Source organism: Colobus angolensis, unplaced genomic scaffold (assembly GCF_000951035.1).
Source record: "Colobus angolensis palliatus isolate OR3802 unplaced genomic scaffold, Cang.pa_1.0 Scaffold17, whole genome shotgun sequence".
Taxonomy (NCBI): Eukaryota; Metazoa; Chordata; class Mammalia; order Primates; family Cercopithecidae; genus Colobus; species Colobus angolensis.
The window spans coordinates 18,157,093-18,229,181 of NW_012114821.1; positions in this window are offsets into that span (position 1 = coordinate 18,157,093).

Sequence of the window (72,089 nt, forward strand, 5' to 3'; positions counted from 1 at the left end):
AGACGGCATGACTATAAGAAAAGCGAGAATGGGCCAGGCGCGATGACTCACGCCTGTAATCCCAGCATTTTGGGAGGCCAAGGCGGGCGGATCATGAGGTCAGGAGATCCAGACCATCCTGGCTAACACGGTGAAACCCTGTCTCTACTGAAAAAAAAAAAAAAAAAAAAACAAAAAATTAGCTGGGTGCGGTGGTGGGCACCTGTAGTCCCAGCCATTCAGGAGACTGAGGCAGGAGAATGGCGTCAACCCCGGAAGCGGGGTTTGCAGTGAGCCAAGATCGCGCCACTGCACTCCAGCCTGGGCAACAGAGGGAGACTCTGTCTCAAAAAAAAAAAAAAAAGAAAGTAAACAAAAAGAAAAGGGAGGAAGTAGGACCTGAAATGGACTTTAAGTGGCAAATCCATCTGTGGTTCCAAGCAGCTCTTTTCTCTTCAGCAAGAGTACCCTTGTCTGGTTCCAGATCTTAGCGGGTAGCCATGAGCTTTCATCCTTGCACTGCAGCTGACATTGACACTCTCACCAACTTTCTCTTGGCCCCCAAACAATTTGAGTTGGGATTTTCATGGCTTCTAATGAAATGTAATTGATATAGAGGCTAAAATTCACATTCTAAAAAAAAGAAAGATACCAAAGGACCACGTGTCGACTATTTCGCTGATCTAAAGGCTCGTCACTGTTTTCTCCAAAAATCTGGGTTGTTTACAGTGGTTCTAAAAATTGCCTGATGAAAAAGCTCACGTTTAAATCATTTCATTTATTGAGAATAAAGGGAAACTGCTTCTATTTAATCAAAACATTTTACTCAAGATACAAAATGGGAAAAACTGTAACATCGCAAAAAAGGAACATAAAAGTCATTTAAAACCAGACAGTATAAAAAGCCATAATTATATTAACAGAATGAAGAATAAAAAGCATTTGATCATCTCATTAGATGCAGAAAAAGCATGTGACAAAATTCTACATTCTTTCATGATAAAAATTCTCCTCAAAAACATAACACAATAAAGGTCACATATTAGAAGTCAACAGCTAACATTATACTCAATGGTGAAAAATGGAAACCCTTTTCCCTAAGACCTGGAACCAGACAAGGATGCCCACTCTTCCCACTTCTAATTAGTGTAATATGGGAAGGCGTTGCCAGAGCAATTAGGCAAAAATAAATACATGAACAAATAAATAAAAATAAAAGGCATCCAAATTTTGTAAAGGAAAAAGTAAAATTGTCAATCTTTGCCGATGACATAATCTTATACATATAAAAAACCCTCCAGACTTTACCAAAAAAACTACTAGAACTAATCAATGAATACAGTAAAGTTGCAGGATACAAAAAATCTCACATAAAAAATTGATAGCGATAGCTTTTCTTTTTCTTTTTTTTCTTCTTTTTTTTTTGAGATGGAGTCTTGCTCTGTTGCCCAGGCTGGAGGGCAGTGGCGCGATCTTGGCTCACCACAACCACCACCTCCTGGGTTCAAGCGATTCTCCTGCCTCAGCCTCCTGAGAAGCTGGGACTACAGGCGCGCACCACCATGCCCAGTTAATTGTTGTATTTTTAGTAGGGATGGGGATTCACTATGTTGGCCAGGCTGTCTTGAACTCCTGACCTCACGATCTGCCCTCCTTGGGCTCCCAAAGTACTAGATTACAGTCATAAGCCACCATGCCCCGCCAAAAATTGATAGCATTTCTATACACTAACAATGAATTATCTGAAAAAGAAATGAACAATCTTATTTACATTAGTTAGAAAAATACAGAAATACTTAGAAATAAATGTAACCAAGGAGGTGAAAGACCTGTACCCCCAAAACTATAGATGTTGATGAAAACAATTAAAGAAGAAAAAGTAAATGAAAATATAGTTCAAGTTTATAGAATTTAATATTATTAAAATGCCCGTATTACCCAAATTGGTCTACAGCATCAATGCAATCCGTATCAAAATCCCAACATCTTTTTTCATAGAAATATAAAAAACAATTCTAAAATTCATATGGAACCTCAAAATACTCTGAATAGCCAAGGCAATATTGAGCGAAAAGTAAAAAGTTGGAGATATCACATTACCTGACTTCAAATTATGCTACAAAACTGTAGTAATTAAACAGCATGGTACTGGCAAAAAAAAAAGGACATATCAACCAACAGAACAGAGTAGAGAGCCCATAAATGGCCCCATGCACATATGGTTAACCAATTTTAAACAAAGGTACCAAAATATGCAAGGGAAAGAGAAAAATCTCTTTAATAAATGTTGTTGGGAAATGGTATTGGGAAAACTGGATTTCCACATGCAGGAGAATAAAATTGGATCCTTATCCCACAACATGTACAAAAATCAACTCATAAGCATACAGATTTTAATGTAACACCAGAAACTCTAAAACTGCTGGGAGAAAAGCTTTATGACTTTATCTGGGCAATAATATATTTGGAATAGACTCCAAAAGTACAGGCAACAACAACAAAAATGGACAAATGGGATTATATAAAATTAATAATCTTCTGCATAAAAACAAAACAAAATAAAAAACAAAGCAATTACCAGTGTATAGAGACAACCTATGGACTGGGAGAAAATATTTGCAAGCCATACATCTGATAAGAGATTAATATATCCAAAATATATAAGAAGTTCAAAAAACTCAATAGCAAGAACAAAAATTTTAAATGGGTAAGGGGTGTGAACAGATATTTCTTAACAAAAAACATACAAATGGTGAACAGACATATGAAAGAATGCTCAGCATGACTAATTATTAGGGAAATGCAAATTAAAACCACAATGAGATATCATATGTCAGAAAGGCTTTTATCAAAAAGGCAGAAGATAACAAGTGCTGACAAAGATGTGGATAAAAGGAAACCTTTGCACGCTTTTGATAGGAATGCCAATTAGTACTGCCACTATAAAAACCAGTATGGAGGTTTCCCAACAAAACAAAAAATCGGAATTACCACATGATCCAGCAATGCCTCTTCTGGGTCTTTACCCAAAAGATTTGAAATGTTCATTATGGAGATGTTTGCCCTCCAATGTTCACTGCAGCATTATTCACAATAGACAAGGTACGGAATCCTCCTAAGGACTCATCAACAGATAAATGGATAAAGAAGATGTGATATAAACACACAATGACATATTCAGTCTTTAAAAAGAAGGAAATTTGGTTACTTGCAATAACATAGATGGATTTGGAGAACATTATGCTGAGTAAAATAAGTCAGGCATGGGAAGAAGTACTGCACGTTCTCACTTACAATGTGGAATTTACAACAATCAAACTCAGAGAAATAGAGAATAGAATGGTGGTTACAGAGGCTAAGGTGAGGGGAATGAGGAGATGATCAAATGGTATAAAATGGCAGGAAGAATATGTTCTTTCCTGTTTTTAAATTCTATTGCATATTGTGGTAAACATAATTAATAATAAAGCATTGTACAGTTAAAGATGGCCAAGAGAGTAAATTTCAAATGTTCTCACCATAGAAAAGTATTTGAGGTGATGAATATGTTAACTAGCTTAATTATATTTATAAACTATCACATTACTTTATAAACTCTTTTCTTTCTCTCTTTCTTTCTCCTTCCTTCCTTTCCTTCCTTCCTTCTTTCCTTCCTTCCTTCCTTCTCTTTCTTTCCTTCCTTCCTTTCTCTCTCTCTCTCTCTCTCTCTTTCTCTCTTTCTTTCTTTCTTTCTTTTCTTTCTTTCTTGAGACAGGGTCTCTCTCTGTCATCCAGGCTGGAGTACAGTGGCAAAATCTTCGGTCACTGCAACCACTGCCTCCTGGCGTTCAAGTGATCCTCCCACCTCAGCCTTCTGAGTAGCTGGGATCATAGGTGTGCACCACCACGCCCAGTATTTTCAGTAGAGACAAGGTTTTGCCATGTTGCCCAGGCTGGTCTTGAACTCCTGAGCTCGAGTGATCTGCCCACCTCACCTCCTAAAGTGCTGGGATTACAGGCATAAACCACTAAGCCTGGCCAACATCACTTTTTACTTCATACATTTATATAAATTGTCAATTTACAATTAAAAAACAGCAATAAAAATCTAGCTGAAAGTTCTTTACTCAGTAGAAACTTATATAAATTATAACTGCTTGTCTCTTTAAGTAAACTTAGTTTAGTTAACATGCATAGCTGTTTTCTGTCTCTCCCTGAGCAATGCATTTTTCTTGGGGTGTACTTCTAATTCTAGCTGTCCCAAAGGGGATGCAACACTTCAAAATTGGTAAGTAGGTCAAGTTTGCCTTAGATGGTCCTCAGATTCCTGTCAATACCATTTCCTTCTTTCCTCATTTTGGGAGAAAGAAAGGAGAGAAGCAAGGGAAGGAAGGAAGGAAGGAAGGAAGGAAGGAAGGAAGGAAGGAAGGAAGGAAGGAAGGATGGAAGGAAGGAAAGAAGGAATGAATTATCAAATGCATTATTAAAATCTGATTGTCACTGCAAACTTATGAGGTAAATGTTTTCACTTCAAGTCTATAAATGGAAACTGAGGCTCAGAAAGAGTGATCATTATGACTAATCTTTATTCAGTGTTTCACATATCATAGGTGCTTTTCTAAGCGGCTAATATGAATTAGTCCATTTAATTCTCACAACAACCCCATGAAGTAAGCAACATTATTCTCACTTCACGGAGGAGAAAACAGGCACCCCAGGAAATAAAATAACTTACTAGCTTACACAACTTGTGTCAGCGCCAGGATTAAAACCTAAATGGTCTTGCTTGCAAGTCTATACCCGTAACTATTAAGTTGGCTTGCCCCTATGAGCAAAGGGACCTGTGCAGGTTGATTTATTCGTGGTTTCAAAGCTTATTAGTAGTTTTTATGGTCATGTTTCTTTAACGTAGACAACATAACTCAATGCAGCTATTTTCAGCGGAAGGAGTTCTATTAAAGGTGGTAAATAGCTACCACAATGATAAAATGGCTTTTATGAAATACTGACTAAAATTTCAGGAAAGATTCCCAGAGCCACACCTTGGAACTAACACACCCAGAGGGTAGCTGCCCCTACCACAATCAGAGTGCTCTGAGTCAGGAGCTGCCACCCCAACTGGGGACTATAGAACCAGACTACAGCTGCATTAGTCTGCAACAGCTGAATAAATTCCTTGCATCTTGCCTCACTTTCCATGAATATCATTGACCCCTCAAAATGTATCTCCCAGAACTTGTCTGATGAGCAGGGCCTGTGCCACCTGTCGGCCCTGATGTAAAAAAGGAAAATGGATTCTATGTTGGAATGGAGAGATTTACACTGTAGAGAACTACCACAATGTGGAGAGGGCGTTCACACAGGCTAAATGGCAGATGCCCATCACAGTTGCAGAACTGAAATTTGAGCCCAGATCTAGCCAACTCCAGCATCCCTGCTCTATTCAATGCTGCCTTCTAAGTCCTTTGTCCTTGAGGACCCAGGGCTCACCAGGGTTAGGATCTCTGGATAGACGGTACCTCACATGCGATGTTCAGGATTCCAAAAGGGATAGCTGCTTCTAGACCCATGCTCATTATCTAGAAGGGCATGTCACACCCAAATGCCGGGAACCGATTCTTCTTGAAGAACTGAAATGGATTCTTGAGGTGGAAACCTGAAGATGCCCTTGCCCACTCTTTCTGAAGCATAGAGTGGACCCCAAAACTCTGCTCTTGAGCTTCTCATTTGCTTTTAAACTGAGAGCTCCATGAAGGAAAAACTTGTGTTTTCTGTATTTCCAGCTCCTAAGACTGGGCCACATGCACTAAAGTGCTCAAATCAATTTCTTCTGACTAAGTGGAGGAGAAGAGGGATGTATGGGTGGTGGAAGGGTTCCCATGATTCTAAGTGGCTTCTCTGGGAAGGGCATGTTTAGTCAGATTTAGGAGATAGTTTATGGAAAGATAGGGAGCAAAATATAACTCAGGATACTATGTCTCACTCCAAAATCAGCCATAAACCTCCCACTACCATATCTACTTAACACCCCACAGTCAGCCTCAATCCCTCTCCCCACCATTTCACACTTCATCATAAATACAAATCCTCCTCTGATACAACCAATTCACATTCCACATCAAGCAAAAATTGTCCCTCCTTACAATCACTACATATTCTGCAGTAAATCCAATCGTCCAACCCAACAGCCATTTTACAGTCCACAGCAAACTTCAATCTTACCTTCTCTGACCTCCTTACGTCCTGGGGGAAGCCCTAATCTCCTACTCCACAGTAATTCACGCCCAACACTTCCCTCCCCTCTAACCTCTTCACACCCCATAATAAAATTCTCACGCCTACAGCCCTTCACACTTGCTAGCCATCCTCAGTGATCGCTGCCCACACCAACTCGTGTTCCAAGAAGAACCCGGTCCTCCCTCCAACAACTGCTTCACATGTCACACTAAACCCAAATCCTCCCTCACCAGAAACCCTGACCTTCTAGAGTAAACCCAACCCTCCCACCACAGAGCCCCTTACTGCTCTATGGCAATCTCCAATCCCCCATCCAATAACCACCTCACGCCCCAACAGGAAAGCCCTCCCACCTCCACTGCACCTCACACTCCGTGGAAGGTACCAATTCTTCCCCCACAACCACCTGCTTCACGCCCATGGAAAGCTTCAGTCATCTCTCCACAAAACCAGGTTATTTTGAAATCAAGTACTACTCATCCCTCTCAACAACCACCTCACATGCCACGATACACCCCAATTCACCAAGCCTCAGATCCCTTAGACTCCACAGGACAGCCGCGGCTCCTTTACCTTAGCGTTAATCACCAATCTTTCTACCCTACACATGCTGCACACTCCACAAGAAACCTCAGACCTCCTCTCCCACACGGCTTCATGTGCCAGGATAAACTGCAGTCCCCCTACCCTCACACCCACTTCTTACTCCACAGGACCCCCATCCTCAAGCCGCTTCATACTCCCCAGTCATTTTCAATCCTTCCTCCCCCAAATGCTTCAGACTCCACAGTGGATGCCAGTTCTCCCCTCTCCCAGCCCTTTTGCAGTTCACGTGAACCCCCAATCCTTCCTCTCTACAAACAATTCACATTCCCAGGTAAACCCCACCCCACTCACCTTCATAGTCCCTTTCTCATTCCAGAGTAAATCCTCATTCTGTAAGCTAGCATCCACTTTTAAGCCCTTAGTTATTTGCAGTTCTTCCACCCCTACAAGCCACTCCACAATAAACCCCTATCCATGCTCCCTAAATGACTACACTCCACAGCAAACCCTAATCCTCTCGTGCCCACAGCCCAATCACATGCCAGAGTAACACCGATCCTCAAATACGACACATCCTTCACACGCTGTGATGAACTCCAATCCTCCGACCAACAGTCACTTCTTTCTCCTTCGCAATCCCCAGTAATCTCCCTTACAACCACTTCACGCAGTGATTCCCAATGCTCCCTTCCTCCAAACATCTCATTCCACACGAAATCCTTGTTCTCTCTCCACATAACCACTTCACACGCCAGAGAAGCCCCATTCCTTCAATTTCCCTAAATTCTCCGAAGGATTTTGATAATTGAAAAAGTATTTTATAATCACTTCTTGGAGAGACGTTAATAAAATTGAAGTCTACAATCCCAAGGGCCTGTTCTAAGGATTTTCAGGGAAAGAAGTGTCACCTTTTCCGCATAAGGATATACTCGGCCACGCTATTCACACTGCTGAAAATGGGATGCACGTAAGTGTGCTCTTAAAAATAATGTCTAAATAACGTGTTATAGCTATAACAAATGTGGTGTGTAAACATGGACTGTTTTCATGCTATATTCAGAGAAGAAAATGATAAATTTAGAAATGGTAACTCTACCCCGATTAAAGCTGAAATGTCATGTGTGTTTGTGGTCACAGGGAGAAAGGACATAGGCAGATGGAAGCAGTATTTTTAGGAGGTGTTGAAATTATGAATGAGTTATACATATATGTATATTTCTATATAGCTCCTTGGCACTGCTTGTGTGATATGAAATAGACATTTCCGAGAAAAGCCAGTGAACTCCTTCAGTCCTCCTTTATTTAGAATCCTTTCCCTCACTGAGCACTTGGGAGTACCGGGTACATTGCATAACACACATCATCTTCCTGGATCTTCCCAGCAACCCTGGAAGGTAAGAAGCTTAGAAAGGTTGAGTAAACTGTATGACCCAAGTCTAATGCAGGCTAAGTAGTGACTTTAAGGCTTTTGTCCCAAATTTATCTCTTTTACTTTCATCAGATTTTGATGTTTTCATTTGAGATAGACAAAGGAGATTAAAGGCAATTGCCTGCCACTCTCTCTAGCCCTGAGTGGAACAAACCCGCCTTGCTTGCTCTGTGCATTTTCCTGTCTGTGAAGCCAATGGTTTTGCCTGTCTTATTCACTACTATAGTCCGAGGGCCTATCATAGAAGGTGTTCAAGAAATATTTTTTAATAGATCTTTTTGCCTTCGGAATGAAATCCCTCTCCTTATGAATACATCTCTTTCCAAACTCCATCCACTCTGCTTGGCTACATGGTCAACAGTCTATGAAATAGCTGAAGGAGGTAGAGAGGTGTCTGTAGATGAGGTAAAATATTAGCTGGGTTAGTATTTAGAAGACTCTGAAGTGCTCTTTAAAAATATAAAGTAGGTGGGTCATGGTAGCTCACATCTGTAATCCCAGCACTTTGAGAGGTCAAGGTGAGAGCATTGCTTGAGCCCAGGTGTTCAAGGCCAGCCTTGGCGATATAGTAAGACTCCCATCTCTACACACACACACACACACACACAATCTAAAGTTAGCCAGAGATGGTGGTGTGTGCCAGTAGTCCCAGAACTCAGGAGGAATGCGGAGGGAGAAACACTTAAAACCCAAGAGTTTGAGGCTACAGTGAGCCGTGATTGTACCACTGCACTCCAGTCTGGGCAGCAGAGCAAGCAAGACCCTATCTCACACAAAAAACAAAAGAGTAAGAAAAGTAAAGCAAGATTTTATTTTCTTCAGGCCAAATAGAGGCATATCTAGAAAATTGAATTCACTATCTGGCCGGAAGAATGTGTCTACCAACTAATTTACTGAGGATCAACTATGTTAAGAGATTTCCGATGCTGTTTTATTTAACCTAATACCTTCAGGTGTAATTTGTACTGCACTGATACCCTGTGAGAAGAGCATCAGTAACTTTCTCAGGTAGTAAATGACAGAAGCCTATTTCAAACAGGTTTTGGGGAAAAGGGGAAATATAATTGCCAATTAAAGATATGCTGGATCCCAGTACATCAGGCTTTCAGAACCTCTCCCTCTCTCTGTGCAAGAAACAGAGTAAAAGTGAATTTAATAATGGCCATTAGTAAAGATAAATAGGTTCACATCCTCTGTTTAAGGGTATAATCTATGCTAGAAAGACTTTTTAAAGTGGTAAAATAATTTTAACTTTTAAATTTAAATTTAAATTTTTAAAGTAAATTTCTAAACAGGAAATATTCTCTAATAATGTTGGTTACATGAGTCATTTGCAGTAGGAGCTTTGCAATATTTTAACATATGTGACATCCAACACTCAGGACAGTCCTGAATTAGAGACCTCAGTAATTGCTGGTAACAGACAGGATTTATTTTTACAAATAACCCAATTTTAGTAACCCTCAAAGAATTCTCATAATAGGTTAACATAAAGTAGTGCAAAAACTCAAGTCCATGGAACTGAAACTCACTTGCACATAAGAAGCAAAGGGACAGCTTGAATATCTGAACAAATGCACAGACCATCACTCCTCCTTCATATCACACTTTGAGAACTAAAGCAAAGGTACTGTGGAGTTGGGAGAAGTAAGGTCATGAGCAGTTCCCAGTATTTTTTAAAGCCCAAGGAAATAACACATTAATTTGTTAATACTGGTTTGTGTTTGTGTTTGTTTTTGTTTTTGTTTTGAGACAGAGTCTAGCTTTGTCAACTAGACTGGAGTATAGTGGTACCATCCCCACTCCCTGCAGCCTCCACGTTCCAGGTCCAAGCAGTTCTCCTGCCTCAGCCTCCCAAGAAGCTGGCATTACAGGCCTGTGCCACCACACCCTGCTAATTTTTATATTTTTAATGAGACGGGGTTTCACTATGTTGGCCCGGCTGGTCTCGAACTCCTGACTCCAAATGATCCACCCACCTCGTCCTCCCAAAGTGTTGGGATTACAGGGGTGAGCCACCACACCCAGTTTAATTTGTTAATACTTTATAAACTATCAAAAATGTTAAATAAACTGTGCTTCAAGTTGGATTTACTTTTTGATTCCTGTTGATCAGAAGTTTTTATTTGTGACTTACATATCTTTGATCAATAGAAAGCTGAGACAAGGAATTAAGAACTCATGAAAGCAGTTATCATTTATTTTTGAATCAGATTATTTCCAAACATCGGATCCTTGGGCAAAAGCAACAAAAGAGACATTCCTCGTACTAAAAAGGCCGGATACCAGTACTGCCATCAGACTCCTATTTTAACAGCAAGCCTGGGGAGGTAAGTTCCTTCTTAAGGCTCACACTGGGTGAGTCCAGTGCCCAACCAGCCCATAAGCACAGCAAGAGCGGACTTCCTGTCTTCTTCACTGTTTGTGTTTCCCTCAGGTCCTCTTTATTGAGTAGTGGTGAATTAACATCTTTTGATTTATTCTGTTGTCCCGGATAGCATTTTATTTCCAACCATGCAATTGCTGATGCTCCTGTTTTCTTTTTGCCTTTTCCCCTGCAGCTTAACTAACATTGACTACTGTGTTAGGATTAGTCATTGCTGACTGTGCCATCCTGCAGCCTCATAATCAGAGGCTTGTCACCAAGCATGGCTGCCCCAGTGACTGGGATGGAAATGAAAATAAAGCAAGTGTTATTTTCCTCACCCTGAAGCCCGAGAGAACTGCACCGGGTTTACCAACGTGAACACGGGTAAGAAGGAGTTTTGAAGTCCAGCAAAGACGTTATAGCTAGTGAGGCTGGCTGGAAGCAGGGTAGATCTGGTCTGATGTGTTGCAAGATGTGAACTTATTAAGGCATCACAGAGGCAACTCCCAGCGGGGGTGGAGGAGAGCAGCAGGGATGGAAAGGAAGAAGACGCTCAAGATAGGATGTTCCAAAGGATGATTGGCAGAGAAGGGTGATGTCTGGAAGTGATAAGCCTCAGATGTTCGAACCTTACTAGAAAGCCATGTAAATTAACAGAAACTTCCTGGCAAAATAGCTTGACTTGTAGGGACTTCACAACCATAACAATCCAGAGGTGAGGTTTGCCCGCACCCTATTCATTTCAATCCTGAAGGCAATTTTCCCCCTGGCCAGAGAGAAGCTCGATTGTGAATGAAAGCAAGAAATGTGGCATCAGTGAGATGCCATTAAGGAAGTCAGGGTTAGCATAAGTTGCCTCACAGTGCCTTCATGTAGCACTCCCAGATTTCAATTCAGGCCAAGCCACCTCTGTCAGGATATTCACCCGGAGCCCCAGAAGTGCCATATTTACTAAGACCAAGTCAGCAGACAGTGATGCAGTGTCACCCGGGTGCTCACCATGGTGCTTGGCGTTCTTTTTATTTTGTTTGTTTGTTTTCGAGATGGGGTCTTCTCTGTTGGCCTGGCTGGAGTGCAGTGGCGCAATCTCGGCTCACTGCAACCTCTGCCTCCCGGGTTCAAGCAACTCTCCTGACGCAGCTCCCAAGTAGCGGAGACTATAGGCACATGCCACCACGCCTGGCTAATTTTTGTATTCTTAGCAGAGAGGGGTTTCACCATGTTGACCGAGCCAGTCTTGAACTCTTGACCTCATGATCCACCCACCTCAGCCTCCCAAAGTGCTGGGATTACAGGCATGAGACACTTCGACTGGCTGGCATTCTTCTTTTTTTTTTTTTTTTGAGACGGAGTCTCGCTCTATTGCCCAGGCTGGAGTGCAGTGGCACGATGTCAGCTCATTGCAAGCTCCGCCTCCCGAGTTCACGCCATTTTCCTACCTCAGCCTCCCGAGTAGCTGGGACTACAGGCGCCCGCCACCACGCCTGGCTAATTTTTTGTATTTTCGGTAGAGATGGGGTTTCACCGTGTTAGCTAGGATGGTCTCGATCGCCTGACCTAGTGATCCACCCGGCTCGGCCTCCCAAAGTACTAGGATTACAGGGGTGAGCCACCGAGCCCGGCCCTGACTGTCATTCTTATACTAATTCAGGAAGCAATCACTTATTCAATAAATCCTGAGGGCCAGCTGTATGCAGGGACTATACTGGATCCATGCAGATAAGCTAAAGAGCAAAGCCCCAGGTCCTGTTCTCAAGAGGCTCCTAATTTGGGGGAAAGAGATAGACATGCAAAGAGAGTTGCACCCCAGCATGATGACTCAGCGTGTGAGCCCCTCACCTAGCCCTGGAGGACAAAGAGAGAAGAAAGACTGCCTCAGGGTTAAGCAGCAAGGAGGGAGGAGAAGGAAAGCTAGGTGAGCAAAATACAGTGGGTCCTCCTTATCTGTGGGATCCACATTCAGGAATTCAACCAGCTACAGTCAAAATATTTGAGGGAAAAATGGTGGTTGCATTTGTACTGAATATGCACAGAATTCCTTTTCTTGTCATTATTCTCTAAACAATACAGTATAACAACCATTAACAGCATTTACATTGTGTTAGGTATTATAAATAATCAAGAGATGATTTGAAGTATACAGAAGGATGTGCATAGGTTATATGCAAACACTGCACCATGTTATATAAGAGACTTAAGCATCTGTGAATTTTGGTATTCATGGGGGAGTTCTGGCACCAATCCACCACAGATACCAAGGGACGACTATGCATACCTACGTGCAGGGTTTGTTTGGTGCTGCTGGCAGATAGAAAAGAAGGGAGGAATCAGGGCCTTTCAGCTTGCTGTTCTGGTTGAAGGGCTTGGGACTGATGAGAACCAAAAGTGGCTAAGAAAGTTGCAGCCTCCATAAGGAGATTGATGATGATGATGATGATGAGTGTGTGTGTGTGTGTAGTTAATAACACAAGCTTTGGATCCAGGCAACTCTAGGTGTGACTCCCCATTCCTTTCCTTCCTGTGTAATCTTGAGCAAGACACTGACTTCTCTGAACCACCATTTTTTTCATCTGTAAAACGTGTATAAAAATATCAAGCTTGGGCTGGTTGCCGTGGCTCATGCCTGTAATCCCAGGGCTTTGCAAAACTGAGAATGGAGGATTGCATGAGGGCAAGAGTTCAAGAGTTCAAGACCAGCCTGGTCAAAAGAGAGAGAGAGAAGGAGAGAGAGAAAGTGAGATTAGTCTCAGAGATAGTGAGCGCTTGTCACAGAAGAACTCGAGTTGCAGGGGAATTTCAAGTGTGGGCCTAATGAAACAGAATAGATTTTAGGATTTCTTTCAACTTTGATCTACTAGGATTCTACTAAAACTCACTGAGCTTCAGTTTTCTCTCCTCTAAAGGGAAATTATAGTAGTTCCTTCCACACAGGGCAATGCTGTTTATCACAACCTTATGTGCAATTTTTTTGGCAAAATTTAAGGGCTGTAAATGGTGGCTATTATTGTTGTTAAATGAGGAATTAGGGGCTTCAAGTAGTCATTTATTGTGTGAAAGAGGCACATTAGGCTGGAAATGACATTAGGAGGCCACTTGCTGTACAATACACTAAGGCTCCCAGAGAATTAAACACATCACTGTGATCATGGCAGGGCTGGTCAGGGTATTTTCATATGTGAGAAGAGTAAGAGGAACATTGAAGAACACTTAGGCAGAAAGAAATAGATTAGGGGGCTCCAGGCAGAGGCAATAACATGACACAAATAATAAAAGCTCCAATGATTGAGCTGCTACTTGCTGCATAAATTATCCGTTTAATTCTCACAGCGACTATGCAAACTTGATATTCTTGTACCCATTTTACAGATAAAGAAACAGTGGTTCTGGAAATCAGTGACTTACTCAAGGCTATACAGTAAGAAGAAAAAGTGGTGTGTCATATTTGGAGTTGCATGGGTCCAAAGCTTGTGCTTTTAGCTACTCAGACACCTGTCACCTGCATGACGGCAGGAACCATAGGTGAGCACAGCATGTGTGGGAGACGAGCTGGAAACTCCTCCGCCAGGAACAGTCAGCCTGGGTGGAACACAGTGAAGATGCAAATGTGTGGGGTGAATTGCTTCAGCAGCCGTAATGTCAGCTTGGAGTTCAGCAAGATTCTGCTAGAACAGGAAGTGCTGTTGAGGGCAGTGAGCAGGGCCCTGTGAAATGGTTAGAGGCAGGCTCTGAAACAGACAGCACAGGTTCAAATCTCAGCTTTCCCACTCATCAGATGTGTGATGCTGCAGAGAGAAAGTATGGAGGAGAAAGGTTGAAGCAACCTGCACAGAACACATCCCACATCATGTTTATTTCTCTGGCTCCTGAGAAGAAAGGGTCACTAAAGGGTCACTAACCAATGAACCTCAGAGAATTCATGTTAGGAAGTGAATCTTAGCATATACAAAACTTGCCATTTGGACAATCAGAGGGAACAGGGAGCAGAGAACCCTGATGAACTGGGTTGACAAGCCCTTTACTAAGATTAGAAAGCAAGAGCGAGGGAAAACAGCACTGTCACCACCTCGATGATGCAGATGGCAGCATAAATACAATATGAAACAAACCTGTGTGTTGTCTTAATTTGCAGTGATTTTCAGAGTACCACCCAGATAGTTCTCATCAAAATTTAGGTTCAAAAGCTGTAAAATAGCTGCTGGGTGGCAGATTACACTGGCTCTAGCATAAAAAGGTGAAAATTTGCCACATAGCTTCTACCATCAGCTCTCAAGGTACAGTACACCTCTGAACTAGTTTCCTGGGTAAAATGGAGCAACAGTAACCAACTTATCACTGGTTCAAAAGTTACATTAAATAGAGTATGGGAAGATATCTTGCAACTTGTAATGGGATACAAAGAATAATTATCAGTATTATGATAAAGACCTCAGCACAACAGTCCCACATATAGGGTTCTCTCCCCATACCTATTCATCAACCACTCACAGGAAATAGAGACATCAATGACTGACATAACTAGGAACTCTTTTCTCTAAGTATAGAGTCAGAGAAATTAGATTTCTGGGAGTCAGGTGTCTGGGATGAACAACATCAACACCAGTATCATCTGGGAACTTTTTTAAAACTGAAAATTTTGGGGCCACATCCTTGAACCACTAAATCAGAAACCCTGAGGGTTGGAGTCAACATCCATTTTAATAATGATGACCACTGACCTAAAGAAAACGATCACCTGGCAAGAGACATGACCAAGTGACTTTACGTGTAGATCAAAAACATTCCCAACAGGAAGAAAATGGACTTTTTCTGATGAGCTCAAATTAAATGATAAAAAAAAAAAAAAAAGAAAAAAAGAAAATCCTGGAAGTTACTGGCACATGATCAACATGGAATGACACATGGTTTTGTTATAATTTAGCTCTTTCTCCTGGAGTGGGTCCTATAGTGCCATCTCAAAATCCATGTCCACCCAGAGCCTGGAAATGTGACCTTATTCAGAAATATGGTCTTTGCAGGCTGGGCACGATGGCTCACACCTGTAATCCCAATATTTTGGGAAGCTGGCAGATCACCTGAGGTCAGGAGTTTGAGACCCACCTGAACAACATGGCAAAACCCTGTCTCTACTAAAAATACAAAAATTAGCTGGGTGTGTTGGCACATGCCTGTCATCCCAGCTACTCGGGAGGCTGAGGCAGGAGAATCACTTGAACCCGGGAGATGGAGGTTACAGTGAGCTGAGATTGAGCCACTGCATTCCAGCCTGGGTGATAAAGCCAGACGTCATCCAAAAAAAGAAATATGGTTTTGCAGATGTAATCAGTTTAAAATGACGTTATATTGGGATAGGTTGGGCCCTAAATCCAATGCCTGGTGTCCTTATAAAGGGAGGAAAATTTGAAGACGCAGAGACATAGGGAAGAATGTCGTGTGAAGATAGTGGCAGAGATTAGAGTGATGCATCTATAAGCCAAGGAAATCAAAGGATTGCAGGCACCTCCAGAAGCTAGGAGAGAAACAGGGAACAGGCTCTGCCTGAGAGCTCTCTAAAGGAACTCATTCTGCTGACACTTTGATTTCAGACTTCGAGCCTCCTGAACTGTGAGAGGATGAATGGGATAAGCCACCACTTTGTGGTCCTTTGTTATGCCACCTCTGGAAAATTAACACACTCCCTTTTTAAAAAGCAAACAATTCTCAACATGATGAAACCCCATCTCTGCTAAAAATACAAAAAAACAAAAAAAAAATTAGCTGAGCCTGGTGGCTTGTAATCCCAGCTATTCAGGAGGCTGAAGCAGGAGAATCACTAGAACTTGAGAGGTGGAGGTTGCAGTGAGCCGAGATCGGGACGCTGCACTCCAGCTTGACGACACAGCAAGACTCCTTCTCAAAAAACAAACAAAAAAAACACAAAAAACAAAAACAAACAAACAAACAAAACAAAACAAAAAGTTTCTCAATATTTAATTTTCTGGAACCACTCCAATTACCCCTAATTTTTAAGACTCTTGAAAGTCCTTCTCTTCTGAGTGTAGACTCTTTCCTTAGGCCATATTGTAATTGATTATGGCTGAAGTTTGTATTTCCAGTCCAGATCCCTTCTCTGAGGTCATAGATACTGAGATTTAGATAATTAACCATCCCCTGGTGGTATAGAGTAATGAATAAGTGTTGGTCTTTGGAATGGAGTTTTTTCCAATATTCTGAAGGCTACATGAGAGAAGAAACTGACATTTTCCTATTTTATTCTAGTATTCAGGTTTACGAGGCCCCGAAAAGGTATTTGTTTAATGAATGAAGAAAGCAAAAACATTGGTTAGAATGAGGAGGGGGCTCAGGCTTAATTGTTTATAGTAACACTATTTCTTCCCTGCTTTCCATACTGCCATTGGCAGGAGGGAGAAGAGAGTGCCTCAGAGCCCTGGGTGCTCCAAGAAAGACCCCACAGCCTACCTCCCCTGACATTCACAGTCTCACCACTGGTATCTCGCAGAAGATCCTCCCTTGATCTCCACATCCATAAAATACTACCAAAGCCCAAGACACGCAGCTCATCCTTTAGCTCCCATATACTTCCCCAGTACCGCTCTGTGTACCATCTAATCTGACCCCATCTTCACCTCTTTCTAATTCCCACACCCTCCCTTGTACAATTCCAGATCAGTCATCAGCAAAATCCCTTATAACCTGTGCAGTTTCTTTATAAATCCCGTTTTGCCTTTTTGCTCTAATGGAAACTCAGATACTCCTGGGACCCCTGCCTCCTCATAAAGTCCTTCTAATTTGTCACATTTTTTTTTTTTTTTCTGTTTCCTTCTGTCACTAGCCTGGAGGTTGACTAGGTGTCCTCTTATTTCCTCATTCCAGCCTCCAGATGCTTCTCCCTGCCCGCTCTCTGAAAACTCGCTTTGAAGTTTATGTCATCCATCTATACCATCAGTTGCCCCTCTTTATTGCAGGCATCTACAAACCCATGATTCAGAGAATTCCCCCTTATTCTTTGAAGTTTTTAACTTCTGACCTATTCTCATAGTCATAATCACACTGTTCATATCATAAACTGATGACTTCACTAGCAGTCAAGATAATCTTTCCAGTAACTTGACCTTAACTCTTTTACTTCTTCTCTCTTCTTTCTAGGTCTGGGCATTAAAATCACTGCCACTCCCTGTAATCTCGGCTTCAAGTATTTCACTTTCTTAACCACCATACTCTATCTTTCCAACTCACTCATTGTAGGACCTTGAATCCAAAAAATGTGACTGCACAGTGACCTATAGTGTCTGGATCTTGCTTCCTATTTCACTGGGAGAAGAGAAGGCAGCAGAAGGCAATTTTCTCCCAATCCCCCTCCACATCTACCTTGCCTGTATCTGCCCTATATACTCACTTCTCTCTCAGTGTGAATTAACAATCCATGTTTGTGTGCAAGGCTGGTCTCTGCATTTTTGTACCAGAACCCATTCCCTCTTTCCAACTCAAGTATGGTGCTTCAGAAAGCACCCTTTATCTCCCATACCAATGTTTTTATTTGCAAATAAAGCCTGTGTGTAATTCCTCCCATCTTTAAAACTCCTTTCCTTGATACCACATTTTCCTGCTCCCCTTCTTAGCAAAACTTCTCCAAAGAGATGCTCTTTCTCATTATCTCTTAAATCTTTTTCCCTTTCTCTCTGGAACTCACTCTATTTAGCCTTATGTTCTTCCCTCTTTATAAAAATGTCTTTTGCTAATGTCTCCAAAGGCCTGCATATTGTGGATCTCATTCCTATTTTTAATTGACCTACTGGCAACATTGGACCTAGTGACAGCTCCTTCTGCATTGAAAATATTTTCTCATTTCTTCCAGGATACCATTCTCATATTCCCTATAGGCTGCTCCATCTCAATCACCTCTCCTGTTTGCTTCTCAACTTCCCAAACAATACACTTTGGTGTACTCTAGGATTCAGTTCTTAAACATCACTTTTCTCTGTCTATACTCACTCCCATATAGTCTTACAGCCTTGATACCATCTATACACTGATGACTCCCAAATTCATTGCCAGATCTGTGTCTCCCCTGTGAATGCAACAGAACTGCATACACAACTACTCATTTGACGTCTACACTTGAATGTCTTAAAAAGTTTACCCAAAACAAACTCCCAAATCCCTTCCTCCCCAACTTGCTGTTTCTGCAGTCTTGACCTCAAAAAATAGCAACTGCATCCTTCAATTAGAACAAAAGTACCTAACTCCTCCTTTTGCTCACATTTCACATCTAATTCATTCCCAAATCCTACTGGTTCTGTATTCAAAATCTGTCTAGGGTTCACCTATCATTCACCATCTAGAATGCCACCCTGGTCCATGCCACCATCATCTCTGTTTTTGTTGTTGTTGTTGTTGTTTGTTTGTTTGTTTTTAAGACAGCCTGATACCTGAACTCTCTGCTTGTGCCTTTGGCTCACTTATAGTTTACTTCTAACACAGCAGCTAAGTGATGACTTTACATTCTATACATTTACGCTAGTACATTCTATAAATGCCACACCCAGCTCCTTCAGTTCTTTTCCTTTTACTCATGATAAAAGTCTAAATTCTTAAAATGGCCAGCTCCCATTATGGCTCCAATTTTACCTGCAGGCTCTCCTCCCTGTTGTGGTCCATCCATATTGGCCTTTTTTGCTATCCTTGAAACAAATCCACAAGCCTTGCCTCAGGAGCTTTATGCTTGATGATTCCCCTTGGAACATGTTTCCCTCAGGTGCCCTTCACTTCCTTCCGGCCATTGTTGAAATGCAACTGTCTTGAGATGCCTGCCTTTGCCTCATTTTAAACAGCATCCTCCTTCACAGAGGGCCTTCATTCCTTTTTAGCTGCTTTACTTATTCCCATGACAATTCTTATCACCTAGTATACTATATTTTGATCTACTTATTTTATTTAATGCCTGTGTTCTCCCATCAGAGCAAGGGGCATTTGTCTGCTTTGCTCTCAATTGTATTCTTAATGTTTGGGAAAATGCATGGCACGTACTGTTTGCTGAGTCACTGAATGAATGAATCTACATATTACTTTTTCCGTGTTACGGATTGGGATATGTATGGGATGAGACAGAAGATCTCATTCAAAATAGGAGATGCTTCATCACTCTCTGTACCACTCACTTGTGCACTGGCTCTGTCTTAAACACTGACATAACCCCCTGTTTCCAACAGAACAATGAGCAATCTTAGAAATTAAGGAATTCCATGCCACAGTCTCTACTTTCTTTTCTGTCTGTCACTTATCTTGTCCTTTATGCTTTTGGGATGGTGATGGGTCTGGGTCACTTTCATCTCAGAATGTTCAGTCATTTTAAGACTTAATTTGGGGCTTAGTGTTCCAGACACTGGTCATTGGTCCATTTTGACTTAATCTTTTCCCCTCCCTTCCTCTTCCCTCCCATCCCCTCGCCTCTTTTTTTCCATTCCTCCTGTTCTGTGCAGGAAACGTGCAAGAGGAGAAGAAAAGACACATACACAATACCTTTAGGGGTAAACAACCTTTATCCCACGTAAACGGCAACGCAGATATAATAAGCAAATGATATAATAAGCAAATCAATATAATAAGCAAATTGATATAATAAGCAAATAATATAATAAGCAAATTGCAATGAAAAGGGGAGAAGGGAAAGATATATATATTTATACTCACCAGACTATGAAGGATTCACCACCAGACTGGGAAACAACAGCCTGGGCTCCAGAGTTGGCCACTCATCTGCGCACAGACGAGGAGCGGTCTCATGAAGCCTTGGCGCAGTCTGGGGCCCTAGCTCTTTTTGTAACGAGTTATTTGGTGTGAGGCCCAGTCATGACGGCCCTCTGCAACTAGCCTCAAGGAACACAAAAAGGTCAACTTGTTTTTTGCGATTCTCTATTGTTTTTCAATAACTAACTTATAGGAATAGATTGAAATAGGGATTTCTCTGAAACAGCGCTGGATGAATGCCTCAAGGGGCTCACAGAACCTGTTCTGGGACTTGGTGACCATTGTTTGTGTCCATGTTCAATTGAGTTCAAATTTAATATTTAACTTCTCCTCCACACCTCACCATCTCACCCCTCCCCTTCCCTCTCCTCTCCCTCCCTTCCCTCCTCTCCCCTCCCCCCTTCCCTTTCTTCCCCTCCTTTCGCTTTCTCTTTTCTTTCCTTCCCTTTTTCTCTTCTTTTCTCTCTCTAATTTTTTCTCTTTTTGCGACTGAATTACAGCTCTACTAACAGAAGGTCAACTGTCCTTCAGTTATTAGAATTTAGATGATACAGAAAATAAGAGAAAGTGAAGAAATCCCATTAAGCTTTCAGAAAATCTTCACTCAAATCACATCATTCTCACCACTCTGGTTCCTGAATTCTTTGTTTATTATTTGGCATGCCAAATTTCTTTGTAAGTTTAACAGGAATTAACATTTAAAATTGTGTGTTTTTTTCATAGTAAATCAAACCTCCAGATCTATCATTGAGAGAATAGTATCATGAATCCCTGTGTAGACAGAACCTCTAGTTCCCGAAGTCCTTGTCCCTTGTCTTTCTGCCCCTATACAATTAATGACCATTTTTTCCTTTGTTTAAGAGAAGAACCAGTCTGAAAACAGGGACTCTGTTGCTTCGATTTCTGGAATACTGTTCTAAGAATATAGTGAGACAATGGTATGAAGGCAAATGCTTTTGATGTGCAGATGGCTGGTTTTGTTGACAGAAAAAACAAACAAAAAATGTCTTGTGACTTTCATTGAGGCAGAACTTGAAGGCACTTACAGAGCAGGTTATAGAAATTGTGAGAACTGACTGATGCAGGGAAGTTCTCACAGCAGGAAAATGATGCCTCCGAAAGCCACCAGAGTGCTTGGGAGGAGCTTGAGTGTTAAGGATAAAAGAATAGAATGACTATTCAAGATGCACAACATGACTATTGGAGTTCCAGCTCACCCCCTGGTGTAAAATGTCAAGCTGGAGGCTATAGAAACCTAATCTCACTTAGGAGAAAGTAAGTAAAACAGAATTGGAATCCTTGAATCCTTGGAAAAAGCCTAGGGAGTCTGCAAGCCCCTCAAAGAAGTTCCATAGTCAGCATGGAATTACAATCCAATGTAGTGAGAAACTCATAGGGAAGCCAAGGGGTGGCTCAGGCTCTCTCTCACATGTGACTGCCTACTGGAGAGAGAGCCACAGTGCATTATTGCCACTGGCCCTCAGGGGACATGGAAATCCTGAACTTGGAGGAATCCGGGAGTCAACATGAGGGCACATTCAGAATGTGGACCTCAAGATTGAAGGCCACAGAAACATCTGAGGTCATTATGGAGGATGACAATAAGAGCATCTACATTATTGACATCCGGACCCAACAAGAGCGTCAACATGCTGAGGAAGTTCACAGCAGAAGACAGCATGCGAACCAGACAATGCTCCCCCGACACCACAGGGCCACACAGTCTTTTTTCTCAAGTGTCCTCTGAGATGTTGAAGAAGGGTATAGGAGAAACCCTGAAAAATAAGCATGCTTCTAAAATAGCCTGAGGTTACCTGAAAGAGATTGCTTTAAACCACGGCCTTGCCCAGAAGCCTGAAAACTCTTTCAGGACCAGTGCTGGGGTTTACCCAGTTTTGTGTCCCAAGCAGCTATCACAAACCAAGGTGCTGAAGAGTATCTCAGTAGAGGACCATTGAGTGATAAATAAACAGTCTAAATAAAAGCATCAAAGTTTACAGCAACTGCCTAGAAGGAAAGTATGAACTCACAGAGAAAATAATAAAAGGAGAAAGGCAGATGATACCTCTCCTTTGGTTCAAAAACAAATTGTACAAAAATAGGGCTCTCAGCTCTGTTCCAAATTACTTACTGTGAGTGAGAAACCAAATTCAATTTAATGCAGTAAGAATGAGCTGCAATTACAAAAGGAAGAAGAGGTAGAGGGGAAAAAACAAGCCATTTGGTTTTGTTTTATTCAGAGTATGTAGATGACTGGGTATCACATAAAGAAAGAACATTGATAACCTGTGTGTTGATCTCATTAGAAGAGCAGTTGAATAATTAAATCTGGAAATACCTGGAGAATTGATGAAGAAATTGATAAATGTCTTTGGATATAAAATAGTTGTCATATAGGAGAAGCCACAGATTTGTTTCAGTCTGCTCCAGGGAGCAAGAAAAAGAGCAGAGATGGGGAATTGCTAGAAGGAAGATTTCAGTGTATAGAGGGAAGAGCATTGGAACAGGATGCCTGAAAAAGAAATTGTACAACTCTAGAGGTGAGAGCCCTATTCCAAATCCCTTACTGTAAAAGGAAACAAAAGTCAATTTAACATAATAAAATTGAGCTCCCCGTCACTGGAAGTGTCTTGGCAGGTGCCGGATGCATGTTTGTGGGAGGTTTGAAAGAGGAGATTTAACATGGGTAGGAGATAAGTACAAGACCTGAAAGTCTCTTTCAAAATTGGCGATTAATGGGCTATCTCTCTCTTAGAGATTCATTCAGGCAAAACCAAGGTGAAGAACACCTGCTGGTGTTTTTTGCCAAGGAGGTGCCAGGATGCAAGGAAGGACACAGTGGTCGAAACATAAGCATCCATGGTGGATCAACTGCAATCCTGCATGCCTCCCTGTGTGTTTGCAGCATGACTTTGTAGCTCCTCCCATGAAGAGACAGGATCTCTTTCCCTGCCTTTCAAATTTGGGCTGGCCACGTGACTTACTTCAGCCAATATAATGTCATACAAACGATTCTGTGTCCGTTTGGGGCCTAGACATCAAAAGACTGTATGCATCTTTTCTTACACTCTTGAGACCATACCACTGCTATGAAAACAAGCCTAGGCTAGCCACTTGTAGGGTGAGAGACCAGCTAGAGAAAAGTCCACTTATTTCAAATGCAAACATCCTAGATTTGCCCGTTGTCAGCTGACCTCCAAACATCTGAGTGAGTCCAAATAGCAGCAGCTGCCTACCCAACTGAGGGCTGATTGCGGATGCATGAATAAATCCAGCTAAGACCAGAAAAAACTTCCCAGCTGACCTATAGACTTGTGAGCAATATAAATTCTTATTATTTTAAGCATTAAATTTTGGAGTGATTTGTTACACAGCAATTACTAACTAATATATCTTTGGAGACAGGGAGACTTGCACCTCACTGTTTTGTGAACTTCAGCAAGCCTCTTTAGCCCCTCAGCTTTGGTTACTTTATCAGTCAAATGTAGACAGCTTACATGGGACCCATTACATTTCTTGGGAGGATTCAATGCATAATTTACATTAAGTCATTTTCATAGTGCCCAATACAGAGTTAACACTCAACAAATTTTGTCCATTATTAGTATTTTTATGAGTGAGCTGGAGAAAATTACCACTGGGGAAGTAAAATCATCACTGGGGGATAAATTTCATATGACATGGCTTTCTTTCACACATCAAAAAGGTAAAATAGTTATATTCTGTATCTTTTTTTGATTGATGTGCTTATTTTGAGAGAAATCACTTCCTTTACACTTCTGTGTCCTCGGCACATGTCCAAACCAACACAAAGAACTTTAGATGATGACACACTCTCACCTCCTTTTGGACGTATGTGGCAGCCACGTATGTTCCTCACTTTAGGTTATCTTGGGAAGGCTATTTCTCTGCCTAGATGATGGTGGGTGTCAACATTTAAAACTAGTCAGAGCTAAGGAAATGACATCCTCTTGTAATCTTGAGGTCTTCCCAAACAAAGGAAGCACAGAGTAGTAAAAAAGGTATTTTTATAAGAACATGTTATAACAGAAGGGCTAAACCTTGTACTTTCAAATAACCTTTAAAAAATATTCCCTCCCCAGAGAACTTTTTATATTATCTCCTTTCACAAATTTCAGAATGCAAGGCATGAGTATAAATCTCTTTTTCTGCAAGAATGACTCTGTCACAAGTCAAACAAGTAATGATTCAACTTAGCCTTAGAAGGGACTGCATGGTCTAAATGTAGGTCCTGCAATCCAATTACCTATTTTATTTTTTAATCTCCCCAAATTCATTTTTCCACCCATTACTGAAAACTTCTACCGCTGAGAAACTCACTACTTCATGGAACAGCCTATTTCATTGTTTTTTTACCTGTTAAGACAAGGATTCAAACACAATTAGTTTCTTTGGGAGGATATTCCATAATATAAGATAGGGATATGGAGATGTGACACAGAGAATGGAAGAAAATCAATACAGGATATGCATAGATATGTTTTGAGACAAGGTCTTGCTCTGCTTCCCAGGGTAGAGTACAGTGGCACAATCACAGCTCACTACAGCCTCAACTTCCTAGGCTCAAGTGATCCTCTCACCTTAGCCACCCAAGTAGCTGAGTAGCTGAGACTGCAGACAGGCACCACCATGCCCTGCTAATTTTAATTTTTTTTTTCTTTTTAGAAACAAGATCTCACTATGCTGCCCAGTCTGTTCTTACACTCCTGAGCTCATGTGATCCTTCTGCCTCAGCCTCGCAAAGTGCTAGGGATACAAGTGTGAGCCACCAGCCCCGGCCACAATATGGGATATATTTTGATTACATTTACAGCTTCAGATAAATGAAGCTTAATTCTGTTGGAGAACTTTAAGAATGATATTCCTAGCATATGTATCTCAGAATTAGCTAACCCAAGGGGTAAGGGAGCTGGGGTATTTATGCACCAGATAGCACAATTATTGATTGAATTTTCTATTGAGAGGAGTTAACTTCCATGCAAGTGGCAGGCCGGAATTGCTGATCTGCCACTTATACAGGCTGAGCTAACTTCAGCCTTGTGGCAAAGGAGCATAGTGCTGGCAGTTGGCAGTCAGACTTGTGTGCACACACGCTGTAAGAGTGGAGGAGATAAGAGTTCCACAATGTGCACTGCAGGTTTGAAAATCTCTTTCCCATACAAAGCATCTGCCATTTCAGCCATCCCAACCTCCTTCCTTCTTCTTTGGTTCACCTTTTCTTTGGAGAATCTCCCTTTTCCTTGTCCCTGTTCACATAATTTAGAAGGAGGTGATTTTAGCTCCTTTTAGCTGAACTTCTAGCTTGAACACCAGTACATTCCTCAGTTCTGGACAATAATTGTAAAGTATATAATATATACAGTGCTTGGTTCAGAAATGGGTATGTGGTCAAAGCCAACTTACTCAGATGCAATCCTGAGATTTTTCCAGAGCAATTAGGAAAGGGTAACTATTGTCTCTGTTGGGACTGCTAAAATGATAGGCTGTGAGCTCAAATGTTCTTGTGGCCATCATTGTCAAGCCCTGAGAAAGAAGCCAACAGAAAAAACATAAACACATTCTACCTGTATTGTTTGAGCATCAGTATCCATCTAATTGTCCCCGGACTTTGGTCAGTTTGAACTGGGTCCTATCCAATACACTTAATTTAAGTCTCTATTACTTGTAATTTCTTCTTCTTTGACCTAGGACTACTCAATGGGAACATGCAGATCAAACTCCGTCTCTTTTCCTATATTTTCCCATCAGAAAAGTAAAGAGACTTACATGATGTAGGCAGTATATGCTTTTGCAGTAATAAAAAAAAAAAAAAAAAAAAAAGAAGGAGGGCAGTAGACCCAAATAGACACTTTTCTAAAGAAACATACAAATGACCAAGAGGAGTATGAAAAAAAAAGATTAGCATCACTAGTCATCAGGGAAATGAAAAATCAGAATTGTAATGAAATAGCACCTCACACTTGTCAGAATAGCTATTTTTTTTTTAAAGACAGCAAGTGTTAGTGAGCACATGGAGAAATTGGAACCCTTGTATACTCTTGGTAGGAACGTGAAATGTGTATCTTCTATGTAAAACAGTATGAGGTTTCTGAAAACATTAAAAATAAGACTATCATGTGATCAAGCAATCCTACTTCTGTGTATTTATCAAAACAATTGAAATCAGAATACTGAAAAAGATATTAGCACTTCCATGTTTATTGTAGCACTGTTCCCAAAAGCCAAGATGTGGAAATACACTAAATATTCATTGACAGATGAATGGATTAAGAAAATACAGGGGCTTGGGGTGGTGGCTCATGCCAATATTTCTATCTCTTTGGGAGGCTGAGGTGAATTGCTTGAGCCCAGGAGTTTGAGACCAGCCTGAGCAAAGCATGCTGAAACTCCTTGTCACTACAAAAAAAAAAAAAAAAAGGTGGGGTGGGGGGCGCATGCCTGTGCCTGTAGTTTCAGCTACCCAGGAGGCTGAGGTGGGAGGATCACCTGAGCCAAGAGAGGTTGAGTCTGAGGTTATGAACCATGATTGTGGCACTTCAGTAAAAGCTGGGTGACAGAGCGAAACCCTGTAAGAAAGCAAGAAAAGCAAGAAAACAAGAAAGCAAGCAAGCAAGAAAGAGAAAAAAGCAAGCAAGAAAGGAAAATATGGCCTCTACACACAATACAATACTATGCAGCCTTAAAACGTAAGGAAACTCTACAATATAGATAACATAGATGAACCTTGAGGACATTATGCTAAGTGAAAGGAGCCAGTCACAGAAAGACAAATACTGCATGATTCCATTTTTATGAGATAGCTAAAATAGTTGAATTTATAAAATAAAATACTGGTCAGGAGCTAAGGGGAAGGAGGAAATGAGAAGTTACTCAGCAATGGTATGAAGTTACAATTAAGCAAGATGAATGAACTCTAGATATCAGCTCTATGACATTGTACCTGTAGTTAACAGTGACTATACACTTAAAAATTGCTAAAGTTGAAAAAAGTGACAATAAAACAGTGAAAAATAAACATAGACGATAACATGATAATACAAATAAAATAAAAATAAAAGTTTTAAATTCTGAAAAACCTGGATCTGAAATGTGGCTCAGGTATTTACTAGCTCTGTGGGCTAGAGTAAGGTATTAAAACACTGTAAGCCTTATTTTTCTCATCCATAAAATGGAGAGGAAGAGTGCCTGTTTTGCGTGGTTCTGGATTTTTAAGTGGAAAATGGCCAGAGAATTTGGTATTACCTAAAGAAAAAAAAATAGTAGAATTGAAGATAAAAAAATGGATGTTTTATTGAGGTATGATTTGTACACATTTAATGTACACGTGATAAGTTTAGACATACGCATACACTTATGAGACCATGGTTACAGTCCAAGGCCAAGGTGCTAAACATATCCATCACCTCTAAAAAGTCCCTTTTGTTCCTTTGTGTTTGTTTTGTAGTAAGATCACTCAACATAAGATCTATCCTCCTAAACATATTTTAAAGTACACAATACCTATTGCTAACTATAGGCATTACGTTGTACAGTAGATCACTAGAACTTACCCATCTTACGTAACTAATACTTTATACCAATTGACCAACAACTCCCCATGCAGGTCTGGCATAGAGTAACATAGAGTAACAACCCCATAAAGGCACCTACAATTCTTTTTTTAATTTATTTTTTATTTTTTTTAAAATTATACTTTAAGTTCTAGGGTACATGTGCACAACATGCAGGTTTGTTACATATGTATACATGTGCCATGTTGGTGTGCTGCACCCGTTAACTCGTCATTTACATTAGGTATATCTCCTAATGCTATCCTGCCTCTGTCCCCCCACCCCACAACAGGCTCTGGTGTGTGATGTTCTCCACCCTGTGTCCAAGTGTTCTCATTGTTCAGTTCCCACCCATGAGTGAGAACAAGTGGTGTTTGATTTTCTGTAAAGGGAGCTACAATTGTTATGTCTTCCCTGAGATTTCTCTTCTCTAGGGTGAACCTCTGTGCCATTTCTAGATATACACTGTTTATATTTTTCAATATAGTATCACCATAACTGTGACAATGAGGTGTGATATTGGAAACTATGGGTATCAGGACTAATAAGGAGTGTGTGATGGCTGAATGGCTACATGGCATAATTTGTGATTCCTACTTATGTCATTGGCTACTCTTATTTGAGTATAGTCCTAATTAAAAACATGTATGTTTAAACTCTTGACTGGCGTGCATAGTAGTGGTTTATTCCATTTGGGAATTGCTTTCTTTAAAATCCTCTTGGGTTGAGTCCAAACTTGAAAGGAAAACCACTGAGAAAAGTGGTTTTCCTTTTTCTTAAAGTGGAGGCTGCCACTAGATAAACAATCCAATTAAGAGATGAATGACTTTTTGGAGTGGCCAGCGCCCAAGAGCTCTGCCTCCCTAACCATAGGGCATACTTGAAAAACGTGCCTGATGCTGTGGTGGAGTTCCATGCAAAACAAAGGCTTACAAAAGTTACGTGACCTAGACCAAGTCACAGAGTGAACAGGTGATGAAGGTCAAGGGCTGACCACTGACACTGCAAAGCAGGTCCAGTTTCCAGTTATAAAATTCCAGTTTCCAGTTTCCATGGTACTTTCTGGGCCAGAGAGTGCATTTGGAGAGATGGGCATTCTATCCTTAAACCATCACTAAAATGTTGCTTGCAATTTTTTACTCTGATTAGTAATTTGTAGTCATGGATTTCTCATTGTCGTATCTATGGCTGAGTTTTTTGAGAAAGAGTCTCAGATGGAGACTTGCATGCAGAAAGTTCACTGGATAGTGTCTTCGAGAACAACACTTGTAAGAGAGTGAGGGAAACAAAAGTGGGCAGAGGGAGAAGTTGAACTGTGAGGCAGATGCAATTGTTGACTAGCCCATTCCACAGGGAGCTCTAGGACTAGGGTGACCCTGCAGAGTTTTCCTGAACTGGGGCAAAGAGCACATCTACACTGACTAACATTGGATCAGACTGACCCTGGGAGAAGCGAGTGTAACTGTGGGCAAACTAGCAGTCTCCAAAAGAGGGCAATGCAATTAGCATCCAACACCCCCATCAACTGGGTACATTAGTGCCTTGACTCTGAAGGGGGTTCTGAATGACACACCAGAGCATTTGTAGGTCTCCGTTCAAGGAAATTTAAAAACGCATTTCACACTTGGCTAATTCAAACAAACAAAAAACATCTGAAAGCATGAAACCAGTGCTATTCCCTAGAAGTAAGGAAAGGAATATGATGACATGGAAACGACTTGAGATTAGAAGTTAGACAGACATGGGATTCCATTTGGAATACTCCAGAATTGGAATTGTATTCCCAAATGAATACAGTTTCTCTTGGTATGGTCTTGGAGCAATTCTAAATTACTTAGCTTCTCTGAGCACAAGCTTTTTCACTTATAAAATGATGATGTTAGTAATAATATCAGTTTCATGGCATATTTGAAAAAACATAATGAGAAAAGTCACTTGAAGTACTAAGCACAGTGCCTGGCATATTGAAGGCACTTGATAACTAGTAGTTTTCTACCACCTAAACAACAGCGAATGGCTTTTACGTATGTCATTCTTTATTCAAACTTTGTAGAGTAGAATGTACCAAATGTTTAAAGAATTCATAACTGGTTGAACGCAGAAAGATACAGGCAAGTAATGGGAAGAGAAGTGCTGAAATGGAAGCAAACATAGTGTGTGTTGTGAGTGCAGACCTGAGATCTTGCAGAATAGGGCAAGGACTAAAGGAAAAGGGAGGATCTGACCCGTGTCCTGAACCAGAAAGAGGTGAGTGTGGTGATGGAGCCACGAGGGAGAAAATTCACAGACGGGCTTCTCAGGTTCAAAAGCATGAAGACAACAGAGAGCATAGCATGTGTGGGTATCTGTAGGTGGTTCACTACAGTTGCAGCATAATATGGGTGAAGAGTAGGCAGCTAAGGGAACACTTCATTTCAATACGCTTCTTATTGCCAGCTCCTAAGCCATCACTGTGGCTTGAGATCACTTGTTTTAAATTCACTAAGAAGCATTAAAGAATGGAGGTGGTGGAAAGAGTTCACAGCCTGTTTAAATAGAGTCTACCTGGGGCTGAAAACCAGTTGGCATGGAGCTCACTTATTCCACCTTGTTAACAGCACTGGATTTCAGGTTTAATGGCTTTAGGCTGGTTTAGTCCAGTCTTGCTAAGGAGACCATGTTTCCTTTGGATGATTGGAGAAGTCACCCTTTCACAATGTATGGTGAAATAAAGTCAAACTTCAGATGAGAATTCTGAGTTCATTGCAAGCCCAGGACGCTCACAGCATAGTTAGCAGGAGCAGCCTCATAGAGGGGGATGGGTCTACCCTAAAAGGCTTTTCCCTGAGGCCAGATTCCATCCTTCACTTACCGAGCTCTGGCTGATTGGCTAGGGCGAAAAGTGCCCCATGGCCTGTCTATGACATGATTTCCACTGTAAACTTTGTTTTTATTCTCTGTGAAAGAGTACTTTATGCTCTGAACTTTATGAATGTCAAAAAAAAAAAAAAAAAAACCCAAAACATTCATTTTCAGATGAAATTTTTCAAGCTTGGACTCAACCCAAGAGGATTTTAAAGAATTGGCAATTGGAAGTAAAATGTTCCAGGAGGCTTTTAGAAATGCAGTGTTAACCAAAAAATAATGAAAATTTCAGAGTGCCTGGTTTGTAGGCTTCAATGAGGGTGGTGGGTTTACTTGTACACACACCTAATTCTGGTCCACTTCCACATTTCCTGAAACGTCATAATATTCTAGGCTTATACAGAACCTTATTTATTCCAGAATTTCTTTTCTTAATTAGCTTCATTTTTATCATATTTTCACTGTGAAGTGAGTTCAGAGATAAAGAAATTGACACACAGGCAAGTAACAACACACATTGCCCAACATGGCCAATATTTAGTGGGAAAAGTATAGTTAGTGGACACGAGACATGGCTGGGGCTCATAGGTACTGCTGCTGTTGAATAGATGAATACCCGTGCCTTGATTACTTATGAATTCTTTGACTTGACTTGCTCATCTGTAAAATGGGATAGTAATAGTACACAGAATGATGTGTAAATCAAAGAAACATGACTTAATCACCACTCAAATGGCGGTAGAAATATTTATTTGTAAATTACAGTGTCACTTAAATGTTAAATAGTATTTAAATGCAATTAAACATCTAGTTAGGAATGTAAATGCGAATTCAACCCATCTTCTGAGTCTTGAGTAGGCATTAGCATTTCGAATGAATCATTATTATTAGCCATCATCAGTTTTTCAGGGAACTGGTAGGTTCAATACATCTTTCAAGTTCTACGAAGATTATAAAATCCATTCCAGAATCCCCTATGAACTCCTCAGTCACTTTTGCCCCTTGTCAAGTGGGGTGGAACAAGATCCATGTGGAATGTGCAGTTTTTTCTTACACTAACTCCCTTTGCTTCCTGTGGAATGGCCTCTTATGTAACTTGGAGTGACATTGTTTAATGCTCATGAACTGCATAGCTATTAGTTAGAGAATACAACTATAGAAAGCCATCCAAGCCCTCGAGGACTCTGTGTTCTCAAAGACATCAAAAGCAACGCACACCTACTACTCTAAACATCTGCCAAATCATGTCTACTTTAAAAACTGTAACAAGTATAAAACCTACCAAAAATCAAAACAATGGCTAACCATGCACATACAAAAAAATGAAATTCCCAGATGTACCATATCAAGGAACGGAGCACATAAACATAATGAACTTCCTATTTCCTATAAATAGACTCTAGCTCTTTATCATTGTATGTCTCTAATACAAGGATTTTAAAGGGGAAGCAATGAAATTTGTATGTCTGTTTCCTATATTCTCTAGCAGACTATGGAAACTGGGGGTATCTTATTCATTCCTGTACCCCCAAAACACATGGATAGGGTGGAGAAATGCACTTAGTAAGCCCCTATTCAGTGCCAAGTGCTATACCAGATTCTTTACATTGATCATATCCATTCATTCTTTGAAATAATCCTTAAGTGGTAGGTATTACCATCATTCTTGTTGACAGATAGGGAAATAGGCTGCTGATGAGAAAAGTACCTTGCTCAAGGTCACATATACAGTAAATGGTAGAACCACAATTCATGTTTGAATCTGTGTCCTATCATATTCTTTTGCCTTTCATATTTAATAGTACAGCATTTAGTACATAATATGTATTTATGCCTGATAAACAGTATGTGCTTACAATATGTTAAATTGTCATATTACTATGCCTAAAATAATGCTCGTATAAGATATAGCATCTGAATACAAACAGGTCTAAATATAGAATTCTGTAGAATTAATTCTTACTTAGGTACTAGGTCTTAGATACTGATAGTAATAGTCATGCACCACCTATCCATTCTGGTAGGGCCAAATGTAGCATAGTCATAAATTAAACTGTAATAAGGGCTTCACATAAATTGATTTATTTAGCCTTTCGAGATAGACACTACTGTTATTTCCATTACTCTAATTTAACATTAGGAAAATGGGGTACAGAAAGTTTGTCAAAGCAGAGCTGAGAGTCAACCTCAGAACTCAGGGAGCTCTAGTTTCCTTATGTGTGTGTCTCTCAAACTTGACTGCACTTTAGAATAACCTGCAAATTTTCTGTACCCTGGAAAGCCTGGACCTGACTACCGGAGATTCTGATTCAATTGATCGGGGGTGAGGTAATGGCATTCATGTCTTTTCCAAGATATCCATATGATACCACCGTACAACCAGGGCTGGGAAGCCCTGCACTAGAGTAGACCTCCTCTGAATTCTGCTGTGCAGAAGCCTTGTTCTTTGTGTGAGTCAGAACTGAGTGTATATATATTAAAAACCCCCCTCTTCTCATTGACTTCTACAAACCAGGCTTTCTGAAGTTTTCATATCAATTGCATTTACAAGACTACTAACAAGAGTGATTGAACCCATCATTTGGGGCATGGAAGCTATATGTGGTTTAGATGTTAGGCACTGTGCTAGGAGCGTTGTGTGGCTTATTTCAGTTAATCCTCAGAGCAGCCCTATGAGTAGGTAGTTTACTATAGGTTGGGTATGTCAAATAGGTTTCATCTTTCATCTCCAGTAATCAGCCTCCCAACTTGGTTGATTACTGGAGCTCACAGCCTTTCCACTCACAGTGTGGTATGTGGGCATCACCTGGGAGCTTGTTAGGAATGCAAAATCTCAGGTTCCCTGCCAACATTCCCCTAATCAAAATATCAAATTGGCATTTCCACAAGGTTATTCCAATACACGTTAAAGTTTGAGAACCGCTGGTCTAGAACCATTTCTTGAGCAGATTCTGTGTTCCCACTGGAACAGGAGTCAGCAGGAAAATGTGCTCTGGTAAATGTTCTGTGTCTGCCTGGGCGGAGGATGGACTCATGCCTTCGGAATCAGGCATTTATCAATTTGGCTTCATATACAGACAGAGAGGACACTATAGAGAACATGTGTTCAATTTAGGCACTGGTCCTTCCTTACCAAACACTGGCTACTGTTCTTTACCAGCATGGGTAAGGGGTCCATCTGATTTTGGTCCTGTTATTTATTTTCAGTAGGTCCAGCACTTCTCTTGACTTGCATTGTCCATACTGGCTTGGTGTGGCTAGCTCTCCAGGCTTGGGTTACCAATTAAAACCTTCTTGTCTTTGCTTGTTACAGAATGGCAGCAAGATGCTGCAGCTTAGGTGACCAACCAACCTGGTTTACCTACAATGGAGGGGTTTCTGGAGATGTGGGAGAAGGTCTGGACAGTCTTGGAGAAACCAGGATGGTTGGTCATCTTAATTGCAGACCCTGTCTCTCTCATACACATTGAGTCCGTGTTTGCTGTTTCTTGTAGGGCTACTTGTATCTTTGTTAGATTTTTATTTTCTGCTTTCTGGCAGTAAGCAATTATTCCCAGCCTTTTTTTAAAATCAAGAAATATTACTTCCAATGTGTAGTCCACATTAAAAATAAACACCCTATATCATAGAAAAATGAATCTATACTTTCTGTAGAGCACCTTTAAATGTCTCCTTTCCTCATCCCACTTCCTTCAGCAACAAGAACACTGGGAGTATTTGTTAATTACTTTTTGGCGGATATTATGTTGCTGAGAATGGCTGGTATAAACATGTTATAATTACAATTTGAGTGACTTTTAATAATTTGCAATCAATACTAATTAGGATTGGCTGGGCGTGGTGGCTCATGCCTGTAATCCCAGCACTTTGGGAGGCCGAGGCGGGCAGATCACAAGGTCAGGAATTCAAGACCAGCCTGACCAACATGGTGAAATGCCACCTCTACTAAAAATACAAAAATTAGCTGGATGTGGTGGCTCACATCTGTAATCCTGCTACTCAGGAGGCTAAGCCAGGAGAATCGCTTGAACCAGGAGGTAGAGGTTGCAGTGAACCGAGATCACGCCAATGCACTCCAGCCTGGGCAACAGAGCGAGACTCCGCCTCTCTCTCTATCTGCGTGTGTGTATATATATATATCTTTCATATATATATCTCTTTTATAGATATAGCTTTCATATATATATATTTCATATATTTTATATATATATATATTAAGATTAAAGACCTATTTTTAGGCTCTATCCCACGACCACCAGTTTTCAAGTCCACGTGACAGAAGTTATGATGCCAGAAACTGATCTATCTTGGTACATCATTTAACTTCCTTTAATTCTTTACTGTTGAGCTATAAGGTTACCTTTCGGTCTTTGTAACTTCCTGATCTTCATAAAAAGAAGTGGCAAAACTAAAATTTCAAACATAAAGGTGAAAGAATTGTGTAAAATAAGCTCTGAAATTTCCTTAAAATCTAACATTTTATATGGTAGATGACTAGTCGGTTTTAGATTATTGCTCTGGATATTAACATTTTAATTCTTTCAATTTGTTGGATACTTAGCTGAACAATTTATATTGAAAATAACAAGGGATTTTTAAATCATGTATATCTGACTTACCCTTTGGCTTGGAGAAACAGACACAGGTCAGTTATAGATATATTCATTTGTTATTTTAATTAAATTATATGGACTGTACCTTGCTAATGTTCAAGACAGAAAATGAAAGTGTTTTCTGCCCTTTCCCCTATGCTAAGGGATTATTGAGATAATGACCTAATAGTCTGGGTTGCGTATATGTCAGAAAAACTTCATTTTATTAATAAGTGATACTACAGATACTGCCAATTTATTATATCGATAGTAGCTGTGGATATGAGATGAGTGGACATAATTTGTATAACCAAACTACAGGTGTTTTTTCTTTTTTTTGAAGTCATATTATTCAGGGAGTTGACAGAGGTGTGAACTGGATTTTAAGAAGCTGCACGTAAGACACTAGTATGATCAAGCTGGAATGGACTTAGACAATTTGGAACAACTTTTCTCAGTTTTCAGATGAGGAAGCTGATGGGTACCAAGCTTAAATGACTTGACAAAGCTCATAGAAGATTAGCAGGTAGTAGAATAATGACTGCTGACTCCTAATTCCGTGGATCCTCCCTGCCACTGTTTTGCATTGAGCTGCAATGCTTCCTTGACTGTTCTCCACACCAGATTCTTATCAATGATCTTTCACCTAAGAAGCAGCAAAGATTCTGGCAAGCACACCATCTAGAGATACATCTTATTGTGGTTTTTCACAAAAACCGAAAGAAGAAAGGAGGCTTAGCTGGTGTTACAATTATTGTTATTTTTTTCAATAGGGAAATCTGTACAAAATGATTTATCTCTAGTGATTTGCCATTGATCAATTTTTTTTCTCATTTCACTTTCTGTTCTTTTTTTTGTTTCTATTTTTGTTTTTCTTAATTTTTAAATTTTTTTATCCTTTTTCTTTTTTTAAAATTTTCTGTTTATCACAAACGATCATGTGATTATATGTTAATATTATGTAACCCCAGTGTTCTCAACTGTGATTTAATGTTACCCAGTTTTCTTTTCTTAATTTTAAATAAATTTGAAAAACTATCTTATAGTGTTTTCAGCCTGTGTTGGTACATTTAGTTCTAGTTCATTGTGATAAATCCATTTCCGTTTCTAAGTTTCCACCTTTTAGTAAAGACATATTTCTAAACTGGGTTTATATTCTCAGTTACAAAGGATTCCAACTGCTAGTTTTGTGACAGTGATCACACATACTATCAAGGGATGGGTCAGGCAGTTTTGGAATGTGCTGATGCTAGCATTTCTATAAGCCTATGGCTTTTATAGTCTAAATTGTTCTTATTTCTATTAATCCTTCAACTTTTGACAAACATACAACCATAGAAACAAATAATAAATTTGTTTTTTGGGAATTATCCAGGATTCTTGGTTAAGTGGAGAATTTAGGCTTTGATAGCATAAAGGATCACGGATAAGAATTTTTCATGGTGACTCTAATTATAATGCTGAGCATGTGGCAGGCACAGAAATATTTACTCATTGACTGAATATAGCACATCATAACGTTGATTTTTTTTTCCAACATAATTTTAGAGCTAGGCATATTGTATTCTATCACATTAGACTATATATCCTTAAATAGTACCAGCCTTGCTAGATAACACATGTTGGAGGAGAGGCCCTTCTTCTTAGCCCTCAGTGTTTTCCATCTATGGGAAAGAAGTTCCACCATACTAACATTACTATCGTCTCTCCACCTGCTCACTCACTTCTCCCCAAGGGAGGGGTGCTCAATATGGTTTCTGAGGTTAGAAGGAAAACTCAGGCACGTGTAACACGGTTCCTTCAGTCCCATGACCCACTGTCCACAAATGGGCTGCTCACAGAGTGCATGCCTTCACCCTTGTTTCTGGCCATGCAGGCAATTGTATGAAACAGTCCTAGCTGAAGCCTGCGATTTTCCTGCATTGCCTAGTCCTGGTGGGTATCTTTCTACTTCTGGAGTTTGGATTGGAAAGTCCACATGCCTGAAGGGATAAACCTATTCTACAAGGGGGTGTTTTCTATAATGAAGGTAATATTTTTATCTTACTTTTGCAGAAAGAGACAGAAAAATGTTAAAGGTGAGTGCATGGACAATGACCTCAAACAGCTAAGATTCAAATTCCTGCTGCGTTACCTATCAAGCTAGAGTTGAAATGATTAAATGAGCTAGTGTACATAAAGCATTCAGAATGTTGCCTGGCACAAGGTAAATGCTCTACAAGTGCCTGATATTAATGTTAGCCTTTTGTTTCCCCGTTCAGTTTGTTCAGAACATAGACATTATGTACTGGCTCTGCCTCACACCTCAATAACAGAGATTTCTTAAAGAATAACTTATAAACTCTTTTCAACTTCAAATCACTCTGTGATTAGGCTTATCTTATACCTTACTAGTTCTTAGCACCAGAATTATTTTTCCTATTGTAGAACTAATCATGTTTCTCTGAAATTCTCAATGAGTGCGGACCTCTCAGGGGGGCTTCAAACTCTCACAGTCAGACCTCAGCATATGTTTCCAGTCCTGTCTTCCTTACACACTGTGCTTTGGCACGAGTCTACCATTGCTCATGATTCCTGAATCCCATGCAGTCTTCACGCCATGCAGCTTTGCTCTTGCTGCTTTGAGGGCTTTCCCCCTGCTCTGCTTGTTAGATCAGAACCCAACCTTCATGGCCCAGCTCACAGGCCTACTCCTTTGTGAAACCTTTTCTTCTTAACTCCCCATTCATGGAGGCCTCATCTGTTCTGAAAGCAAAAGAACATCTCATTGCTGCTGTAACCCTTACTCACTAGAATTTTATGAAAATTACGTGAACTCTGAGCTTCTCAAGGTCTTGGCCAGAGGTCATGTTCTCTTTACTTTTGTATACTCATCTCACCCTGCCCCTAACACAGTGACTTGCTCTTCAATGATTACCCAAGTATGAGTCCATCAAGGAATTCTACCAAAGTCTTTTCCAAAATACCAACCAAACACATCTACCTCCTTCCATCTCCACCTGGTCACCATTATCTCTGACTGGGTCTATTGTGGAAGCCTCCTACATTTTCTCCCTGCCTCTGTGCTGGTCCTAATTTGGGTTATTCCCCAAATGGTCACTGGAATAACGGAGTTAAGATATAAACCAAATTAGGTTACCTCCCCACATAATACTGAAACCTCAGTTCTGATCTTTCTGCACCTGCCCCTCTTTCACACCTCATATTTTATAATCCCCCATCTGCAGCCTCGCTCACTGAACTCTACTGACATTTCTCTCCTTTCCTGCTTTTGGTTTCTCAGACAGGCCAAACTTTTCTCGACCTCAGTCAGTCTCCTGCACACTCTTTTCCTTCTCCCTGAAATGCTCAAGTCTTAACCTCTTTTTTTTTTTTTTTTTTGAGCCAGGGTCTTGCTCTGTCTCCCAGGCTGGAGTGCAATGGCATGATCAAGGTTCACTGCAGCCTTGACCTCCCGGGTGCAACCAATCCTCCTTCCTCAGCCTTTCACGTTGATGGGACCGCAGGCATGCACCACCACGCCCAGCTAATTTTAATTACTTTTTGTAGAGACAGGGTCTTACCATCTTGCCCAAGTGTGTCTAGAATTTCTGTGCTCAAGTGATCTTCTCACCTTGGCCTCCCAAAGTGCTGGGATTACAGGCCATGAGCTATGATATAGGCCATGACTAGATTTTGTTGTCCTTTAAGTTTCAGATTACAAACCTCCTCCTAAGAAAAGACACCCTGGCCCTCAATCTAAGTTGAACATTCCCTCTGTGTAATTCATTATACTGTGTAGTTGTAACCCTCAGAGCCTCATTGTTTTTTCACTGCGTTCATAATGATTGGTAACAATCTTTCTTCAGTGTGGGTTTTCCAATAGTATTATCTGTTTTCTCCACTAGGCTAAAACTCCATGATGGCAGGAACGAAGCCCATCTTGTTATCATTGTGTCCTGAGAAATGAGCACATACAGGATGCACGAGAGAACTGTGCTCAGTAAAAAACAGTTCTAGGTAGACTCTGAGGTCTTAAAAATTCTCCAAGCAGAAACAGGACCCAGAGAGTACCTGGTTAAAGTCCTTCATTTTACAAAGGGGAAAATCAAGATCTAGGACTTGTAATGAGATCTCCTAATGCCCCAAGTGAGTGTCTGCCCAAAGATCTCTGGTTTTTAGGATATCCTTCATTATCAAGTTCTCTTGCCTTAGGCTTCTGGAAACTAGCCAATAACTATAGATTATTAATAAAGTAATATAACAGGAAAATCAAATGCTTCCTACACAACCTTTCACTGAGAAATGAAAGCAAAGCCTAAGGAAATGCCATCTGACTAATTTCTAACCAATGCAAATCTTCTCTCTTAGTCACCCCTAACAAAAATGTCAACGTTCTATAAGCACAGTGAGAGCTGCCAAGACCCAAGGCAGCTTTTTAGATCTGCTCTTTCTCACAGAAGGGTCAAGGATCTACTGCAGAGTGGAGTGGCTCAGAGCTGCATCTGTTTATTGGGCAAATAGAGAAAACCCAGAACCTTCAACAAACACCCTCTTTCTTCTATGCAGTGGAGGGTTTTCTACCATTATCTGTGGCATATTTGTTAACTGGTTGCCTTTATTCATGTTACTGCTTCTTTTCCTTTTCAAGTCTCAATGTTGTCGTCTCTAAAATAGAGTGGTTGATATTGGCAGTCTTTTTGGCCTTGACATTCTTTGACCAGGATTCTCCAAACAGAAACAAGATCTAGAGAGTACCTGGTCCTGTTTCAGATATGTAGGGTTAGTTCTCAACTTCAAAGGATAAATATGATTTGCTGAGCAGGTTACTCAGGATCTACCATGTATAGGAAACTAGATAATCATTTCAGCTCCTAATTGCATCCTCTATTGTCCCGAGTAAGTACGAGATGCTGGTGATTCCTGGAGCTAACATTTATGTTTTCTGTTCCTCAGGACTTTGTTGTCTGCTAGACCATTTATTCAAAGCAGGAGGATGATGTTCTAAAAGCCAATAATAAAGCTCATGGCAATGCAGGGTATATCTGATGGCATGGAACCCTTTAGGATGGCCAAGATTGCCCGTCAAATGCCAAGTCACCAAAGGTACTCATTTATTCTAAACATATACACTAATCAACCCTTTCTAATATGCATTGTTCTAGGTTCTGGGAAATAAGAAATCATTAGAAAAAGATTTCTGCCTTCTAGAAGTACACAGTCTAATGGTGAGATAGGCAGATAAGCTATTACAACACAGTGAGACATGCACACGAGTAAAGCTGTTTTTCCTTGGTGTGCCCACAGTAAAGGGTATAACTAACTCCATCTGTGGGCTTCAGAAAGGGCTTCCCAGAGGAGGATATTTGAACTAACTCTTGAAGGATGAGAAAGAGTTTGCTTCCTAGAGATAAAGGAGAGGATAATAGCAGGTAGCAAAGCAGCAGTACACAAAGGTACTGAGTCCAGGCCTGGTCTCCTTTGGAAATGATGAGGAGTATAAGAGAATTTTGTGGTAACATCAGTAAGGGAAAAGATGAAGGAAGGAGAGTAGAAATGAGGCTGGATGGGCCATTTTGGAGGCCGACTGAGGAGGGTCTTACATGCTATGTTAACAGGCCTGAACTTCATTTTACATGCAAACAGGGAGATCTAGCCTAATGAGGGGTGTATGTATGTCCTTGTATGTGCATGTGCATGTAGGTGACATAATTAGGTATGATTTTTAGATGATACCTGGTGACAAAGGAAGGGTGGAGAATGTAAGCTACAGAAGCCTGAGAGAAAATGGCTGCTTGGGAACAGTGAGAATTCTGGCAGCTGCACTGCTGATGAGTAAAGTGGAGGTAAGCTTTGGAAAAGTGTTTAGGGCCAATCAGTAGAACATCATACATTCATACTAAAGGGATTTTTGGGTTTTTTTTTTTTTATAAGTATAGATACAGAATTCTACTCATAGCTTTTCTCCTGTGGTTTACATGACAGTTATTAATGGCTCTCCTGCTAGGAGCCTGACATCATGGTGAACATCAAGAAAGGAATAACCTAAGCTGAAGACATGCCTTTTCTACAGGAGGCCAGGTCCACGTTCTGTGCATGCTTTTGGTGAAAGTCAGGTCAAGCCCCCAGAAGTGCATGGTCTATTCTCTCAGATCATATGACTGTGACCAATCTCTGGCTTCTTGGAGCCTCCACTAGCCACCCAGGGAAAAGTAACTGGCTTTATGTTTGGCTCCATCACTGCTGGGGACAAGCTCCTCTGCATTCTCAAGCAGTAGATGAAATACAACTGTGCTTCTGAATGCAGCAAAGAAAAGAGAACCCAATGGACCAATGTGAAATCAGGATCTTTGGAGGCAAGAATGCACACATTTATAAATGAGTAAACATAATTTTTCTCTCTTCTTCCTTTTGGCAGCATATCTAAAGGCCCTGACTCAGCAGTAGTGGGTCTTAACGCTTGTGCTTGTCCACCCTTCTTGGTAGTGATTGATTTCATTGTTGGCTTGTTTTCATGACTTGAATGTGGGATCTTCAGAGGGCCTAATTCCTTGCAAGTTCCATTTCAGGGTGGAAGAGCTAGAACAAGCTCTAACCAGTAGACAACTCAGTGACTCAGGAGCTTAAGCATTTAACTAATTAGTAAGAAAAAATGTGGTGAAGATTTGTCGTTAATAAGAAGGAAAGAAGAATCACCGGGGCTAGAATTATGCAAGCTTTTGTTTCCTTTTGGGACTATGTCAGAACTACGGGAGAAGAAAGGCTACCTTTTACCTTTGAGGAATTTTCAAAGCATTTTTTTTAGGTTTGTTTGTGACTGACAAAGGGCACAATTTCAACACCTCAGAAAAATGCCTCATCATTTCCTCTTGTGAAATCTGGGTGCTTCTGAATGAATCCATGTTAAGAATGTGGACTTTCATCCATGAAAGTCAATGTCCAGTCTTATTTTGGGCCAAAGGCTGTTACTAAGTTGTAACAGAACAGAGCATTTACCTTTCCCAGGTATCCGGTGACCTACATGTGTCCTTGCAAGGCTATTAATTAAGAGCATAGCCTTTCATCAGATGGCTTCAGATCCTAACACACCCTCTTTCTGGTTATAGGACAGTCCTCTCTGAGCCTCAGTATTCTCATCTCTAAGATGAGGCTAATTATACCTACTTCCCAGGGGAGTACTAAGGATGAAGTAACAACACATGAAAATTTTTTTTATCCTTGACTTTCTTAGCTGGAAAATTAGGCTAGAAATACTTCCATCCTTGGGGTATTTAAAATAAAAGGACAAATATATGATGAGTCTAAGTGACCAATACATTGTGGCTTTTGTAATTACTATTCTGAAACAAGAGTGTGGCCTAGATACTTTCCAAAATTCTGCCCTCTCCACCTAGCAAAATGACAACCAGACTTACAGATATGCCAACAAGCTAGTGTTTAATAACGGCGTTTGATGATAAATGGCATTTCTTTTCGACATTTGTCTTTTTTTAAAACTTGGTGCTCTTAAATGCACCATTGGATAAGTGTTGACTTCCCACTCGCAGGAAGAGACCTGGATAAGCATGAAGGGCCTGTCCTGATGTTGAGAAGTACGGATTACATTTATTTGTAAACTTAGCTTCTTGCTCATCTTATGGTTGCTTTTCTTTTTCTTTTTCTTTCTTTCTTTCTTTTTTTTTTTTTTTTGAGAGGGAGTCTCGCTCTGTCACGCAGACTGGAGTGCAGTGGTGCGATCTTGGCTCACTGCAACCTCTGCCTCCCAGTTTCAAGCAATTCTCCTGCTTCAGCTTTCCCAGTAGCTGGGATTACAGGCATGTGCCACCACACCCAGTTAATTTTTTTTTTTTTTTTTTTGTATTTTTACTAGAGATGGGGTTTCACCATATTGGTCAGGCTGGTCTTGAACTCCTGACCTCGTGGTCCACCCTCCCCAGCTTCCCAAAGTGTTAGGATTACAGGCATGAGCTACCGCACCTGGTCTTAAGGTTTTTCTCTTTTTTTTCTTCCCTTCCTCCCTCTATTCCGTTGTCCCTTTTACTCTACCATGCCTATTGTAAAGAATAAACAGTAGATTGGATCTACTCTCAGGATTCAGGAGAAAGAAAACCATCATTTATTAAATGGCATCTACACCCCGGGCTCTGTACCAGGCACACCTTCCACTGTTCCCAGTTATTCCTTACTGCACCCCTAGAAGTATATGTTTTCCCAGAAAAGATAAACAAGTTGCCAAAGTCACATATCACATAGCTAGCAAGCGAACATGAGTCTGAAATAAAACACTGTCCAGTTCTAAAATCCATACACTTATTTCTTCATGTTTCCCTATGAAAATGGCAAAGGTGAGGAGTGCATGGTGTGGTGTGTCCGCGCCATGCATGTGTGCACGTGTTTGCACATGGAAAATTCCAAATATCACAACTTGTCTATAGACACTAGACTCATTCTTTGGCTATGGCTGCATCCATTATCCCAAACTCTCTCTTGACCTCAGTTTTTATACTTACAAAAGTAAGGAAACTTTAAGGTCCACCAGCTTTTACTAACCTCCCCCTTGCTCTGATGGCTGCATAATAATTTTTGTATGCTTCCCAGTGGGCTCCCAGTCTTTTCACCTGCTAAAACCATCTGGTAACTCACCACCAATCATGGTGCCTGAGAGCATCACTGGTGCCCTGCGAATGTCCACCTGATAAATGAGTGAATTAATGAACGAATACGAAAATGAAGGATATGGGTTGCCCCAGGCCAACTATATCTTGGTTTTGGCTTGTCATTCTAGATTTGTGATACTGGTTTCTAGCAGAAGTTCAAAGCCTCTTTTTTGTTCTTTTGTTCCTCTAATTTACTCCCCCTGTCCCTCCACCAAGATGGGAACAAGGGATAATCTGAGCATTCAGGTTTCAGAACACTAATTGGATAGCAGCTAATTAGAAGTAGATCCATAAGGATTTAATTAGACTTTCTGGGTAGATTTGGATATTGCTTTCAAAATGAAAAGGCCCCGTATCCAGTTTCCCCTGGATTATAATAGTTTTATGGCTCTGCCCTGCTTTAATTGGAGGCTAGTTGGCAATACCCTGTCCAGGAAAAAGGACTCTTCCACGTAGTTCTGTCTGTTCTACTGAGTTCTACATTGGGGTTTTAGCAAACAATTCGGCTAATATATATTATTTTTCTTTGTTCTCAAGGATTTAATGGCAAGATGTCACTATAGACAAGAACAGGATTCACACACTTACATGTTATGCGTTCTTGTCCAAAGATTGTATCACTCTGCACTGGCATCCCAATCTCACCAACACCTTTAGCAGGAACTTCCTGTTTCAATAGCATTTCTCAACACTCTGCCTGATTGCTTGGAATCTGTGAGACAGGCATATTCTCTGTGTCCAGGTCCCTATCTTATTTTTGTTGAGATGGTGTTAAGACTTTATTTGCGAGGCTTCTGGGGAAGAGGAGTAAGGTATTGATCCCCTTGACTGGATAATCTGGATCTCAAAATGAATAATAAATAAGCATTACATATTTTGACCACTTCCTTGGAGGAGAATTTCTTAGAACGTGTGCCATGTCCACTGCACTTTTTTTTGCACCGATAACTAGGTTGGAGAAACATACTACTAGATAAATCAATTTGTTCTCTTAGTACTCATGATATGGTTCCTGGGAATTGTTGATTCGCCAAATTAATCTTGGCCAGGTACATACCTGGCAGGAATCCAAAAATTCCCCTTGGCTCCTTGAGGTTCAGGATCATCATTCTTAATATATATTGTAAGGGAAAAACCATGGTGAGTTTGCCCCAGAGGCTGTGAATCAGGCCCGGGGTACATGAAGAAGTTCTTAATTGCAGTCATTTACATGGTAGATTCTCTATAATTATTTCATTTGCTATAGGTCTATGATTTTTAGTCCCTCTTCTCTAAATGATTGAACATGTATAATTCCCATTTCAGTCATATTACCTAGATGAGCAAAAGTAGCTCTAGACTCATTTATGCATTCTAGTTGCCAAGGAAAAGGAAAAAAAAAACAAAAAACAATCAACAGGATGCTTAAACTCTTTTAGGGCAACTTCAGGCCATAGTCATCGGTGTTCTTACAGACTATGAGGTATTTTATGTTCTGATAAGGGATAAAAATTCGTGCCTCAAATGGCTCCCGTCACACTAAGATCTTGCAACAATAACACTACTGATTCAGACATTAATCTTAAGTATCCAGGGAACCCTCAAACATTGTATCCCACTAGCAAGGACCATGGTAATTGCCACGTAAATCCCCTCCATAATGTGGCCCTTATTATGACCAGCCAGCCAAGGCTTGCCTTTAAATCATATCAATTGAACCAAGCCTTGTAGAAACACTACCACCTACACATACCTCTGCTTCTTTTCATTAACCTGTTATCCTCTTTACAAATGGGATTCTTCACCCACTCCCTTCTTCTAGATTAGCAGTGCCCTGTTAAGTAAACGAACATGAAATTCAAAGGGAAACAGGAGCAATAATCATTACCAGCTGCCGTGGTAAGCATTGCGAAAACACTCACGATTCACAGAAAAATCTATGCTGTTCTTTGAAGGCATTCAAGCCTTAATAGCTAGCTGGATGAATGTTTAACTTATAGGCCAGGCACTACTCTGTCCCAACAATAAGTCCTGTACATTGGAAAAGGTGCCGAGACATGAACTTTGGTCTTCTCTGCAATCCATCTGGAGTATTCAGTGACAACACCGACTTTGAAGTTGCACTGACCTGGCCGGCCCTGCCACTTACCAGGTTGGGTAAGTTATTCATTTCTTTATTAATTAATTAATTCAGTCAATTTATGGATATTTGGTGTCATACACTTGCTAGGCACAACATATATATATATATATATATATTCACACACACATACACACACAGTGCATATATATATGCACAACATATAATATACATATTATATATAAGTTTTATATATACATGATCAGTAAAGTAATGAGAACTCAGAGAAAGAGTAATTTAACCAGAACTGGAAGGTCAGTGAGGGCCTCCTGGAGGAAACAATATCTAAATTAAAACATGGAGACTGAGGAATATTAGGCCAAATTTTCTCTTCTGTGAAATGGGCATGGTGCTCTCTTGAAAAGTAGATGTGATGTTGAATCAGATGATTTTCTTAAAATGGACAATGGCTTTGGACTCAGATTTGGCATTTGACAAATATTATTAAAGCTTTTGTCTGTTTATAAAATTTATGTTTTTCATTTTATACAATTAGAAAAGGTCATAAATATATGAAGAAAAAAATTTTTTTAAACACTCATTATCTCATATCCTAAAGATCTTTACTTTCTGTTAACACTTTAACACATATACTTTCAAACACCATGGTTTCTCTGTATACTTACATTTTGGGGGTTATCCTTTTTATTTATTTTGGACCCTTATTTTTCACAGTTATTTGTGCATCTTAAGTTTCTTCCCCACCATCAGTAGCTGTAAATATTGTTTTCAATGGCTATGTGTTACATCATATGGATTTATTATAATTTAGTTAGTCACCTATTTCTAGTAATTAAGACTGTTTTCAATTTGTAGCCATTATAAATCCAATTTTTGACTATTATAAATCATGCTTAAATGAACATCTTTGTGCCTATTTTCGATTATTTCCTTAGGCTAGCTTCCCAAAATTGGAATGACTGGGTCATAGGATATGAATATTTTTGAGGTTCTGCAGTCATATTGACAAATTGTCTTCCAAAGGGGTTATAACAATTTACATTCTGACTGGGAGTGAAGGAGTGGACCTGTCTCCCCATATGCTGCCGGCTAAATTGAAGTTACTATTATGGTTATTCTTATTACCATGTGCTATTCAGTCCTCAGGGACATATTAGGTTTTAAAAATTCAACTTCGATTCTTTTTTTCTTCTTCTGAATTTAAAAGCAGGACTGGTATATTATAGCTACTTGGAAAATAGAGAAAAAGATAAACAAAAGCATGAATAACCTCACTGATCAGAATTAACCACTCAATATTTTCATATATTTATAAAATAGAGATGTATTCCTTTTTATGTTTAATGTTATATGTTTTAAAATTTACATGTCTGCATGTCATTAACATTCTTTTTTAAATATCATTATAAACAATTGCCTACATAACCATTGTTCCGATAGATCAATTTCATTTTTTTCTCCCCAGCTACAGGGATGTTAGGAGTTAAACATCTGTATCAAAATGTTTAGACTAGGATTTCTCAACTTCGGCTTGGGTAATTCTTTAGAGTGAGGGCGCTGTTCTGTGCACTGTTGGATGTTTAGAAACATCTCAGACTTCTATTCATTAGATGCCAATAGCACCCTCCCACCAACCTCCAAAATTGTGACAATCAAACACATTTGCAAGCATTATCAAATGTTCCCTGGGAGACAGACTCACCCCAGGTAGACAGCCAGTGTCCTACACCTACCACCTGGTGCTGCTTGAGTTGAACATCCCTGGCAATGGCACACTGCAACTAGCTGACAAGGCACATTTAAATTTTGGACAGCTCCATTCAAAAAGTTCCTCCTTACAGGGATCTGAATCTTTTTCTGAACTTCTTAGTCACTATTACTACTGTCACTTATATGAACTACTTAGTCATATATTGCATTAAATATATGTGTGTGTGTATATATATGTGTGTGTGTGTATATATATATGTATATATACACACAGAAAAATTTTGTCTTTTGCACCTATCTTTTAAGGACTAAAAGACTGCTAACACCTCCAAGTTAAAGAGTCTCTTTATTTTTTCCCCCATTAACCAGACATGCCTTAGAGTCCCCTCCCAGCTTGGTTGTTATATACTGAATATATGTGTCTCTTTTTGTCCACTACCCTCTTTTTTTGTATGGCATCAAGAACTGAATGATTACTTAAAGTATAAGCTTAGTACAGCAGAACGGAGCAAAGTGAAGTTTTTCTGCTTCCATCTCACTCTACAGACTATTTTGAACCTTATGAAATTACCTTTATTCAACATTTTTTATCTACCAAAATGGAAATTTTATGTTATAAAACCTAATACATTTCTACACATCCAAACACCAGATTTAGCTTTTTGAAGACCATATCACATCAATGAGTCATATCCATTTCATATTCTTACTATCAACTAGACTCTAAGACTTTGTTCAGATCTCCCCCAATTTTGGCTTGTCTGATTAATTTAAGGAGAGTCGTGGGGTACATTACTAACAACCTTGTGCTCCATGGAAACTAGGTAAAAAATTATAGAATATAGAGTGAGTAAGTAGGAGAGGAACCACACAACCATTTGTTTTCACATCTTCCTTTCATAGATGGGAGAAGTGAGAGGTCAAATACTTGCCCAAGTTTCACAGCTAGTTACTTCCAGTAAGATTCTATTAGAAGCCTGATTTTCAGACTGTTGATCTGTCCAAAGACATTAAGAGGAACAGTGGGATAGATTAAGGAAAAAAATGTGTACACACACATGTGTATATCCTGTTAGTGCAGACAGAGAGCTAGACGGAGCAAGGAAATACAGATTGAATAGCAGTGACATCTGCAAAGACAGAGAATGAATGAAAACTTCAGACAATTAGCTAACACAGTTATGAGGACAGTAGCCACAGTCAATAAGATATATTTGACTGAGTGAATCTGAATGGAAAAAGGAATAGGTCAATTGCCTACTGCTATATCCAAGTGTTTGGGTTCTCCCTTTCAATACTGCCACTTTAAATTGATCTCATTAATTGACTGCGGGGGTTTTGGAAAGACACAAGTTATTGCTACTCCAGATCTCCGAGTAAATTAATCCCAGTCACATGAGCCTCATTTATTTCTCCTTCTCTTCTACTTCTCCTTTTATCTTTCTCAAGCTGGTCAAGGCTGTATTCCACTAGAAACAGAGAATAATTTCTAAATTAAGTATTTAATAAATTGAACCAAAAAGTCACCACCAGCAGCAAATTTGGAAAATAACACTAATAATTTTTCCTACTTTGGTTATTTTCAGTTTCCCAAGCCCCTATTGAGCTTGATAAATGGACAATATAAATAAACAATGTGTATATTTCACAAGACACTTGTGATTACCCAGGCACACTTATCTCTACCTCCCTGCAGCCTTTTCCCTGTCAACTCATAAACTTTGTATTTGCTTTGTGACTCAGCATACCTGTGACAATAACTATATGGCTCTCTATAGATATCAACAGGATGTTTGATTTAGGTTAGCCATGAATAAATACTGATATCACTAATCCTAAAAATCACAAATATGATAAAAATAAATATTCTGACCTTGCGGTGGGTGAGTAATTAGACATGAATTACCTTTGTCTTTTTGATAATGATGCAAAGCAGAATGGCAGAGTGAGGGGACATCCTGTATTTATGTGCTTCCACTACAATGGGTAATTAAGTGCAGTTGAACAGTTTAAGGTCAAGCTGTGGTCCCTGCCCTTGATTTGCTGCTTTTGATAGTACAGCTGAAACTGAAAGGGTAAACAGCAATGCCCTCCAATGGTGAGGAGGTTTAGGAGCATGGATGAGTTTTAGAGTCAGTGAGAAAAACTGGGCTCAAATCTCGGCTCTAACTAGCCCAGTTGGTTATCTTGAATGAAAACGAGATGAATTGTGAACATGGAATAAACAGTAAGAGATACACACAGTACAAATAAATATTATTGCTTTTTCATAGTGAGATTTCTGATTCCATTTAAAGTAAATGGTTCCTGTTTAAAGGGTTATGCACCTTTTAAAAAATGTGGCAGAGACTATGGTGCTTTCCAGAGGAAAAACAGACACACACACACACCCCAACATGAACACACCCACATACGAGATTCCAGAATCTTGTTAGAACCTGGGCAAATCTGTTTAACATAGGGCTCCATGAAACCTAGATAAAAAACTCCTCATGAAAGACGTGTTGGAGGTAAAAATGCCCTTTGTACTGTCTAATACTGTACCTAGAGGAAAAAGCTTTAGAATCATTTTCTTTTATTACATGTTTCAATATTTCCAAGTCCTTTTCCAGTTAACAACTGAGGCTGAGAAACGTCAAACAACTTGCTCAAGTTCAGGATCAGCTTCACAGGTATCTGCTCTGTGGGACTGCAAAGGTCCTGCATGTACTTAAAAGGACCTGTGCTTGGTTCAATTTTCTGTAGTCATCGACTCAAAATTTTGAACAGTGGGCGCTACATTTTCACTTTGCCCTGCATTTTACAAATCGTGGAGGTCATCCTGCCTATGGCCACGCATCTTACGAGTTTAAAAACAGAGATTCGATCTCCCCCACAGCATACCCTTGCCTCTTTCCCTTTTTGATTTTCCTCCATCACCCTCGTTCTCACTTCATATAATATAAATTCAGTATAAATTGTATACAAGTATTGCTTGAATGTCTTCTGTCAGTAGAATGTCAACTTCACGGGGGCAAAGATTTGATTTCCACTGTATCCCACGCCTCGTATAGTCTCTAGCACATGATCAGTCCTCCACAAATATGTGTTGAATAAATATGAATTCAATACAGGCACACTTAACACTGACTTGTTAACCTTCTCAACCACTGCCCTATAGTTCCTTAATATGACATCATACTGTACACTGAGGTAATTCAGAATCCTCTGGGGGGTCAACCAATAGACATGACTCCCCTAAAATAAGAATCTGTGGTTTTGACTGGAGAAAAAACAGGAGACGCTTTTATTAAAATAGAAGCTTGATTTTTGCTGTCACACTAGATTACTGGAATAATAATGAGAAGGAAAAAAATCTACAACTTCTTAAATACCTACTCTGTACTAGGAGTAAAACATACCCCTAGTAAAACATAGTAGGGGTACATGTTAGTACTACACACTAAAACACACTTTATCTCATTTAATTAACTTGTCCTTCAACACTCTAGATAGATATGCTTTCATATCTCTATCTTATAAAAAAGAAAACTGAGGCTCAGAGGAGATCACTCCTTCATCCAAGCTCCCTCGGCCAACAAATGGTGAATTTGTTAACCAGTCATCAGCAATGATGATGATTATTAATTATAGATAAAACACATCAATCTTAATAAGATGCAAAACTCATATTTTCCCAAAAATAAAAAGAGTATTTCTCATTTGTAGTGATATTCAGGTTTAGAAACCAGTTTTCCCACCATCTGCTGGTTGCTTTTTTGCAGGACTTTGTTTTCTTTGGCGTTATTATAGGGAAAGGAGTAAAGAGGTAAACTAAAGCCAGTCTACTCATTTCCTCCCATGCTTATTGGATTTACGGTGCCAGGTTCTGTGCTAGCTGCTTGTGGGGGATACAGGAGTGAATCAGACACTATCTTGTCCTCAAGGATGTCCCTGCTTCCTGTTGGCAACACAGCATGTAGCCACTTCATAAACATTATCTTAGCACCTACCCTGTAATAGGGCTTAGTAATTAACAGAACACCACTCTTGCCCTCAGGGGGCTCCCAGTCTGGGAGTGGGGAGGCCCTGGCTTCCAAGTAATACAAAGGACAATATGCAAAGGCTACATTGTAACTTCCATGAGAATGGCAGCGTCTGTCTTGCTCCAGCTGTATTCCCAGTGCCCAGCACAGGTAGTGGCATATACTAGATGCCCAATAAATATTTGTTAGAAGACTGATATGCCCCAGTGGGTGGACATTTGAAAGACAGGTAGTATCAGAGTAGTGATTTTGAGCCTTTATTGATAAAAACTATAGAAGAGGAAAGAGTAGTTGAGGAAAAAAGGATCATCATGAACAAAAGACCAAACAGGCTGAAATGTGTGTTGGAATAGTTCAGTTTAGCTGGTTATGGGTTACCCATGCAGTCGGGGGGTGGGGTGGGGAGGGAGGAAGCAGTGTAAGGTTGGCCAGTGCAGGTTGTGAAGGTTTTGTGTCCCTGGTTAGTGAACGATAAAAGGTACAAACTAATTATCTAGAACCAGGATCGCAAATGAAAGAGCTTATAGGGCCTGATCTAATCAATAGACCTATCTTTTTTCCTGGAACATTGTTGAAAGTGTTTGCATTTGACTCTCTGTACCACACACCTCACTACTCCCTATTGCTCCTAGGGCCTCTTCACATACTCCTGTGAACTGCCTGCCTTAGTGAAAGAAATTAATAAAGAATGGCCAAATGGAGACTCTTAAATAGGCAAAGCTCAATGAAACTCATTTTGAGAAAATACAATAATAAAGGGCTTGTGCTGGGTATGGTGGCTCACACCTGTAATCCCAGCACTTTAGGAGGCTGAAGAGGGAGAATTGCTTGAGCCCAGGAGTTCCAGACAAGCCTGGGTAACATGGTGAGACTCCACCTCTACAAAAATATAAAAAATTAGCAGGACTTGGTCGTGCAAGCCTTTAGTCCCGGATACTTGGGAGACTGAGGCAAGAGGATTGCTTGAACCTGAGAGATCAAGGTTGCAGTGAGCCTTAATGATACTACTACACTCCAGCCTGGGCAACAGAGTGAAACTCTGTCTCAAAAAAAGAGAGTTTGGGGTTGAAGTGAGAGAAGCAAAAAGCAAAAAAAGGGTTAATTTGAAGTGGACATTTGGGACCTATTGTAGGGAGAGAAACAGGAAGTCAGGGGATTTGTATTCCATCCAGATGTGAGGTGGACAGGAAGAGGGAAGGAACGTTCAGAAAGATAATAGGTTCCATTCTCTGCCCTCTGTCTGGGGCCATGGGTGGGGTTGGGGGCTGGGAGTGGAGTGAGGAGGGTCATCTGGCCTACTGAGTAAAGAATGAGGAGGCTTAGTGACCTGAGCATCATGTTTGCTCAATTCCTCACTTGCCTGAGACATCCTTGTTCTTATCAAATAAGCAGTGCTTTACAAAGTTTAATATTCTGTGTTGGTCTGGTTAGGGAGAAATGAGCAATTTCATCCACAGTTCTGGGAGTAAATTGGGGAAGCCTTTTGAGATGAAGAATTAGCAGTTTTTTTCTAAGAGTAATTTTTTTTTTTAATTTAACTTCCCAAAATATACCCTATGGAAATAACCCAAAATGAAGACAAAAATCTAAGGTACACTGATGTTTATCACAATATGCAAAATAGTAAGAAAACTGGAAAACATCTAAATGTTGGTCATGCAAATATTGCTTCATTCATAATATGGGATAATAAACAACCATTTTGTGCAAAATACTACATAAAGATACTTCAATAATCCAAGAAAGTATTTATGATACAACATGAAGTGAAAAGAACAGTATACACAGTTGGATATCTGATGTGATACACATAGGAAAAAAATTCTCACTTCTATATGCCAGGTGCTGGCAAACCATGGCCCACAGGCCAGATCTGTCCTGCCACCTGTTTTTGTAAATAATTGGAACATGGCCACACTCATTCTTTATGTATTGTTTATGGTTGTTGTTGCATTACAGCAGCAGAATTGAATATGTGCAATAGATACCCTAGGTCCTCTGAAGTCCAAAATATCTGCCATCTAGCTCTTTAGAGAAAAAGTTTGCTAACCTGTGCTGTGTGCCAATTTTGTAATTGCAGAATGATATTTTTGAGAAAGCGTTGTTATATTTATCTTTTATTTTCTTAACGGGTATGTATTATTTTTATATTGCATAAGAATATGCTGTTTAAAAATATCTGGCTACAAACGAAAACGAAACGCCCAGTATGATTTTATTCAGTTTCGAGTTCAGGTATGCAAAGTGGGGCCGTTGTGCTTACGTTTCTCTGAGATTTAGGAAATCCCAAAGCTCAGCCCCAGGGGTGAGGATTTATAGTAACCCCTTCAAAAGTGGGCATGGGAAGAAGGGACTCTGTGTTTCCCACAACTATAGGCTTGGCTACAATGCAGATTTTATGTTCATGCTGGTTAGTTGAGGAGGCATGTGTGATATAGAAAGAGAATTATCCTCTGCTGTCAGAGACCTGCAGCCTGTTCCCTGGAGCTGACCTTTGGACCAGAAGAGGATGCCTGAACACCTCTGGGCCTTAGTTGTCCAGTTCCAAAACTGACATCATAACCCATCACCTGCTACTAGTCAGAGACTGACTCAGATGTCCTCTCGACCTTCTTTCTAGCTTCTAACTCTGGAATTCCATGATTCATCAATAACATCTGATCAGATTTCAGCAGTGAGGATCTTGCTCACTTGCCATTCAGAATTAACGAAATGCAGGAATGCAGCTAATATGAACAAAAGGAGAGCCCCTTTCTCCCTTAGGAAACTCACGCAGATCACATGGTGCTACCTGGTGATCTGTGAGAACCATATCCCCATGTGAGATGGTACTTACCATTTCCTCCCTCTTCCTCAACCCTTATTTCCTCCAGTGGCTTTGTTTTTTTGTGTGGTAGATGCCCTGTAATGTGCACCATTCTATGTACTGTTCGAAGAAATCTGGTATCTGTGGAAAGGAAACAAAACTCTATTTGCTATGCTTCAGTCACCAAAAAAAGTACTAAAATAGCTAAAAATGTCAGTTCACAAGTAGAAATATTCAAATAGATATTTTTCTTTTAGATCATAGTTCTGGTTTCTATTTTCAATGGGGATTTCATGGGGGAAAATATTTCACCCCGAGAGCTGGACATTTTAAGACACAAAATGTGAGGACACCCACATATCTCTTCATCGTTGTCATAATTTCCCAGCTAGGTTCAGAAGGGCTCCCTTGTACGCAAAAGTGATTTTTTGAAAGTGTCATGTGCAGGTTATTCCTTTCTAAGTACAGGATGTAGTAAGAAAGCTGATTCTAAATAACCTTCTTTGAAAGAAGGAAAAAGAAAGCTAATAACCCTTCTATTTGATGGTTTAAATTTTCCTTTCTAGATAAGTATGTTCTGATAGGTGATTTTCTTGTCCACAGCTCTGTATGGCTAAGAGTTTTCCCCTAAAATCCCTTGAAAACTGTGAGAAGACCATAAGAATATCATATCTTTAATTCTATTTCACAAGTCACACAATATTCCAGCCAATGATAGATGGTTGAGAAAGGCCATCCACCTTCCCTCCCCATCCTCCCACAGCCACTCAACCACTGCCCTGAAACTTATATGCTGCTATCCGCAGCTCCGTCTGGAGCATCAGAGCTATTGCCAACCCTGACACTCTTTCTGAACAAAACACTGGATGGACATCAGAAATATTTCCTTAAGGATGTTACTGAGCCACACAGGAAAACTTGCCTTATGATTTTGGATGCACAGATCTGATTTGACTAAACGTGATAACTAGGGAATCACTCAATTTACTCCCATTTTTAACTCTAAATCATCAGATTGTCTCAAATCCAAAGCACACACAGACCAGCCTGGCCAACATGGTGAAACTCCGTCTCTACTAAAAATATAAAAATTATCTGGGTGTGTGGATGGGTGCCTATAATCCAAGCTACTTGGGAAGCTGAGGCAGGAGAACTCCTTGAACCTGGGAGGTGGAGGTTGCAGTGAACAGAGATCACACCACTGCACTCTAGTCCGGGCCACAAACAAACAAACAAAAAACAAAGTGGCACACAGAGACTGAGGTCCTCTTTGGCATTGAGAAGATGGCTATGCAAGTCCCGACTAACAAGTGCAAATTTCCCAGCTTCAGTTCTGCCAGTGTCCCTTCACCCCTTCTCAACCCCACTGGGAGGCAGGAAGGTGCTTGACAATAGCCTTGGCAACAAACTGCCAGGGTGTAATAGGAACTGTTACAATTCTGAGATTCTGTGTAAGCACTGGCTTTTCTGCCTAGAATGCCTTCTCCTCTCTTCTTTAACTACATGCCCCTATTTATCTTTCAAAGCCCTGCAAAAATTACACTGCACATGGGAAATGCTCCCTTTCTACTGCAGTCATTTAGATGACTGTATGCCATTCCATTCATTTATCCTTCCTACCACAGAAGTGCTTTGAGATTTTGGAGTCAGACTACTTGAACTTGAATCCCAGCCCTCTCATCAGAGCCTTGACTTATTTTAGGCAAGTTATACAACCAATTTTACTCTCAGTTCCTCACCCATAAAATGGATCTAACGAGAGTACCTACCACATAGAATTTTGATGAAAACTAAATGAGATGAAGTCCTTTAAGGCAGTGGTCCCCAACCCTGGGGACACAGACAGGTACCAGTTTGTAGCCTGTTAGGAACTGGACCACACAGCAGGAGGTGAGCAGTGGGTGAGTAAGATCAGCGGTATTTACAGCTGCTCCCCATTGCTCACATTACTGCTTGAGCTCCGCCTCTTGTCAGATCAGCAGTGGCATTAAATTCTTATAGGAGCGTAAATCCTATAGTGAACTGCGCATGCGAGGGATCTAGGTTGTGCACTCTTTATGAGAATCTAATGCCTGATGACCTGTCAGCGTCTCCCATCACCCCTAGATGGGAGTGTCTAGTTGCAGGAAAACAAGCTCAGGGGTCCCACTGATTCTATATTATGGTGAGTTGTATAACTGTTTCATTATATAATACAATGTAATAATAATAGAAATACAGTGCACAACAAACGTAATGTGCTTGAATCATCCCCAAACCATCCCGGTCCATGGTCATCGACATTTTGTCTCTTCACAAAATTGTCTTCCACAAAACTGGTCCCTGGTGCCAAAAAGATTTGGGACCACTGCTTTAAAGCCTTTGCATAGTGCTTAGAATTGAGGGAAAAAAACAATGCAGCCAGTTGTTACGATCACTATATTTATTGGTGAGTTTCAAAAGGAAAAGAATTCTGTTCCATTTATGCTTGAGCCTTGAGTTGCTAACCAAGCCTGACACAAAATTACTGTTGAAGGGATGTGTGAGTCCTAATTGAAACGAGGCCACTTAAGGGAATTGTGGACCAACCCCTAAGCAAGGAGAAAGCCGTATCTTAATTATTGCAAGTATTTCAGGCAAGGTGTGGATGGCCATTTGAATTCAAGCAGAATAGGACCTGGGATGAGAAAGAAGGTGTGTACATGGCTTGATCTTTGAACTTTAGCTCATCATCTGGAAGAAGGCTGAGTATTCTGTGCACTCACGGAGTAGCTAATGCTTACTCCCCATCTACCCACAGTTCTTTCTATAGGAAGACTCCCTAGAATGCTTTATGATATTGGACATTCATTCCATATTCTACTGTGTATCTTTTAATATAAATACAATTACATTAAGTCTTGGCATGCTTGCTCAGTCTCTCTGTCTCTCTCTCTCTCTCCTCCCCACTCCCCTCTCTCTTTCCCAACAGACTTGGAAAGCAGGCATCACCATGTCTATTTAACAGTTGGGGTCCCTTGGCTACCAGGTGCTGGAGTAGGAATCTGACCCCGGACACGCCTGATCTGCAAATTTTGTGTTTTCCCCACTGTGGTGGGCAGATCACAACAATCAGCGCCAAGTTCATAGAAGGGGAGCCCCCCGTGGTCAATTGAGGGATTTGTGTTTGAGGCAGATCTCAAGACGGAATGGGTGGTGAACTTAGCCTAGGATGGGACATAAAGCAGCCCTCGCTCCCCAAGCACCAACGGCCTCAGTCCTTCTTTCTATTGATAAGAAATCAATATCAATCCTTCCTGCTGACTCCAGCCTCCAGCTCTCACCCAGACTATCTGCATCCTTCTCTCCACCACGCTCCTTTGGAACCTGCATAAAATACAGATTAAAGGAATTCCTGCCTACTTCCCTTTCCGCATTATGACCAAATGGTTTTATACTATCATTGAACATTTTAGTACAAAACATGCCACCTTTTAATCTATTCATTCATTTAACAAATACTTCGGAGTGTTTACCATGTGCCAAGTGCTGTTCTAAAAGACATAAGCTGTGAGGTTATGCTGATCTGATTCTCGCAGCAACTGCTTTCGAGATATAAATGGGTATACTCATTTGACAGATGAGGAAATTGAATTCATGTAGTGAGAAAGGAAGAGCTGTAATTCAGGGTTACTGGTTTCTTCTGCACTAAGCACTGAGCCACATTAGAAGAGAAGGCATGAGGAAGACAAAAGTGAGAAGGTAGGAGAGAAGATATTAAGTATCTTCTTAATATCTATTAAGTTCCTTTTAAATAAGGACCTAATTTAATTAAGGACTAATAAGGACCTCTATTAGTTCCTTTTAAAACTCTTTATGAAAGAGGGGGAGGGGGTAGTGGATGGGAAAGACAGATGGATTCAGTCCTTCACTCCAGGTTTCCCCCGTTCTCTTCCCTTTTAAATGCCTGCTCATGTTTTGGCTACCTTTCAAGCTCTAGGAAACACTCTGGAATTCCAGGCTGGGAGGGGTTTCCTTTGCAGATCTGGCTATTGTAACTTTACAAGAAACTGCTCAATACTTCCTCTCACCAGTTACAAACCACGGTTTTCTGAATGAACTTTATGTTCATTAAACAGTTAACCCTTCACCTTTCTGACTCACATTTTTCATGTTATTAGTCAGCTTTTAGAGTAAGGTAAAATCTAGAACAGCCTTTATACACACCCTGCCTCCCACACACACACATACATACATACATAATACAAACACAGACCACATATGTTCACATCCTTATGCACAAACACTAAGAAATACATGCAGACACAAATATACATGTGCACAAAATCAAGTACATCCCTATGGCACATTCACTATATATGTAAACACCCTTACACACACACACGTATGGAATTAGCTTTTTCTCCTTGGAGGAGGAGGGAAATGAAAAGAACCAAAACATTCAGATTCCCAAATGGACACGTAAGAACCCCGTCATGGAAATAGGTCTGGGTTTTTTTTCTCTTTTGAGGGAAGCAGGGCGTTTCTGGTTACTGTCACCATTGCCGTTGTGCCCCTGCTTACCATCCCCCTGCCCACTGCGCCTGCCCCCTGCCCCCCGCCCCACCACTGCTAGGGTTTACAGGTCATCCCTGGATCACATAAGTGATATTTCTTTGACACAAAGTAAAATTATAATTAATCTCGAATAAAGTAAACAACCTGGTTTATGGCAGGCATTCAGGAAATATTAGTTGCATGAATGAAGGCTGCATTTTCATTAGAACAACACGCAGCCCAGCCCCTTCATGTTTCAATGAGGGTTCAGATACCCAGAGGGCTATGCGATCCTCCAGGAGTCCACTCTGCTAATTGTTAGCAGAGTGCAACAGAAGCCTTAATTTCCAGAATCTAGTGAACTTAATGAATCAAGACCATTGCGATTGTAAATCTGTTCTCCTCTGCTGCTGCGTCTCCCCCTTCATACTCAAGCCAGAAACCAGGAAGGTATGTGCCACAAAGTAAAGTGGGATTCAGGACAATTATCCATCAAGACTTTGTTACAGATTTCCAAAGCAGGCAATTCGAGTCCCAGCTTGACTTTACTGTCTCCATTTTGGTGGTTAATAGAGACAACTTGAATTCAGATTTGTCCACATGAATTTCCCTTGTTTCTCTGAGGTTTGACTTTTCTGCCAAAAGAGAGAAACACAGAGAGAGGGGAGAGAGAAAAGAGAGGAAAGAGAGGAGAGAAAGAGCCCAAGGAAATGTGACATATAACAATTTTTTAAAGAATATTTTTTCAATTTTTTAACTGAAGTGTAAAATACATGTAGTAAGGTATGTAAATAACTCAAATCTTAAGTGATTTTTACGTATGTGTATACCTGTGTACACCTGTGTAATTACTACTTAAGTCAAGATGGAGAACATTTTAATCACCTTAAAAGGTTTCTGGTGTCTCTTCCCACCAATACCTGCTGATGTGCCCACTCTCCTTACTGCTATCAGCAGATTTGTTTTACCTGTCCTTGAACTTAATATAAATGTAATTGTACGGTGTACGCTCTTTTGTGTCTGATTTCTTTCACGCAACATACTTGTTGGTTTAGTTCATGTTCTTGTGTCCATCAGCAGTTTGTTCTTATTAAGTAGCAGCGTTCCTTTGTACAAATGGACCATATTTTATCCTTCTTCATATTAATGAACATTTGAATTGTTTTCATGTTCTTGTTATGAATCAACATGGTTATGAATAGTTTGGTTATGAAGAGTTTTACACACTTTTTTAGTGTATTTTGTTTCTCTTAAATATCTACTTGGTAATGGGATTACTGGTCATATAGTATAGGCAGATGTTCAGCTTTAATTGACACAACCAACTGTTTTTGAAAGGGGTTGAGGCAGTTCACACGCAATAAATAACTAACAACGTATAAAAGTTCCAATAACTCCCAATATTTACCAATATTTGATTGTATTAGTCTTTTAAAAATTTTAGCCATTCTGATGGGTATGTAGTGGTAATTCAGTGTAGTTCCATTTGCATTTTCTTGATGAGCAATCTGTGTGAAGCGCCTGATCAAAGTTTTTGTGTGTGTGTGTGTGTGTGTGTGTGCGCCATATTTAAAGTGGTTGCTTGTCCTTTTGTTATTAATTTGTGAGAGTTCTTAATGTATTCTGGGTATGAGTACTTTCTCAGATAGAAACATATACATATATTATGATAAAATTATTATTCCAGGCTGTGGCTTGCCTTTTCACTTCTTGTGTCCTGTTTAAGAAATATCTGCTATCCCAAGGTAAGATATTATTCTTTTTTTTCATGTTATTTTGTTTTACCTTTCATATTTGGTGTATACTACATTTGTAATTAATTTGTCCATATTATATGACATATAGCCAAGACTTATTTTTTACCATACAGATATCCGATATTGCCATTTACGTAGAACATCATTCTCTTCCCACTCAATTGCCTTGGCACTTTTGTCATAAATCAGATGACCGTGTATGTGTAATTCAGTTTCTGGACTCTGACTTCTGTTTCTTTAGTCTATTTGCCTATCCTAGTACCAATATGCACTGTGTTAATAACTGTAGCTTTGTAGTAGGCCTCAAAATCTAACAGTGTAATTCTTTTGGTTTCTTTCTTCTGCAAATTTTCTTTAGCTGTTTTAGGTCCTTTGCATTTGTATATAAACTTCAGAATCAGCTTGTCTATTCCAACAACAACAACAAATGAAAGTTTCAGAAACTTTAACTGAAATCGTATTGAATCCGTAGGCAATTTTGGAGTAATTTGCATCTTAGCAATATAGAGTCTTTCGAACCATAACCATAGTAAGTCTCTCCATTTACTTAAATCTTCTTTAATTTATTTCAACAATGGCTTCCAATTTCCAGTGTGGAGCTCTTGGAAACTATAATTTATGTGAACTTCTAATTTGATATTTTTTGGTGTCATTATAAACCTTGTTGTTTTAAAAGTTATCTTCAATTTTTGTTGACAGTGCAGAGAAATACAATTATTAATAACTTTTATATATAAAATGTATCCAGTGATCTTGCTAGATTCACTGATGAGTCTGATATCGTAGATTCCTTGGGATTTTTCTCTGTACATAATCATATCCTTTCTGAATAAGATAGTTTTACTTCTTCATTTTTAATATCTATGCCTTTTATTTATTTTTCTTGCCTAATTTCACTAGCTAGGACTTCTATAATATTGACTACAAGTAGTGATAGGAAGAAAAAGTAAGATAGGTATAGTTTGAATGTGAGAAAAATATGGCATGAAATATAGAAACTGAAAGGACTACACCCAATATCTCTAATCCTATATGTGGCTTAAGGAGAAAGAATGCTGCCTCTAGAGCACTATTGGTGAGGCAGATTTTGTGGTTGTATTAACAAACCACTATTACCCAGGACTGAGTTAATTATTCTTGTGGGTTTTTTTTTTCTCCAGTGCCTCACTTGACTCCATGATCCAGCCTGTGAAGGAGTGACTTGTTGATAGACTCTGTCAGAATCACTTTTCCTACAACCCTCTACTGCCCAAGCAATTTTCACTAATACCTTCCTTTATTTTTGTTGTTCACTCATTAGACAGCTGTTTATTAAATGGCTGTTATGTGCTAGGCACTTTAGTAGGCACTGGGAAATAAATTAACAAAATAGATGCAACTCTGTCTTTGCTGAGCTTATTATCTTGTGATTTTCAGCAGAAACTCATAGAAACCCTCATTTGTAGATTTGAAGGAAAAAGCTATCTAATTTTTTGATATAACTGAAGGTCTGGAATTATTTATAACACTGGAGTTCTAGAGTTCTTTGATGTTAGGATTAGTGCACAAAATGTTATTAAGGACACAAGATTTTCTATCTGCTGCGCTCTCTACCATTCTCAGGCTGTTGGCTTTGGTAATCTTTTTTTCTTTTTTTTTGAGACTGAGTCTCGCTCTGTTGCCAGGCCGGAGTACAGTGACGCAATCTTGACCCACTGCAGTCTCTGCCTACTGGGTTGAAGTGATTCTCCTACCTTAGCCTCCCAGGTAGCTGGGATCACAGGTGCACGCTACCACACCCAGCTAATTTTTGTATTTTTAGTAGAGACGGGACTTCACCATGTTGGCCAGGATGGTCTTGATCTCCTGACCTCATGATCCGCCCACCACGGCTTCCCAAAGTGCTATGATTACAGGCGTGAGCCACTGCGCCAGGCTGGCTTTGACTATCTTAAGACCATCATAGCTCCTGTAGTTCTAAACATTGTAACTTCCTACCAAAATATTCAAGGAAGGAAGAAAGTGAAATGGCAGCTTTTTTTTTTTTTTCATATTTGTCTGTTTTCTCTAAATGCAAAATCATTTCTCGATGTTCTCCTGAAGACCTTCTCTATGTTTCAATGGTAGGAATTTTACCACATGGTCACCCTTAGCTATATGAAGGGTGGAAAACATGAGTGTCTGGCACAGAGACGTGGATTTACCACAGTCAACTTAGATTGGGCATGGTGAGTCCACTAGAGCTATTTATATTGTCACCTCAAACCAAACTAGGGTGCTGTTAGCAATGAAAAAAAAAAGGAGGGCCAGGCATGGTGGTTTACACCTGTAATCCCAGCACTTGAAGTCAGGAGTTCAAGACTAGCCTGGCCAACATGGTGAAACTCTGCCTCTACAAAAATACAAAAATTAGCTGGGCATGATGGCAGGTGCCTGTAATCCCACCTACTTGGGAGGCTGAGGCAGGAGAATCACTTGAATCCGGGAGGTAGAGGTTACAGTGAACCTAGATCACGCCATTGCACTCCAGCCTGGGCAACAGAGTGAGACTCTATCTCAAAAAAAAAAAAAAAAAGGAAATGGCCAATAGATAAGCAATGAGCTCCATAACTGTAGAAAGCACCTTTTTTGTTCAACACTCTATGCCCAGGTCCTAGCCCAATGCCTGGGACACAATACACACTTAAAAAATTATTGAATTAATAGTCGGTTATTGATAAATATATATTTAATACATAAGTCAATGACTAATAAATGAATATGCAATTAAAGAGTATAACCTTTTACAATGGCAATGTTGCTTAATTAATTATAATCAATTCAAATCTTCAACTTTCCCAACGAAATCAATGTTCATGATTCAAACTGGGGGAATACACAAAGGTATAAGAAGCACTTTGGGATTTAAACAAGAGCTTGCATTGGTTGTTAAAAAAATATATTATCCTAGAATAACACAAATACATTAAAACTGCTTTTTTGGATGTGTAAGTTTCCTCAAGATTTTTCCACAGTTTATAACTTTACTGGTATTTTCTCTACATCTTACACATTCTAGAAACAATGAATTCATTATGCTTATTTATTTATTCATTTTTTATGTCACCCAGACTGGAGGGCAGTGGAGCGATCTCGACTCACTGCAATGTTCGCCCCAGGCTCAAGCAATTCTCCTGCCTCAGCCTCCTGGCTAGCTGGGATTACAGGCACCCAACACCATGCCTGACTAATTTTTGTATTTTTAGTAGAGACAGAGTTTCACCATTTTGGCCAGGTTGGTCTTGAACTCCTGACCTCAAGTGATCCACCCACCTTGGCCTCCTGAAGTGCTGGAATTATAGTTGTGAGCCACCACGCCCAGCCCATTATGCTTATTCAAATGCTTATTTATTCATTCATACATTTATCCATTTACAAATCAAATATCTAATGTGGCTATTCTGGGCTAGGAAGTGTGCTATTGCATGACTTGCAGTCTGAGGACATTCTCCTGTCTTGTACACATTTCTCTGCCTACCTTATACCACAAATTCCAACATATATGTTAAGACTCACTCATATATCTCTACCTCGATGAAAGTTTCTACTTTCATGAACAGAGAGGATGGCTTTTCCTTTCTTCTGTAGTCACAACACACTTTACATATACTTCAGTAAGAGTTTTTGAACTTTTTGCTAACCTCATTATTCACTCTCATGACTTTCTCTTTCATTAGATTATGACTCCTTGATGGTAGCAATTTGTAGTAATCACATTTTTGTATTTTATTTTAGTATCTGGCGTCTTTCTTGACATATGTAGCAGTTGCTTTTTGACAGCTTGCTTCCTCAGTGAATGAATAAATTAATAAAGAGACGTGTGATGTTCAGTGATCAATTTTGTAGGTAAGGAAACTGAGGCAGACAGAGGATGTTAGCAAGCAAGAGGCCTTGGGCTACAATTTAGATCATTTGACTCTTACTCTAGATGCAATCTGCAGAACCCACATACTTTTAGTTATTGCCTTTGTCTATGTTCTGCCACTGTCACTTCTAAGGAAGGTGTGTCATCCTAAATGGAGTAGTATCTTATTGGTAGACCCAAATCTGCAGTGTTTGCCAGGTCACCTAGATGAGTATCTGTGTGTAGCATTCTGCACATTCATCTTTTCCATGTTCTGGAGGTGTTGTCTTTTTATAGGCAGCACATGAATAACAATGGGGCCAACCTGGGGAGCAGAAGAGGACATTTTCTAGTTCTGAACATAGATAAGCATCACTAGCTTTTCCCTTCTAGCAGTAATGGCCTCAAAAGTTCCAACTTAGGAGAAAAAGGCCAAACAGTCGGCCAAAGTGTGTGAAAAGTTAGAACAAACCTTGCTTTTACCAAGACCCCGTGTCCCTCTTCTGGAAATTCACACTTTCACACTTTTAGACAAATATTAAATATGTGACATTCTATTACATACAGTGCCTGGCACATGGAGACACGCAGTACACTTTAGCCCCCTTCGTTCTTCCTCTAACTCTAGGTTCTAAACCAGAGAAAGCCCCACTTGAGTCTGAGATTTGGTTTTTGAACTAGTTTATTTCAGACTGTAATCATGCTATCTAGGGTTGTGACAGTGTTTTGCTATTTATAGGGCACTTTGACCTGATTCTTTTTGCACAGGAAACTTGTTCTACCCTTTTGCCCACTTCACAGAAGTGAGGACTGAGACAGAGAAAGATTAAGTACCTTTTTATTTAGCAAATACTTGTTCACATTCCCAAAGCATTTATTAAATACTAGGGCGTAATGATGGAATGAATTTTACCATAAGGATAAACCAGTATTCTGAACTAAGCCAACCCGGGAGACCCTAGGAGGTCTGTTTGAGAAAGCAACATTTAAAGTAAGGCTTGGCTGTGGCTACATATCCAGTAAGTGGCTGAGTTGGGATTTGAACTCATGCCTGCTTAGCTCTAAAGATGATGCTTTTGGCTTTGTACTCTGCTCTCTCTCTAGACAAACTGTGGTCCAAAATCGTTAAAGCTAATATTTATCCCTGCCCGACTGGAATTGTCATGTTATGACAAATGGCTCTGCGGTCTCAGATGCCCAGCAGACCCATTAGTGGAATTCTATGTGCTATGGGCCTGGGCAAAATGCCAAAGCCTTATACACTCATCACATTTGGTCTGGCAAAGGTCTTCAACCAAGAGAAGTAGTTACAGCAATAAAAAGCAACAGGTTCAGCAACACCAGAAGAACAAAATAATTAATTTCCCTAAACTAGAATAAACCATTTATATAGAGGAAGAGACTATACAATCAATGATTGGAAGAAATAGAAGAGGTTTTAGTATTCTAACCTTCATTTGTAGATGTAAATGTCGAGCCTCAGAGAAGTTGTATATCTAATTAGTGTCACTCAGGTAGACAACAATAGAATTAGGATTAGAACTTAGTTCTTATGACTCCCAGAGCAGGGAAAAGACAGGGTGAAGTCCCAAAACATTGCCTGTGAACTCACATCTGACATTGAATTGAGAGTCTGCTATTTACTCCCTGTGTGACCAGAACCCTTCAGAGCCCATGAGATTCCCTATCATAGAGTAGACTTTTGATCCACACTAGGCATTTTTACCTCTTGCTCTTTGACTTGGTGCCCCATGTTTATTCAGAAATATTCCAAAGATGTTACATCTATTAGTTTTACCGTCGAGGAGAGATCATTATAAGACAAATTGAAATAAAAACATCATCAGGTCTCATTCATTGTTTAACTTACACTGAGCAATATTTAATAACTAGAATAGCAAGAGAGTCCAAAGTGTTTGCCCATCCCCTCAAGACCAATGTAATGGAATTTTATTCTTATCGTCTGCTCAGGGTAGTGGCAATTCGGGATACAGAGGATAGAGTTAGAGTCATGACATAGGATCCACAGAATTCACAGATGCCAAACATCTACGCTTCTCTGCCACCACACATTTGACTCACATGGTGGAAATGGGTAACACAAGCAGAGAGGTGGCTTAGCCTTTCATATTTTTTCAATGGCCTATGGGAAGACAGGTTTCTTGCTTCAAATCCCAGCTCAGCCACACAGAGTTTGGTAATATTGGGCAAGTCAACCAAGCTCTCTGTGCTCCAGTTTCCTCATTATTAAAATGGGGGAAATAATAGTGCCTGCATCAGAGGGTTGTTGTGAGAACTAAATGAAATAATTTATCTGAGCTTTAGAACCCACACCATATTAGTTAAAAATGCAGGCTTTTGCTTTTATTATATTTTTCCACCTTAGACTGCAAACTCTAAGAGGACAGCCAGGACTGTTTTATTCATAAAGCATTACAGGAACAGTAATTAGAACTAGGAGTTTTCAATGGCCTGCCTGAAATCTGAAAAATAGGTATATTATTCCAAAATATGAAAAAAACAAAGAATTAAAAATTAATAAATGTTACTAAAATATCTATAATATGTAATATCAAGGTCAACTCAACTCTTAATTGTTTATATAAAAATATAGTAAAGTTTAAATTGCAAAACCTTATAGACAATGTGCTATTAAAACTCAAAAGTATAATTCTTTCATATATATATAATATATTTTATATATATACACACACACACACACACACATACATATACACCTTTAAGTTCAGGGGTACATGTGCAGATTTGTTACATACGGAAACTTATGCCACAGGACTTTGTTGTACAGATACTTTCATCACCCAGGTATTAAGCCTAGTGTCCATTAGTTATTTTTCCTGATCCTCTCCCTCCTCCCAACCTCTACCCTCAGGTAGGCCTCAGTGTCTCTTGTTCCCCTCTATGTGTTCATGAGTTCTCATCATTTAGCTCTCATTTAAAAGTGAGAACTTGTGGTATTTGGTTTTCTGTTCCTGCCTTAGTTTGCTAAGGAAAGCAGTGTGGCAATTTCTCAAAGGCCTAAAAATGGAACTACCATTCAATCCAGCAATCCCATTACTGGTTATGTACTCAAATAATTTTTCTGGCCAATTCTCACTCTCCAGGACTCAGAGGTTTCTCCTCAGGAGACTTTCATGAGTCTCATGTTGAGTTAGGTGACCCAATCCTCTGTTCTTCATAGTCATTCATGTGTTTATCTAGCTCAGTATTTACCATACAACATTGAAATTGTTTCCTTATGTGCCCATCTCTCACCCTAGATTGCAAACTCCTAGAGAAGGGCTCAACAGTGAGTGTTGAGGGTGCACAGAGGAGGAAGTTGAGGGTGCACAGAGGAGGAAGGTGCACAGAAGAAGTCTTCCAATGATGGAAGACTTCTTAAAGAGGTATGTTCCAAGAGCCCCCACTTCCTTTCATGGGAGACTCATGCTCTTACACCCAGACTACCTAGGGATATATCTAATGTAGTCATGGAAAGAACAGGGGACTTGAGTACCAGACTGACATGATTTTGAACCCTTGTTCCCTATTGACCAGATGTGTTCTTGAACAAGTCTCTGAGCCTCAGTGTTCTTTCTGCATGGTGGGGATAATGATACTGCACTACATATATAAGGTATCTGGCACATGTAAATGTCCAATACATGCTGATTTCTTCACCTGCCTCTCATCCCTGGGAAAGAAGTAAACTCATCTACTCTTGGTACCCATTTATTTCCCCCTCAGTTGGAAGCATGAGGTGCGCAGCTGCCTGACCTGGGGGAAGGGCTGCAAGCAGTAGGTGTTAGATGTGGTGGAACTTGTTGACTTCCTCCCAGGGGCCCAGCTAACAAACTGCCTGTTCCTTGATAGTCAAGTTCAACTTTCACTTCTTAGCACCACAGGAAGTTGACTGAACATAAACTGAAGTCTCTCTCAAACAGAAGACATCTTTGCCAGGTCCCTGTCCTTCCTAACCTCATTCCTGCTCTCCCCAGTGAGCAGGCTGCCCTCCCTTCTCCCCTTAGCACCACTGATGGGCAAGGGTACTCAGAACTACTACCTCATGGGCCATGTCATGTGCCAGGAGCCGCACCCAGGATCTGAATACAGTAGTTGGCTCCCATTGAATGTTCATAGTTACCCCAGGATAAAGAGGGGACACTATGATCATTTTCTATTTTGCTGTGATCAGGTTCAGTGAGCTGAAGTCACCCACCTTCCCAGTCTCTACTAATAGAAGTCATGTATCAGTGCTATTGGTCCTTTTGTTATAAGGATTCAAAATTCATAATCATGGAGCTTCATTTACAGGCAGAAGTTTCTTTCATAGTTTTCTAAGTGTTCCTTTTAGCAACAATGGAGAAAATCAAAGAGGGCAAAGGTGAAGGGAGAAAATGACATTTCCTTTTTTTGTCCTGCTCTTATAACCTTTTGCTTTACTTTCCTTACTATGTCTCTGAGGGTGAAACTAGTGGTGAGAGTGGTCCAAAATGGGTTTAATGAATCTGATTCTGGGGACACAAGGTGAATTTGGTATATTTTTCCCTAAAGATAGAGAGACAATATAACATAGTCTTTACATTAATAGACTCTGGAGCCAATTTTCTTAGGTTCATTCTCTTTCCTTTCACATGTGTTGATTTTCAATAAACATCTTGCACCCAATTCCATCTTACTGTTTTATTTTCAAGAAATTTAATTTGAGAAACTTAGCTGTATGAATTTTTTCTCTTTTAAAAAATTATTTAACTAATTGCAATTATTTCCATCTATGCTATTCTACTGAAACCATTTTAACATGGGCTTAATAACTTCATTGTATGTTAATGTTAATTTTTCATGTTTTACCTTCTTGGTTTTCTAGCTGCATTTAATGTGGTTGACGACTCACTCTTTGAAGCTCTATTCCTCTGGCTACTATAACATGAGACACTTTGTCTCCTTCTTCAGTCTCTGTCTTCTCCACAGTCTTCTTTTCCTTTTATATACCTTTAAATATTAATGTTTCCCAGACATATATTCTTAACTCACTTCTCTACTGATTCTACGTATTTTTCTTGATCCAACTCTTCTAATTTTATCCATTTTGATCATTTTATAATTTGTGTTTTCTATTTTGATCTCTTTTCAATCTTCCAGACCTAAATATCCAAATGCCTGATGGATAGTGCTTTCTGTTTTACTACCAAACCCTCAAAGGCACCATGTTCAAAAGGAATTTCTAGTCATCAGTCTCACTACACATAAGCTTCCTCGTGTGTTCAAGCTAGAGACTTGACAGTCTTCTTGTTCCCTTCTTCTCCTTATTTTCTCCATAATCAATCATCAAGTCATGTGGATTTTGTTCCTAAATATGTTAACTTCTTTCCTGTCTCACTTTATCTCCCTTACATATAGGCATTTAAGACCCCCAGTGTCTCTCACATAGACTTTGGCAATAACCTTCTAATATCAGTCAACCTAACCAATAGGCCACCAGTGCTTCTTGCAGAATCTGGACAATGTAGAGCACTGAGAATACTCACATTGGTCATATATGTATGAGTTGGTATGACATATAGGGAAGTTGAAGACTTACATGGCCTTTGGCCCAGCAATATACACCAGAATACATTAGAGAAACTCTGGCATGTGTACACAATGATATACACACAAGAATGTTCACAATGCCATTATTTTTAATAGCAAAATTATGGAAACAACACAGGTGTTTATCCATAACAGAATGGATAAATGAGCCATGGCACAGTCATACAATGAAAAATAATATAATGGTCCAAATGAATGATCTGAAGCGATGTCATTATTGCAATCTTATAAAAGACTGAGTTAAAATGCAATTTGTGAAAAATGTTAATCATTTGACATTATTTAATACAAGTTTTAAAACATGCAAACAACTGTATATATTATTTATGTATATATGCAAATTCAGCAATATTAAATCATGCCTGGGAATGATAAGTATCAAAGTCAGAAAGTGGTTACCCTTGGGAAGAGAGGTATGTAGCAGCAGTGGGGCACATATGATGTTTCAGCCATATCTGTAATGTTTCTTTGCTTTAAAAAATTTAAATCAAGCTTGGCAAAGTGTGACATTTGGTTAAGCAGGATAGTGAGTGCGTATCTGTTACTTATATTGTTCTTTATAATTTTCTCTGTGCTAAAGCATTTTGTAATTAAAAAAATCCTGACCATCTTACTCCCACGCTTAAAATACAGCAGTGGCCTCCAGTTGCCCACCAGGTAGCATCCACATTCTTTAATGGAAAGCCCTTCCTTGCTTGGAACTTGTCCACTTAGATTGGACATTTGTAGTTGTATTTCTAAGAACTATTCCCTTTTGTCAATGGAGCCTGATTTCCACTTGGATATCTGGGTGGTTTAGGGAAACTGACCTCAAAACCCAATTCTAAATTTCGACCATGTGACCTTGGCTTAATCAATTAGCACATCTCTTTCCCTCACCTCTGGGGATGATCATATGAACTAAGACAGTTGCAATAGAGTTAACCTCATGTTCCTAATGAGAAACCCAGAACAAAATGCTTTATTTTTCTTCAATTTTTTATTAGGTCAGCTCCTAAATCAATTAAGAAATAACAACAGTGACAACAAAACTAAAAAATATGAAGAGGCTGACATGTGAAAGCTCTGCCAACTGCAATATGTAGCTGCTAAGGTTGCTGTATTTATTGCCATCAAGTAAGTGTTCCAGGAAAGAGCAGAGAAGATGTGCCTGGGAGCCTTTATGTGTAGGTCTGCAAGTGGTACATACCATTACTACTCACACGCCATTGGCTAGAATTGAGTTGCATGGATACACCCAATTGTAAAAGAGGGAAATAGAGACTATTGTGCCCAGGAAGAAAAGAAAATTCATTTATGGAAGAGGTAGCTAGTCTCTCACAGCCATGAAAAAAGTGTTTAGCTAATTGAAGCAAATAGCAGTCATCTTGTGTCCCTAAGGCAAGTTAGACTAATATTGAAGTGGAAACCATGAGGAAAGGAGTGATACTGAAACTAACCACATCTTTGAGGATATGCATTCATTTCCTACAACATGAATTTATTGAGGACCTACTGTAATATAGGCAGCATGGTAGACACCAAGAGAACTGATGTCCTCCTCCTTCCTGCCTGCCGGAAGCCTATATTCTGGAGGGGATAGAGCTAGCAGATCAGATCTAACTGGAAATCTGCTGTGCCTCTATGTATTTTAGTGATGTGAGCCAATATTTCCCCTTGATTGTTCAAAGTCATTTGGTCGACATATTTTGTTGCTTTAAATTGAACACATTCTTATGTACAGCCTCTGTCTCCTCATCTCCAACCAAGCAAAATAGCTTGTTCTCTGTATGCAGGGACACATGATATTAAGAGTGTGGTTTTGTGCATATCTCCAC